The 72089-nt window shown below is 42.0% G+C and overlaps 1 protein-coding gene and 1 long non-coding RNA gene across 7 annotated transcripts; one reads left to right on the top strand and one right to left on the bottom strand.

Moving 5' to 3' along the window:
- Positions 1 to 2256: 2256 nt before the first annotated feature.
- On the top strand, positions 2257 to 2769 carry LOC134585492 (uncharacterized). The gene is made up of 3 exons (XR_010086525.1): positions 2257 to 2324; positions 2406 to 2552; positions 2689 to 2769. It is a non-coding gene; the product is annotated as an uncharacterized LOC134585492 (long non-coding RNA).
- Positions 2770 to 20546: 17777 nt separating this feature from the next.
- On the bottom strand, positions 20547 to 59243 carry LOC134586623 (apolipoprotein L3-like). Of its 6 annotated transcripts, none has more exons than XM_063442262.1 (5): positions 59167 to 59228; positions 53503 to 53527; positions 51993 to 52073; positions 50322 to 50402; positions 20547 to 21331 (listed from the first exon to the last, which is right to left on the bottom strand). In XM_063442262.1, exons 2-5 carry the CDS (start codon positions 53512 to 53514, stop codon positions 20564 to 20566), a joined length of 942 nt encoding a protein of 313 aa, XP_063298332.1. In that variant the 5' UTR covers positions 53515 to 53527; positions 59167 to 59228; the 3' UTR covers positions 20547 to 20563. The 6 variants fall into 6 exon arrangements, with proteins under 6 accessions (XP_063298332.1, XP_063298331.1, XP_063298335.1 ...); XM_063442261.1 differs by lacking the exon at positions 59167 to 59228 and adding an exon at positions 55665 to 55686; XM_063442265.1 differs by lacking the exon at positions 51993 to 52073 and having other exon boundaries at positions 59167 to 59243.
- Positions 59244 to 72089: the final 12846 nt, after the last annotated feature.

The following is a 72089-nucleotide window of genomic DNA, read 5'->3' as shown; positions in this document are numbered from 1 at the left end:
TTCAGAATTTCATTCGGACGAATGAAGCTCTTATCTGTGCAACGGCACTGCGAATGCATCTTGCAGCTTTTTGGCAGATACCTTCCTAATTTGGTATTGCTTTAGTATTGCAATATTTAAAGGTATCAAATTAAGGATCTGTTTAGTCGATAGCTCCTTTTTGCTATCCCTATGGCAATCCCACAAGGATTCGGGAGATATCTACTAAGAAGCTGAAAAACAAAAAAATACAATATGCTCTTCCTTTTCAGAATTGTTATCTTTCAGACAACTGAACTAACACTAGTAATAAATGCTTAGTAACATACTTAGTATTAATAAATAACGGAGGTTAAATCCAGTCAATGCTCTGACGGGTAAATCTCAAAACTGACAAGTAAGTCTCGAGATTTACCTATTAGAGTACAAACAACAAAGAAATGGTGATTTGGCGCTTAACCAAGACTAAGCAACTACCCCCAGTGCCTAAAATCACTAAACGGCACTCAAAACAGAGTGAAAGAGAACAGTATAAGGGGGGTGCAGCGAAAATATACACAAATATGGTATACTTAGTTTGATGAATGAAAACACCTCCTGAATGTCCTACAATAAAAACATATACATAGTGTAATACTGTTCTAAAAGGAACATAAATAAATGGAGGGTGATGGGTCACTCACAGTATGCAGAGCCACATAGAGCTGGCTCTGACTTCAAAGGCAGATGAATAATAAGCTTATTCAGGCTTTCAGACTCCCCACCAGGATAACTTCTTTCCAGCCTTAAAGTAATTCAGGATAACCAGTTTGTAGAGATAAGTGAAAAACTTTACTGGACAAAATACAAGAATAAAATAAGCTAAAATAACATAAATGATGAAAAGTCCAACACTAACGCGTTTCGACCTCCAGGTCTTTATCAAAGTGCATAGTTCATGCTGCTCTTCGTTCTCTTAAGTAGTGTTCCAATCTTTAAAGTTTTTCATCACTTCCGGGTTCACCGAACATCCGCGTCACGTGATTTTTGGTCCGGTCACATGATCCGGACGTCATCTTTAGTGATGTAATTTCTGGTCTATCGATGATAGCGTTATTCCTCTTTACACAGGTCGGAGGAACTGGCGTTTTCGCCATATTGGAAGTGGGAAAGAAAAAGGGGGAACCACTACATACAGAAAATTAAATATACATATAAACTATATCAATACATTATAATTCCCACTTTGAAATTCAAAATACAGGGAAATATACATATGTTAAAAACAACTAATAGTATATAAGTGCAATAATAAATTAAAAAGCATATTTATACAAAAATAGTAATGACTATGTCTATGCATCAATAAAACACATTGTATATCATTATAATAGATATGTTCAGAACACATGTCTATAGTATAAGGAGGACAAACCCTTAAAGTGAAATACACTTATAATGGGGAATAATAATTTGTATAAAGTAATGAAGGAAAACATCTCTTAATAAAAGGTAAAATACCTAATAAATTGTAGAAAAGGGGAAGATGAAAAAAGGAGACAAAGATTATTAGTATAATAAAAAATAAATATTAATAAAAAGATTTTTAAAAAAACTTGGGATTGTTTTATGTCTAACTATAAGGGTCTGTAGTATAGACTGTGTGCCTTATGTTTTTTGCGTTTTATTTTTAACAACGTAAGGGGCTATTATATAGAGTCTGCATTGCTTGTTTCCGTGTCTCTGTGTTCTAAAACGTTACGTACTGAACATAGTAATGATTTTAATGTGGGCAAAATCCTTATCTATGCATTTGCGGGGTCTTATCCGTGTATGTTGTTTAATATATTTGTTATACTGGGGTTATATATATTGTACATATGTGTTATGCTCAGCTTATCCTTGCATGTTATAGCATAACATTTTTAAAATATGCTGTGATGCTACAGCATCATACATATCACTGTGGTTGCTATACATTTCACTGTGGCTGATATGCATTTCACTGTGGCTGTTAGACATCTCACTATGCCTGTTTTGTCAAACAACTGATTGGTGTCATTAATTGTAAAATGCTGTCATAGTGTTCCCGTCATAAGTGTTCAAATACTTTATCGCGTTTCAGGGAAAAATCAGTCCGCCAACGAATGAAAATGGGTTACCCAGAAGGCTCACGGTCGCCTCACAAGGTTGTAAATTTTCTATGTTGATAAGTGTTGTTTAAAAATTCCAAATGTTTATTTTGGAGTCTTTTATGCATAAAATAAACTAAGTCTTATTGTATTTTATTTATTTAGGTCCTTTTAATACTGGAGTATTGGCTGACAGACCCACCAACATACATCCACGTAGACCATTAAAAGCAGGTGTGTGTTTATATAATGTTATATGCTGTTGTATCATACCCGGTTTTATCCCTGTGATAATTATATTTCTATTTATTTTAGAAACATCCATAAAAAGTACAAAAACCTCAGAAGTTTCTGATGCATGTACAGGCATTAGCCGCTTACCAACGGCGGATCACGGTCGTAAGACATACAGCGCGAATGCCGGAGAACGCAGGGACTGCAACCCGCATAAATTAAAACAGGGTAAGTATACGTATGAGTTGGTTTTTATTTGTATATTTATTTACTACATAAATATAGTATTCATATCTGAGGGTCTGTTTTTAGGCTCTGTATGTACATTGATATATTAACATATTCATTTATTTTTTCTATACAGCATCAAAGTTGTCTTTAACCCGGAGCCGCTCTACAAGAGATATTACAGTCACACGTGATGACGAACAACCGTCAACATCTACCTCAGGGGTTTTAATGCAGCGTCCATCTAGTGCGACATGTGTAGCAAAGGAGCCTCTACAAATACAGTCATTAAACACAACAAAACATACATTTTGGGGTAAGTCAGCTGTCACATCACCAGTCAATGTATCAGGGTGTCGACATTTCACTGTAGCATCAAATATACCTGTGAAACAATCCATTACCCCTGTAAATGTTCCTATACAACCAATCCCTAAGAAAAGTAGAACTGTTTTACAGGATATAACACAAGCCACCAGCAACGATAACAATATACATAGAGGAACTACATCATTGACATCCAGAAATACCTCTGTAAAGGTGCCAACACCACCGCCACCTAAGAAAAGTAGATATGACAGCAAAAACACACACATTTATACAGAGACCACATCACCTCTTGATGTTAGAAAATGTATGTTGTGGTTCACGCGTTCTGCTCCTTTATGGTTTGAAGTCAAGGATGCGGTATACCATACACTCAATGAAATACTCAAAATAGTGCATAATGCTGCTCTTTTAAAGCAAAGCAGGCCTCTGAGTCTAAAACTTTACGCCGCTAGGCGCCCATTTAGTATTGGCCATTCATTGTTATCCCACGATGACCGTGACAGTCCATTGGGAATAAGAGGTCTTATACCAAACCATAAATTACCCCGTGACAACGTCGGTGATTTATTACAGTGGTTTTTAAGGGAACTTGGTTTTTGGTTCGCTTTAGAAACCTTTATTGACTCTGTAATTAGTGAGATCCGTAACATTGTTATTGTGACTGATGATGAGCTTAGACAAACTCATTTTTTAAACCGTTTAGAAAGACTTGACCGTGCTACCGATGCCTTTCGTTCAGGTCTAAATTTACTGACCCCCGCGTGACTAGTCATGGTTGGACGGGGTTTATTATCTCAATCCAAAAAATGGACCAGACAGAGACTTGTAGCTAAACGCCGTGCTAGAACCGTAAAACGTGCCATAAATACATTGCGAGGTGCATTACGTTCTGCGATGTCTAGGCAACGCCGTAAGACCCCTTGTGATACAGACAAATGCTTAACCCCTGTGGTACTTCCAGCTGAGGCTGGCGTTGACACTCCTGTTACCCCTGTGACACCCCACACAAATGATACTGAAATAGCCCCATCACCTACAGATCTTTCCCCAGAGATACAACAAAGTCCATTTAGTCCTGAGAATATTAACGATTCGCAGGAGCACCCCAAAGTGCAGAACCCCAATGATGAACTAGAGGCTCCTGTATTTTTGGAGCGTGTTGAACAACGTCGCAGAGATATTAACAATTTCAATGCCGTGGAATATTATGAACATTTTCGGTTTGTAAATTTAGACAGAATAACATCGTTTTCAGACGCACTCCAGTCTGTACATGATGCTATTCAAGAGCTTTTAAACAGAATGATGCCTGATATAGGGCCAAGCGATTTTGTTCAATTAAGACTAGATAGCGATGATCTTGGCAGACCGTTACACTCTATTAGACGTTGTAGAGATGAATTGAATGCAGAAACCTTTTTAAACGCAGTGTCAAACTTGGTACAGAGCAATGCTGAAATTATTGGCAGCAGGTCTTTAAGGCTAGTTGTAATCATTGTTAGGAATAGAGTCGGTGGTGTAATGCATCGTAGGCGTCTACGGTCAACACCCTATAGTTGTATCATTGCCAGGAAAAAGAGGTGGCTTTATGATTTAAACAATGATAATAATAACCTGTGTCTAGCGGCTAGCATTTGTGCCCTTGTGGCTCAGGATAATCCTGCAGACTCTGTGTTGTTGAAGAGAGCCAGGGAAATACATAAAGCTGTAGGTATCCCTGATGATCGTCTGGTTAGTTTTAGCGACATCCCAGCTTTTGAACAACATTTAGGCATTACAATTAAAGTAATGTATCACAATCATGGTTCGTGGCACTATTTTCATTCAGACAAGCCCTGTAAAGATAAAGTTGTGTTTATATACCATGAGGGCGAACATTATTATGGCATTAAAAAAATTAATGCGTTCATTGGGGAATCATACTTCTGTAAGTACTGTCACACACCATTCTCTCACAAAAACAATCATTCCTGCAGGTATTTTTGTAAGGCCTGTCACAGACAGAACTGTGTAGAAGTGAAAGGGGAGATCCCTAGATGTTCCAGTTGTCGCACTTTTTGTCGTTCACAGGAGTGCTTAAAGTTGCACAAAGAGCTCTCCGTATCCGGAAACATAGAGTGCCGTCAGAAAGCTTATTGTGATTCCTGCGGCCGTTACACTGTAATGGCCGAGCATAAGTGTAAAGGTTTCCAATGTCAGGTTTGCTATGACACTGTAGTCACGCTTGATGGCCATGTTTGTTATATGAGAAGATACACCCCAGAAGACCCTACTAACAAATAAATTTTTTATGACTTTGAATGTATGCAGGAGACCGGTGTACATATCCCCAACTATATCTATGCTTCAGAGTTAGTAGGGGATAAGTGCTGGGAGTTTGAGGGTACATCGTGCCTAGAGGAGTTTGTAATAACATTTATAAACAAACCCTTTAGTAGCTACACATTCATAGCGCATAATGCAGGTAGGTATGACTCTTACTTTGTGGTGAATCAACTTCTTAAGGAGAAAATAGCTATCGAGTTGTTGGCGCAAGGTGGTAAATTACTTTGTGTGACTGTCGCTGATCTAGGTATCAGATTTATCGATTCTTTAAATTTTCTCCCCATGAAACTAAGTAAATTGCCAAAGGCCCTGGGGTTCGTCGGCTGTAAAGGATATTTTCCACACTTTTTTAACACATCCCAGAATCAGTCCTATATTGGCCCTATGCCTTCGGTAGACTATTATGGTTATGACCAAATGATGTGTGATGATAAAAAGGAGTTTATGGTCTGGTATCAAGAGAACCAACATTGCCAGTTCAATTTTCAAGATGAACTTAAAAAATACTGTATAGATGATGTTAAAATCTTGAAACAGGCCTGTGTCTGCTACAGAGAAAGTGTGATGGAGATGACCAAGAAGGTAAAAACTATTATGGGCCCCGACGGTCCTGAAACCGTCATTAATGATATTTACCCTTTCCAACTCACTACATTAGCGTCTGTGTGCATGTACAGATTTAAGTTTTTACCGAAAAATACCATAGCAATTTTACCCTCTGACAATTACCATGCAAATCAGAAACGTTTCTCAACAAAGTCTATACAGTGGTTAATGTATGTTGCACACAAAGAGGGGATCACTATTCAGCACGCTCTACAGGGTGGTGAAAGGGCTGTTGGTAACTATTTTTTGGATGGGTACGCTCTGATTGATGGCCAGCATACAGCTTTTGAATTTCAGGGTTGTTTCTACCACGGTTGCCCAGTTTGTTTTAATGAAAAGGCATTTAACACAGTTACAAAGACTACCTATGCACAATTACACCACAAAACCAATGTTAAAACCCATTTTCTAAAAATGCTGGGTTATGTGGTCCGTGAGATGTGGGAACATGATTGGTCAAACCTGTTAGAAACTGACAAGGATCTACAGGCTTTTCTTATCGATAAAGATTTTCCACAACCGCTGGAGCCTCGTGATGCCCTTTATGGGGGCCGCACAAACGCAATCAAATTGTACCACAAAGCGGCCCCAGGTGAGAGCATACACTATTATGATTTTACCAGTCTATACCCTTACGTCAACAAAACAAAATTATATCCCACGGGTCACCCGGTAATCGTTTATGATAATTTTCAGCCTTTTGAACACTATTTTGGCCTTGCTAAAGTAACAGTGTACCCACCCCGAGGTTTATTTTTCCCTGTTCTACCGGTTAAAATGAATGGCAAACTTATGTTCCCATTATGTCGCACATGCACAGCCAATAACCAAACAACACATTGTGAACATAATGAGGAGGAACGATCTTTGACAGGTACTTGGTGCACTATTGAAATACAACAAGCCCTGATTAAGGGCTACAGGTTGGGTAAAATCTTTGAGATTTGGCACTTTCCTTACTCTTCCGATACGTTATTTGAAAAGTATATAAAGGTGCACCTTAGGGATAAACAGGAATCCTCAGGTTATCCTGAATGGTGTACGACTGATGAAAAAAGACGCCAATACATCGATGCTTATTACGCTAAAGAGGGTATTTTGTTAAGACCAGAAAAATAGAAGTAAACCCTGCAAAAAGACAGATTGCCAAATTGTTTCTTAATTCTTTATGGGGCAAATTTGGTCAGAAACCTAATTTGCAAACCACAAGTCTTGTATCTGATCCTGACAAGCTTTTTGGGTATGTATTTTTACCTGAATATGAGGTGTCTTCTCTGTCATTCATAAATGATGACACAGCCATGCTCAGTTGGAAGTACGCCCAGGGCTGTCACAGTCCGTCTCGCAATACCAATATATTTATTGCATGTTTTACCACCGCCTATGCACGACTTGAACTGTATAATGTTTTAGACCGTCTTAATGAGAGATGTCTCTACCACGACACTGACTCTGTTATTTTTGTTAGTACAGCGGGTGACTGGAATCCACCTCTAGGGGACTATCTAGGCGAGCTGACTAGTGAAATACCCTGTGACACACACATTACAGAGTTTGTATCTGCAGGGCCCAAGACTTATGGTTACAAACTATCGACGGATAAAACATCTCTAAAGGTGAAAGGCATACCGCTTCATGCCAGTAATGCCCAGTTGATTAACTTTGACAGTTTAAAAGACCTGGTGTTGGACTACCCCTTGCACTCAGACCCTGATGAACAGAAAAGAATAGTGGTACGACAGACCTCAATTGTCAGAAATAAACTCCTTTGGCAGATAGAGACGCGACCACTACAGAAAACACAAAAGTGTGTTTATACAAAAAGATATTTGGTCGACAACTTTACCACTCTCCCATTTGGTTACTAACCATTCACCATGGACACTCGTTTACAACATCCTTTTTCATGCATATTGGCCGGCCCTTCTAATTCAGGGAAAAGTTATTTTGTCAAACAGGTTTTACAGAATGCTACCACATTAATGTCGCACACTCCTGATAACATTGTTTGGTTTTATGCCTGCTGGCAAGTGCTTTATGATGAATTATTACTCACAACCCCAAATATTCGTTTTATAGAGGGTTTACCCACAACATTTAATGACGATAATTTGTTCCCCCCTAACAGAGTAAATTTGACTATTGTTGATGACTTAATGGAGGCTGCTAGTGAGAGTTCAGAAATTGAGAAAGCATTTACCAAGTATGTGCACCACAGAAATCTGAGTATTATGTATCTGGTGCAGAATGTGTTTTGTCAAGGTAAAAAAAGTCGTACTATAGCTTTAAACACTAAATATATGGTACTTTTTAAGAACCCAAGAGATAAACTGCAAATCACTACTCTGGCCCGCCAAATGTACCCCGGTAAATCACAATTTTTTCTAGATGCTTTTGAAGATGCCACACGCAAATCTTATGGTTATCTACTTGTAGATTTAAGATCTACAACCCTCGAAGAGTACCGCTTAAGAACTGGTCTATTCCCACCCGACCTTCCCTCGGCATATACTTATAACAAACAGCCCTCTAAAAGCCGATAAAATACCATTAACAGGTCATTCCCTGCCGAATCTCAGTCCCTGTAAGGATGTCTATGCGTATACGTCGCAATTGGTTGGCTTTACAAAGACTAATAAGTGCCTCGCCATCACAGAAAAAAGATATTTTATGCTCCGCATCTCATGATTTAGTCACGGCTATATGTGAAATTGCTCTTAATACCCTTAAAGGTAAGATACCTTTATCACAACAACAAGTAGAAAAGCTAAAAAAGTGGCGAAAAAATATAAAAGCACTGAGCAACAAAAAGGTGTCTTTTAGTAAGAAGAAGCAGTTGGTTAAACAGTCTGGAGGATTTATTGGCTCTCTGTTGGGATTTGCTATACCTCTGCTGACCGGTCTTTTGACTAACCGTTAATGGCCCATGCTGAGAAAAAGTACTTAGTGTTTAAACAAGAGTTAGACCTAATACAGCGAACCACTCAGAGCTCTGAGGCCTCTCGTGAGTCTGTCACTCAGAACCTAGATAATGAGATTATGTCTATTCTTCAAAATAGAGGTGTGTCGGATGATGAGAAGATAAAGAGGTATACCACTATATTGCATAAATACTTGGTACGTGCTAAACAGAGTGAAAGCGAAAAGTTGGGCTTGACACTTTTCTTACCTCCTGGAGAATCCTCAGTACCAAACATCCCTGTAGCACATCCTCATGCTGCTGGAGTCTCTGATGTTTCAGACGCTGTATTTCATGAAGTTGTTAATAATGTAAATGTCCGCTATAAAAAAAATGCTGAATTGTTCTTGAGTAGAATGTCTCAATTTAAGCACATTACCGCTTGGAATGATAAGGGTGAATTTGTTTATAAAAACACTGTTGTACCGGGATCCAGCATACTCGATTTGGTACGTAGTGTTACCCAGAGTCACAATGTTACGGTACGTAAATTACCTCTGGGCTGGGATACTTTTCTTCAGGCTATGGCTGACCTGAACATACCATCTACAGTTGTGGGCAACACATCAAATAGAGACTATTTGGAACAATTGAAATTGCAGAGCCTTCCAAGTGAGACTCGGGACATAACACCCCATTTTCAAAAGAGACAATCGTTACCAAATATTTCTTTTAGCACCCCGGGATTAACTACATCTCACGGCTATTTGCTACCTAAGAAGCGCCCACGTATACTAAAGCATCCTGCTGATTGGTTGAATTTGTGATATTTATTCCTTGCTTTTCTGACTAATACATTTGATGATTATTGCTTTTCCTACATATATTGTATTATAGCTTTTCCTGCGGATATTGTATTATTGTTTTTCCTGTGAATATTGCATTGACTTTTTTTTTGTCTAATAAACATTGCTATATGAGTTAATTTGGCATTTATTTATTTCTCCGATTTATATAAATCTGTCCTCTGTGTTTGTTCTATACTTTAAAAAAGATCCCAGACACATCTTTCAAAAACATGCCCAGACACAATCCCTTTACTCAGCAATATCCCTCCTCTAAATGAAATTAAAAATAAATGTAAAAAATCCAATCAAAGAATGTAATACCTCATACAACCATATGGTGGCACACTCTATGACCATTGTATCGTGTCTATAACACCCCGTGATGTGGCTTCATTAAAATGTTCGCTAATATGTAATAAAGATCATGGGCGTGGTCATAACACGCCGTGTGTGTGGACTCATAAAAATGGCCGTTACTACGTCAAAAATAGCACTGGGGACGTAATGTGCCATGGTTGTGGTTTAGTGCCATGGTTTAGTAAAGAAGGGGCGGTACACACATCGTCGCGCAATGGGCGGGTCATATTGCGCAACAGGCGTGGTTTAATAAATAGGGGTGGGGCACCTGACAAAATAAAAATGTATTAGGGGCGGGGCCCATAAGGTGTCATGGGCGTGGTTTAGTCAAAAAAGGGGCGGATCACACAACAATGCGCAATGGGCGGGGTTATATTGCACAGTGGGCGTGGTTTACTAAAAAGGGGCGGGGCACCTGTCAAAAGTTAGTTTGATGACTTGTGTAGCTGTACACTACTGAGCTCTTATTGTTGCGTCTCGGTCGACGGGGTTGGTCTTGGTCAGACCAATCAGTCTCACCCGAGGATGACCCTCTGTAGTTACTGGGTCTCCTGTTGTACTTTCTTTTTTCCCTAAAGATCTCGCCGCTGCTGAAATCTTTAAAATCCATTTGGAATTTATTGTGTTTTTTTATCTTTAGATGTTGTCTGTAGTTGGTGATGTTTTGCTGTAATTTGTTTTCCATGGGAACATACAGATCGTCTGACTTAAAGTTTTTTATTATTGTGATTTCATTTTGTAGTTTCAGGTTAGTTTCGTCAAAGTTGGTAGTTTCTAATTTAATTAGATAGTCCATCAGCCGGAAAGAACAGTCCAAGAGGATCGTGTTCCATTCCCCAATTTGTTCATCGGTCCGGACTTTGTCTGGCAGGAGAATGTCGGGGCGTAAGCCCCTAGGTACTAGTTTTTGCTGTGAGTACTGTTTTAAACTGGTTAGCTCCCAGAAGCTCCTGGTTTGTTCTTGATAAAGTGTTTGGATGGCAAAGAAAGAAATGTTGATATCATTATTAGTAATGTCCTTATCGGTGAGAGGGTTGGTAGAAAAGACATTGGTTATCTCATCCTGACCAAAATTGGGATCACCCAATTTTTCCAACAGGTCAGTCATGAGCTGTGAGCACGGTCTGGTTATGGGGAAATAGCCGATAAGTAACGAGCCTAAGAGGATACTGAAGTGTGGGCTCGTATTTCCCAAATGAGGGCCAAAAGTAGGTACTGAAACCTTAAGAATAAATGATTAGAGGGGTGGGCCCTATAGCAGTGTAAAATAAATCTGAGGGACAGATGAGGGGATAACCCTAAGTAAATTGGTACAGAGAGATAGGAGAACAGTTCTGTCCCTATATAGTATTGGAGAAAATCTCAGAAATAGTAAAAGAAAAATGGTTTTTTATTATTATTAATTGAATACTAAACACACGCACTGAAAATAAGACAATCAGTGGTCATCGCTACCCCAGTGCTGGATAACTGGGGCAGAAACGGATGACTAAACCTTAACAATACTCAAGTGAGGAATATATACAGACGGGGAGTGAGGAAAACAAAGGGTATATGTACATAAGACAAACGACTAGGGGCACCAGTCACCGAATAACGGTGAAGTGGATAAGTCCCTAAACCAGTAAACAAGGTGTACTAAGCCGGTAAGTCTAAACCTGGAGGTAATAGAGTAGCTAATAGTCAGTAATTCGTATTAGTAATGATCCAGCCCTCTTGGTCTAGATATGTGTAGTACACCTAGTAATATAGAAAGCTAAAATACTAGCTAGAGTAGCTGGTATGTATACAGAGTATCTAAGGTTACTGGTTTAATCAGTGGTACAGCAGAGCGTCAGGACGGTGATCTGTATAGTTTGTGATGATCACAAAGGTCTGTAGGAAGTTGATACTGTTAAAGGTATCTGGATACGTCCTCATGCGGGGGTGCTATGTGCACTGTATGTTGTGTATGGACCAGGAATAACACAGTAACTTAATCGTCAATTAGACTGTGTCAGTCATGAGATTAAATACCTTGGTCCAGTACACTGTGGACAGAATCCACTAATAGCCAAAAATGGCATTAATAAAGGAGGGTAACACTGTAACTTGTCGTCAGTTAACCGTGTTAGTAATTGTTTGAGTAACTTAATCTGGCACCCGCTAATCGCTAAGGTGGCACGATTGTTCACTGAATAATTATCGTCCGCTTGTCACTGCGGTATACCCAAGCGTGGGAACTGTGTCCGGCACCGTGTGGTTGTTATAATGGTAATAATCTATATGGTGTAAATCCGAACAGTGTTCCACACAGTGGTCCAATAACAGGACAGTGTTCCACACCGCGGTACCGAAAACGTACAGTCCACTAAAGTCCTACCCCTGTATATAGGGGGCTAGAGTGGTCTGCCGGTTCGTACCGGGGGGGGGGGGGGTTTGATGGTAGAGAGAGTAAACCAAAGTGCGTGCCCCTTATCCACAAGTTAAAATCGTTGCCAGTCTGATCAAAGCCAGGTAGAGTTACACTATTAAAGGTGAGATGTCTCAGTGGCACCGTTAAAGAGGCAGTAAGGTAGTACCCCTTGTATAGCACCCAGTGAGATAGTGAGAGAACCTTCAACTGTGCCTTCGAGGGCACCTACGTATAAAGAGAAATCTCAAATAACTATCTGATAGTGGAGCAAAAAATGCCCTAATCTGTGCCTTCAAGGGCACCTATCTGTAGTGCTAACAGTGCTAGGCTAAGTTAGAACAAAGTGGCAACAAGAGTCTTTAGACGGCTGTAGTCTATCGATCCAACTGCAGGATAGTAGGAAAAAGGATCGTAAGTGTAGCTGAGGTGGCTAAGTATATAGTAGCACACCGAGTGTCATCAGATCACACCAAGTCGGATCTATGTCAGGAGCCCCGACGCGCGTTTCACCCAACACACAGGCTCATCAGGGGGAACTGACTCCCCGAACAGAGTGAGGTTAAAAAGCCCGCCCCAGGTCCCGATTGGACAGGCCGCCGACGTGACGTCATTGGTAACCTTCAGAGGGTACGGTGGCTCGGCATGATCAATAATAATGAAAGGCGGAAGAGATGCCTAGAGAATAATTATCCCGATGGGGGTGCCGAGCTGGATACTACCGTGGTCAATATGAGATCCCTAGTGTGGGTACCTAAGTTAATATAATAATCAGGGAAATGTCCTACCAGGGATGTCAGCCAGCGGTTCGTAATGTGGCATATGTTAAGAAATATTAGAATGCATGTGAAAAGAAGTAGGGTTAAATGCCTAGTAACAATTAGGATTTTGATGTTATGTCATAGCACCAAAGGGTGCTGAGTAGTAAGATATAGCATAAAAGAGAGTGAGTTGTGCTCATCAGTGAATGAATGCTGTGTAGTTAAATTCTTCATTCAATCCTGAAGGGGCCAATGTCTTGAAAAGGTAGATCCATTTGGATTCTTTTTGTAGAAGGATTTTGTTGAAATTTCCTTTCCTTTGGTTTGGTGTAAGTCTTTCAATTGCCTGGAATTTCAGGTTTTCTGGTTTGCCTTCATGGAAGTTATTAATGTGTCTGGACACCGGTGTTGGGGTCACAGTATTGTTGATGGAGTTAACATGTTGGAGTATTCTTCTGCGAAACTGTTGGAAGGTCTTTCCTATGTACTGGGTGCCGCAGACGCATGTAATAATATAAATGATGCGTGTAGTGCTGCAGTTCACCAGTGCATTGGTAGTGATGGTGATTTTTGATTGTGTAGACTGGATGGTTTTTGAAGGTGTGATGTACTGGCATGCCTTACAATGGCCACACCTGTAGGTTCCCTTGGTCTTGGATAGCCAATTGTCAGGTGGGGAGGGTAAGGCCAGATGACTGTGGACAAGGAGATCCTGTAGGTTGGTGGGTCTGCGGGCTGTCAGTGGTGGGTGGTCAGGTAAGCTGTTCCTCAAGGAAGGGTTGTGCAGTAAGATAGGCCAGTTGGTCTGTAGTATATGCGACATAGTGTTCCAGCCCTGGTCGAACGTGGCAATGCATCTGGGTGTTTTTGTTTCCATTTTGGGTTTGGTCATAGTAAGACTCAGATGTCTGCTGATGCCACTGGCCCTTTGGAAAGCTTGCTTGAGAACCCGATTGGGGTACCCTAATTCTTTAAATCTAGATCTTAGGAGTTTGCATTCATTATAGAAGGTGAAATCTTCAGAACAGTTTCTTCTGGCTCGTAGGTATTGGCCGAAAGGTATAGACGCTTTAAATCTGTAGGGGTGGTGGCTCTCCCAATGTAGGAGGCTATTAGTCGCGGTGGATTTCCGAAATAATTCGGTTTGAATGGTGCCGTCTTCTGTGAGTAGGATTTTTAGGTCAAGGAAGACGAGTTCTCGTTCATCGATTACATGTGTTAATTTAAGATTGATCTCATTCTCGTTGAGGGTTTTTACAAATTCCTCAAAGATATCAATGGGGCCTGTCCAGAGAAGCAGCACGTCGTCAATATATCTGTGCCAGCTTAGAATGAACCTGTGAAACCGGTCATATTTAGCTGATTTGACGACATGCTGCTCCCACCATCCCAGGAACAAGTTGGCGTATGTTGGCGCGCAAGTTGTCCCCATAGCAGTCCCAGATACTTGCAGATAATACTGTCCATTGAAAATAAAATAGTTATGGGTCAGTATGAATTTTCCTACTATCCTGCAGTTGGATCGATAGACTACAGCCGTCTAAAGACTCTTATTGCCACTTTGTTCTAACTTAGCCTAGCACTGTTAGCACTACAGATAGGTGCCCTTGAAGGCACAGATTAGGGCATTTTTTGCTCCACTATCAGATAGTTATTTGAGATTTCTCTTTATACGTAGGTGCCCTCGAAGGCACAGTTGAAGGTTCTCTCACTATCTCACTGGGTGCTATACAAGGGGTACTACCTTACTGCCTCTTTAACGGTGCCACTGAGACATCTCACCTTTAATAGTGTAACTCTACCTGGCTTTGATCAGACTGGCAACGATTTTAACTTGTGGATAAGGGGCACGCACTTTGGTTTACTCTCTCTACCATCAAACCCCCCCCCCCCCCCCCGGTACGAACCGGCAGACCACTCTAGCCCCCTATATACAGGGGTAGGACTTTAGTGGACTGTACGTTTTCGGTACCGCGGTGTGGAACACTGTCCTGTTATTGGACCACTGTGTGGAACACTGTTCGGATTTACACCATATAGATTATTACCATTATAACAATCACACGGTGCCGGACACAGTTCCCACGCTTGGGTATACCGCAGTGACAAGCGGACGATAATTATTCAGTGAACAATCGTGCCACCTTAGCGATTAGCGGGTGCCAGATTAAGTTACTCAAACTATTACTAACACGGTTAACTGACGACAAGTTACAGTGTTACCCTCCTTTATTAATGCCATTTTTGGCTATTAGTGGATTCTGTCCACAGTGTACTGAACCAAGGTATTTAATCTCATGACTGACACAGTCTAATTGACGATTAAGTTACTGTGTTATTCCTGGTCCATACACAACATACAGTGCACATAGCACCCCCGCGTAAGGACGTATCCAGATACCTTTAACAGTATCAACTTCCTACAGACCTTTGTGATCATCACAAACTATACAGATCACCGTCCTGACGCTCTGCTGTACCGCTGATTAAACCAGTAACCTTAGATACTCTGTATACATACCAGCTACTCTAGCTAGTATTTTAGCTTTCTATATTACTAGGTGTACTACACATATCTAGACCAAGAGGGCTGGATCATTACTAATACGAATTACTGACTATTAGCTACTCTATTACCTCCAGGTTTAGACTTACCGGCTTAGTACACCTTGTTTACTGGTTTAGGGACTTATCCACTTCACCGTTATTCGGTGACTGGTGCCCCTAGTCGTTTGTCTTATGTACATATACCCTTTGTTTTCCTCACTCCCCGTCTGTATATATTCCTCACTTGAGTATTGTTAAGGTTTAGTCATCCGTTTCTGCCTCAGTTATCCAGCACTGGGGTAGCGATGACCACTGATTGTGTTATTTTCAGTGCATGTGTTTAGTATTCAATTAATAATAATAAAAAAACATTTTTCTTTTACTATTTCTGAGATTTTCTCCAATACTATATAGGGACAGAACTGTTCTCCTATCTCTCTGTACCAATTTACTTAGGGTTATCCCCTCATCTGTCCCTCAGATTTATTTTACACTGCTATAGGGCCCACCCCTCTAATCAGGATAAAAAACCATGTACAAAGTATTCAGTCCAAAACATCTGGAGAAATAATATTAATTAACAAAAATCCCAAGTGATAATGGCGCTTATTTCTCTTTAAAAATTTTTTAAATTTAAGTAATATAGCAGCATCTATCAAAGTGTAATAGCTCATGAAATACACTACAACAATGTTCTCTCTACTATTTTTTAGTTTCATCCTCACGTCTCTCATTACTAAAATCTCTATCTTTCTGCTTACCTGTCCCTACTGACACCATCTTCATTGCTTTTACTTCTCTCTGTTCATCCCATACACTATACGCATTCCTATCCACCCTTTCTCCCCCAACTCCTTGTAAATCCTCAAAATACAAAAATTCAACCAAAACATTTAAATCCCACCTTCTCTTACTTTCTATTCTTTTGCTCCTGGCAGCTGGTGATGTCTCTCCAAACCATGGTCCCACCTCTACTTACCTACCTCTAGGAGATTCCTGGGTAACCAGACCAGTTACCTCCACTAGTTCCCTTCCTTAAGCTGATCAGGAACTTTTACATGGTTAAGGGTATTAGCTCTATGTGCTCCCAGGAAGGGAAGGCACTCAGTCATGGAAGCTCTTAGTCCTTACAAGGACTTTCCCTGCTGCAGCCCCTGCAAGCTGGAACAGCATATACAGGGGTTACATCTTCCTCCCCTCCAGTAACTAGACAAGACACAGTTCTGGAGGTATAAACTCTGACAATCTTTATTTGGAACACAACTTTTATGCACAGTCTCCATTCAAGGTAACCCAAATCATAAGCCCGCCCCGGCATCGCCGTGTCAGGGAAATAATCAGGTTCCCTCTCAGGTCCAGAGGGTATTCCCTTCCATGATCCAATGTGCTTGAAAGATAACAAAGTTTCCTCTCAGGTCCAGAAAAGTCTACAATAGTTCCAAACCCCCCCACACACATTTCAAGATTACAAAAGGGGTTAACTGATTGTATGAAAGGACAGAGCTTACAACCTGGGTTACTCTTTGAAGCTGGGGACTCCAACACAGCTATTCGGTAAGGCGTGAGAAGGCACACCTAAGTGCCCTGGAAGCCTGGTTTGCCTCTTAGATAGGAAGTATTTAGACATGTTAATGCTCATCAGCTTTCAGGAACAAACAACCCCCTGTGTTTCAATATCATATCCAGATCAAGCCAAAACATGATTTGCGAACAAGGGGTCTCCACAACTAATACATTGCCTCTTAGATAGGGAGATCCCCGACATGAGGATCTGAAACAATGCGGGCAAGCAAGTGGGCATAGTACTCAGTGACGGCGGTCTGTCACACATCTCCCCCTTGTCCACCCCCAACAGCCACAGAAGGACCCACACAGGTCAGCTAAAAACAACAGAACACATATCTGATGTTAAAAAAAAAGTATAATTTGGGTTAGATATACTTTTTTATAAGCTGTCTCACAATAAAAATACAAGAGAATCCGCACACAAGGGTAATCTCCAATGATCCACAGAAAAAATGAAAAAGTGCACATTTATTACTATAAAAATCATGAATTGATGGCATCAAACTGTCATGGCATCCCTCATGAGTGCTAAAGGTTAAGCAGGCATAATATATCATACAAACGACATGATGGATCCAGAATAACATAGGTGTCCAGGCAAAAGAAATAAACTTTGCAAAAATGGGACAAATTGATAGAAGGAATAACAAGTTGTCGTAATACCTGCTACTGCCAGACAGCGGAGAGACCACCCACACCACTAACCGAAAAAAAAAGGGATGTTTGAGCCCTGACTACAGTACACATCAGCCCCAATACATAGTAAAAACCAAAGAAAAACATGTTACTTGCGCTCTATCCTTTATCCCTATGTATTTTTAAAACAAATGGAGGTCTTTTAGTTACCTCCAATGGCCATGAGAGGATTGAGCCCACCTGCCACATCAAGGCAGACCCCCCTAGGTGGGTCCTAACTCTAACCATTCACCTTGCTTCCTTGAGCCTCTGGCAAAAATCTCTAATGAGACAGAAAGGGGTATTTTTTATATACACCCCTATACATTATTAACCCTTAATAGGGAACACATGGGATGGGCGGCTGCATTGTAACAAGGCTGAGTAATACAAAAATTGGATACAAATGCAGAAAGAAAAGTCCTGCGCTCAACTCCCATCACTACTGGGCGGCTGCAATGACTACAGTACACATCAGCCCCAATACATAGTAAAAACCAAAGAAAAACATGTTACTTGCGCTCTATCCTTTATCTTTTTCTTTGGTTTTTACTATGTATTGGGGCTGATGTGTACTGTAGTCATTGCAGCCGCCCAGTAGTGATGGGAGTTGAGCGCAGGACTTTTCTTTCTGCATTTGTATCCAATTTTTGTATTACTCAGCCTTGTTACAATGCAGCCGCCCATCCCATGTGTTCCCTATTAAGGGTTAATAATGTATAGGGGTGTATATAAAAAATACCCCTTTCTGTCTCATTAGAGATTTTTGCCAGAGGCTCAAGGAAGCAAGGTGAATGGTTAGAGTTAGGACCCACCTAGGGGGGTCTGCCTTGATGTGGCAGGTGGGCTCAATCCTCTCATGGCCATTGGAGGTAACTAAAAGACCTCCATTTGTTTTAAAAATACATAGGGATAAAGGATAGAGCGCAAGTAACATGTTTTTCTTTGGTTTTTACTATGTATTGGGGCTGATGTGTACTGTAGTCATTGCAGCCGCCCAGTAGTGATGGGAGTTGAGCGCAGGACTTTTCTTTCTGCATTTGTATCCAATTTTTGTATTACTCAGCCTTGTTACAATGCAGCCGCCCATCCCATGTGTTCCCTATTAAGGGTTAATAATGTATAGGGGTGTATATAAAAAATACCCCTTTCTGTCTCATTAGAGATTTTTGCCAGAGGCTCAAGGAAGCAAGGTGAATGGTTAGAGTTAGGACCCACCTAGGGGGGTCTGCCTTGATGTGGCAGGTGGGCTCAATCCTCTCATGGCCATTGGAGGTAACTAAAAGACCTCCATTTGTTTTAAAAATACATAGGGATAAAGGATAGAGCGCAAGTAACATGTTTTTCTTTGGTTTTTACTATGTTTGAGCCCTGGCTGCATTTCTCACCTCCCTGGTGCTCTCTCAACACTCTAACTTTACCTGGCTGCCTTTGGCATGCAGTGAGGATGATTACTTTACTGTAATGTTGAGGTTTGCCTATGAATGAAGATTTGCATTTTTAGCTGCATGCCACATCCATTTGAGTACTGAAACCATTTTACCCATGAAGAGAAAATAAATAGACGTTAAGGTTAGATAACACAATTTATTAACGTGTAACTTGTGATTTTTACATTGAATTAGACATGCCTATGCATTGGTCAAATTAGTACTACATTGTTTTAATTAAACTACATTTAAAATATTGTGAAAGTAAATTAAAATCATGATACATTATATCTTCACTATTAAACAAGTAGAGTGAGAAATGAACAAAAAAAAAATCTTTAATATGATGTATCATATTAATATATCTCTAAGGTATTAGACAAGGGTAGAGGATTTTATAAAGGGTGTTCTAGATAGATGATATGTAACAAAGAAACTTAAAGTATTTGGTTCAAAAAGCCCCCAGCTTTAGAGGCCCCTTTGGAGGTGACCACAGGTGTGTATATTATATGAGGAGTTTTTGGATAGAAATGTCACGTTTATTATAATCTTCATTTTGCACTTATTGATTTACATTGTGAGTATATTCATCCAAACACGAACACTTTAATTGTTTATGTTTTGACACTGTTTTTAATTGCTTATATCACACTAATTTTGTATACTCGCAATGCTCTTATAATAGACTAATTTAATACACTTTAGCTTATTTAGCACTATTTATTTGTCTCCCACATTTGGATTTAGCGTAGGACCCACCAATATTGGGGTACTTTGAAGTAGTGGTGGGCTTAACACAATATGCTAAATGGTGGAACTGAATCCCCATATTTTGTCTTCTTAGATAGGCAAATTATGTAGCCTTATAAGATTATTAATGTATTTTTATGTGTGCGCCGTAATTTAATTTGCAGTGTGCGCCAAATTCTATGCAGTCTTATACTAGGGTGCCAAGAAAAGATATCTCAGAGCCACCTGTAATAGAATATTGATCTACAGGAATCCTAAAAATATTCCAGCATAGAGTTCACTTCCCTTAGATTTGCTATTGGGAGGTCAACAACAGCTAGCTGCGGAGAATATCTATGAGATTTGTCTTGGTACTATTATAAAGGATCATTACTAACTACTAAGATTCTTCACAAAACTATTAATGCTATTAATACATTTTTAACTGTTAATCAATCAGGTTTAGTTTTTAATCAAAATAATCAATAATTTTAGACATCAGCTGTTGCTCAGGATTTGGAATTAGAATAAAATATGATCCAAGAATTAAAACAGTAGAGTTTTGCAATTTCTAAACTCTGCTTCTTTAGATTTCAAATTGTGAATTTCCTTTTCTAGCTCATCAGCAACTTCTCGTATCTTTTTTGCCTCCTCAGACTTTGCTCCTTTGCCCAGTTCCTTTGCACTGTTTACAACATTCGCAATGTCGACAACTAGAAAAAGTGCAGCAAAAATCCCTGACACGGCCGCTGCTACACGGGCCCCACGTGCTACTAAACTGGCCCCTTGAGCTGCAGTAGTTGATAACTTCACCAGCTGAATAACCCGGGCCACCTCTGCCACTGTATACACCCCTCTTCCACTCAGTCTAGCCAGATCAACATTATCCACACCTAATAAAGACTTCATATCTGTAATTAAGGCATCAATCTCTTTTAGCATCTCTTGCATCTTCTCTTTCTCTTCATTAACATACTCTAAAATCCTTTCTACCTCCTTGCATTTGTTTTTAGTGTGAACATTATCAGCAATTGATGCTATAGCCCCAGTTACTCCTCCAGCAGTAGCCGCTCCCACACCGATAGCAGAGACGGTTAATGATGCTCCAAAAGTAAAAGGAGCCAAAGCAAGCCCTGCAATGGCAGCAACACCCCCGGCTATTCCCACAGAGCTCCCAACGATGTTGGCTGTAACGGCTCCTTTATGGAAATGGTCAATATCAGCTGCGATGCTGCACAATTCATTTATACATTTCTCAAACGTTTGTATGACTGTATGCTGTAGGTTATCAAACTCTTCAAGTCGCTTCTTGACCTGTAACAAGAAAAATATATATATATATATATATATAAAAAAATACCGTAAGATTGGAAAGTTATCACACAAATTTTCTGTTCATCTTAAAGGGTTACTCCAAGCACCATGGCCACTTCAGTGATTTGGTTTCAAAGTGAAATGCTGCATATACAGAGCTTAACCATGTAACATTACCTCTGACAGTGTCATTAGCCAGCCTGGAACTTAGTCAGTTCTATGCAAAATTTGCATCTGATGCCAACACATACGGCATGCTGTCAACATACAGCCATTAGCAGCATGTCCCCCTCCCAGTCCTATTTTCAGTCTGTCTTCCCTGGCTTCCCTTCCCCTGCAGCAACGGTAAGTGATGTCAACTAAGAAGGATCGGGCTAAAGGGAGAACTTAGACTTGGTTATGGAATTGTGGTAAGTTTCAGCATATCTTTTATTTATTCATTTTTTTTAAGTTTGGGGGAAAACCACCTCAGAAAGGGTTAAGCTAACCAAAACCAATTTTTTAACCCTTTAATTACAACTTACAACATATGCTCTTGTAATATTTTATAAAGGAGTAAATAAAAACTAGCTACTAGAGAGAGACACATGTATACACGTATATCCACATGTTGAGGAGAAAGGAGGATCACTAGTGGGTGTTAAGGACATTAACACAATCGAAAGGTTAGGAATCAGTGGGGGTTATGGGTAAAAAATAAAAGTGAGGACTGAGAGAGCAGAAGCACAATTGAATGTAAATAGGCCAAAACACAAACCCGAATTGAGACAAATGAGAATTTGGGTTTGTACACAAGTCTGGAGATAGTGGGTATAAACAGGAGTGTATGTTAATTGGCTAAAATTAGAAAACGTAGATAGGGAGAAATAAAATAGGAAAGATGAGGTAATAATTATACAAAGAAGAAACAAAATGCAATCATAATCACACGCAAACCATCAGCATTAATACAGACATCAGCCACAAACAGACTATATGTACACCCAAGTTGATCTGGTATGCCTACTGCAACACACAGGAATGAGGTAGTCTGACTTACAGTGAATAGCTCAAACTGGATACAGGCAGAAATTTCACCAAATATCTGTCTAAAGAATAATAGTAAAGTGATTGACACCTGAAGTCAAGTGCAATGAGTCCAGGAGCTAATTCACTAGGAAAGGCTATTTATATATTCAGATGAAGATAAATCTGGTAATCCGGGATAAATCACGGCACTATTATATATATGGGGTGTATGTGGCGGAACCAACCTCGCCACTGTCCACTGGAGAGGCCTGGTTGCTCGCCTGCTCCCTTTAGACTATGGTCCTGCATTTTAAACTTTTATTTTACCTGCAGAAAGGTTTATTTGTGCCTTTCTGCGGACTGTTAAAGCCATGCTACCCCAGATAGCTATGCCATGGAGCCCAGCCGTATACTGAAAGACTCTATGAAAGACTTTGGCTCCATGGCGATTGAACTGGATGTATATGATCTGAGCACCATTCGGTAATAATGTGTGCTCAGATCTAAGCTATCTGGGGATATGTGGAATGTAAATGTTTTATGTACTAAATGTACCAGTATGTATTTTTCTGTCTTTTATTGTCATTTGTCTGCCATGTGTGTAATGGAGTTTGCCTCTGTCCTTGGAGATAATTGGATTCCTTCCCAATTATCTCCAGGCCAGAGGGGATAGATTGTCTGTTTGTGCTGGGTGTGTTTTACGGTTCTCCTGTAAATGATTGGTTGTACCGTGCCCCACCCTGTGGGATGTCCCCTTGCATGTGGACTTGCATAAAAGCCAGTGTGTGGCCATTACAGTAGAGACCACTGCTTGACCCTCAACACGGAGCCTTGTCTCGTTCTTGGGGGGGATTCACTGTATGCTGTTAGAGACTGATTGCCAGGAGTGTAAGCTGATGTATGCTTTTCCCGTTCGTCTGCTAGCAGCTATTCATGAGGTTCCAGTTTGCAGTGCTATTTTGTATCCAGTTCGGGAGTTTGGTGTTCTGCAGTAGCTGTGCCTGTCTCTCAGAAAGGGGCATATCGCCCAAACGATTTTAACCCCTTGTCTGCTGATACGGTCCGTAACAGTGTATATCTTTAAATCTGATAGAGACAGAGTCAGTTTAATACACACCAAATACTATACTTTGTGCAGAAAGATTTAGACCATATATAGGATATAGAAAAACAGTATAAGGAACTGTTTCCTATAGTATAATGTAATAGATGTTGTCACAGTTTTATATGGTGTATACGTCTTTAAATCTGTTAGAGACAGAAAAAAGTGAAGTATATACCAGATGTTGTACTTTGTAGCAAAGATATAAACTTCATGAGATAGAAATACAGTAGGAGGGCGGGGCCTGACCGGGGAGCTGAGCAGACACGCTTTCTGTGAGCTCCCGAGCCTGGGCCCGATTTTCAGCGGCAAACTGAGGAAAACTTACCCGAATCGGTCCATCAACCCACCGCAACTGGCACTGTAAAAGCAGGGGTACAGAAGGACACCTCGCAAGCCTGCAAACACGCTGGGAATCCGGACCGGGAACTTGGGGCCCACAACGCATGGTGGATGGGAGAGACGGACGCTCTCCCGACCCTCCAAAACAAGCGGCACCCAAAGCATCGGGCCTACCAACCCCCCTCCCAGGACCAGAGGGGGTTATCCTGGTCCACACAAGCGTGTACCTTAAGCCTACACTGAATGCAATGGTTGAAGACAGCCAAAAGCATGAAACAAAGATGGCGGACGTGCTCCCTGAACAGGGGCGTGAACTGCATAAACTGGCGGATGATCGACCGGGGTAAAGCTACAACGCCTTGACAAACTGTTTGAACAATTCTGGCAGAAGATAGAGGCTCGAAAGCAGCACTCACACCCCCAACAACAAAGGAGGAGGCAAAGCGACGGGAACCGCAAAACGCCTGGGTCTCCCATGGGTAAAGCACCCTCCAAAGCACCAGGGCACCCTCAGCCAAGACAAAAGGCCGCTCCGGTAACAGCCGCAAAGCATGCCCCACGACGACAGAGTCGCAACACCCGTGCCCAGAAGCAGACCACTCCGGGCCCCCGCAGCATTTCAGCGGAGAGGGACCTGAAGCATCCCATAGCCAGGCTCCACAGATCCCGAACAGGGGCCCCCCAAGAGAAATGGAGGGAGAGAGGAAACAAACCGGCACACCTACCCCAAGTATCGACACCCAGAGACTCTCCCAAAACATTGAGCCGAGGCATTGGCTGATTTCACCATACCACCCTGGGAGCGGCACCCGTAAAATCTGGGACATGTCTCCTGGTGCTGCACCTCCATACCAGCGCTGATGATGCCGCTAATCCAATTTATTTTCTTGTTATGCCATAATTGATGTTCTCTTTACATGCCTTTATTTTTACACACTCCGTGACACTTTGGGACAGACCATGGGTTTGCTTTACTGGTATCACTGTATTGGCCACCTTAAAAGCAACTCTCATAATATATTCTTTATATACCTGCACTATGCTAGAATGATTTAACTGTGTCATGCATTTGCCCATACTGAAGAACAGCCATGCAGGATACCTTTTAAAATCTTGTAACCAGCCTAGTTAACATAAGCTACTACCGTGTAATATTCTCTTGTATCATACATATACTAAGGAATCTCATTAGATACCACAAGCCTGTTCATAACACTATTGAAAAGCTATCTTATAATCTACAATATGCCTAAATAGCATGATTTAAGCCTGTTCATAAATATAAAAATAGTGCATTGTACTACCATACCCTAATGCTTTCCATGTTATACACTCTCTGTTTTGAAATGTTGTAGAATTATTAAATTACCTATTATTGATTGACTATTATTCTTTTTCCTAACAGTATTTAGGAAATGCTTTTCTAGAAGGTTATGAGCAGCACCGGAACAGTCAAGTTCCTGTAGTATGAAACATTGTATGCCATAGTTAGATCACGAGAACTGTACTAATAAAATGTCTATTCACTAAAGCTTGAGAAACTAACCTTGAAGCTAAATGGTGCCAAGTACTCAAAATGGCTGTCTGCCAGATCCCCCCTCCCATCGAGCGAGCCTCGTGCTAAACAACAATGGCGCTTGTATCTTATGTCCACTCCCGTGTCAAAGATGACGACATCCCATGATGGGAGGATGCCCAACTAGCCACTTAACAGCTAAACCAATTAATAATATTGATGGGAGGGTATTGACTTAACCACTTAACACCTAATCCAATTAATAATGTTTATTTGTTGTTATCTTGATATTCTATGATGATGTAATATTGCTCTTATAAGGGTCTGCGAGCCCGCTTTTGAACCAGATGCCATTAAATTTTCTCGAAGTTCTTTTAACCTGAACTCCGTGTGTCAGTGTGAATTTACTTCTGCATATACGCAATTTAATCATCTCAAATTTGGACAGGAACAGATAGTCATTCAAACTTATTTGTTTGCTTAAAATAATCTATATCAATTTGGCGCATCCAACGTGGAGCTCTGGGTTATGACCTATCTGGCAGCCGTCCAAGAAGACGCTGGGTGGATGAATCCTGGGGGAAGGAAGGAGATTGATCACCTCTGAATACACGGTAGAGTTTGCTGCAGCACCTGGCCTGGCCGGTATGTTCCTTTTCCCTGTGATTTACCTGTCCCAGTGTCTGTGATTGGCTGCCAAGAGGACATCAAAGACAGGTAATATCTTGCCCAGAGAACCTATACCTTATTTGTTAATACCTATTTTACCTGCATGTTGACTATCTGTTGCCTGGGTGTGTTTGCCTTGTTTTGTTTTTAGCTTAGTGCCCGGGTAGAGTGAATGCCTGTTTACCCCTTTTAGGAGCCACGTGGCTGTGGCTGTAAGGAAAAAGGGGGGTGGACCTGTGGAAGTTTTCCTGGGGGTCCTCTAATGCCTGTTTACCCCTTTTAGGAGCCACGTGGCTGTGGCTGTAAGGAAAAAGGGGGGTGGACCTGTGGAAGTTTTCCTGGGGGTCCTCTATTGCCTGTCTTCTATTCCCTTTTAGGAGCCACGTGGCTGTGGCTGTAAGGAAAAAGGGGGGTGGACCTGTGGAAGTTTTCCTGGGGGTCTTCTTTTGCCTGTTTACCTCTTTTAGGTGCCGGGTAGCTGCGGCAGTAAGGAAAAAGGGGGGGAGGAATCTGTGGAGGTTTTTGTAGACTCATAGCTTCCTGAGGGTTCCTTTGGTGTCACTTTGATAGCCTAGCTAGCCTCATTGTGCACATTGCTCTGCTTGCAGAGAGGTGGTACCCTCCAGCCTCGAGCGCTGAGGCTGGTGGCATTCCAATTTTATTTGTGGCGCGTGGATTCGGGCAGGCATTGCTGTCTCCATCACCACGTGGTAGTGAGACTTACGGGTGGGTCCGTAGGGGCACTACGGGAGTGAGGGAAGTGGTGGTCACGGGTACCGGACCACTGTAACGGGGGAGGCATACGGAACTCGGGCCGGTGTTAGCTGTTTTCCGTCGCCGCTGGTAGTGAGACTTGAGGAAGTCGTTCTCCGAGCGGGGACACTACGAGGTTGAGGGAGGTGGCTTTGGCCACATGAGTAAAGGAAAGGGATTACTGTTGAATTTATTTGAACTGTGATGCATGCACTGTATTTTTAATTGAAATGTTGTCTTAATTGGGAGTCATTCAAACTCCTGTGTCTATCTCTACTTTCACTTTTTACTTTTACTCTACTTCCTGTGTTATATACACTTTCCCCTCCTATTTCTCTTTGTGAGAGAAGTGATTGGTCACACACTTCTCACCTCGCTCCAATCCGTGGCTATCTCGGGTAGGCGGAATAAGTGACTAGTCTACGTTTTGGGAAGACGTACGTAGGGACCCACCCTTACGTAGCAGTCGAGCATTGTAGACACTCTGTTTCCCTATCTTCCTCCATATCTGGGACGCCTTTTATAGGGGGAATGGGTCAGGGGTTAGATAAGCCCAGTAAGGGCTGGTTAGCGTGTGATCTAGTTGAAGACAGAGAGGGTGGAGAGATGGTTAAGAGAGTTGAAAAGATTGCTAAAGTGTGTGGAATTGCTGTACCTTCCTGTGGTAGATTACAGCCAGAGAGCTGGCGCAGATTACTGACAGAGAAGAGAGGCAAGCTTACAGATAATGATTTGCTTCGTACAGCAGAAGCCTGGTACAGAGTAGCAAGAGCTATTCAGCAGGAAGGTTGGGTTGAGGAAGAAATTGATCACAAAGGTTTAAGATTGTATGTATATCATAATAATTGTGTTACTGGGAAGCTCTCCCAGCCAGCGCCCTGTCATGGCGTCCAGGAGGTGACCACTCCCATCATCCCGTCAGTAATGACCGAAATGTAGCTTACCTCGGTCACCATCCCTGGTCCCCACCCTACCCCAATCTTAAATGCTGTGGGGTTTTTGTATTTTGTGTTAGCCATTAGATGGCAGAGGACCACCCTAGTAGAGGGTTGGGTTTTGTATTGAGTTTCACTGAGATTATTACTATATTATGATTGACCTGACTGGATCAGGAAGTTATTTGCTGTGTTTTACTGTTTATATGCGCATTATCCTAATATGTACATGGCCATATTACTTTCTGCTATAGTATGGGTAAATGTTGTGTTTTTGTGTCTCTTTGCGTGCAATAATTGTAATGGAATTGTCCTTCTGTTTTGTTACCGTTCAGCAGTGACATGGTTAAAAATTCATGCTTGCAGTCTCTCTCTTGTTCCTCTCCCCCTCTTCCCCCCACCCCTCCCTCCTTGCCTTCTGTGAGACGCGAGGGGGGGAGGAGGGAGGGGGGTGACATGCTTGTGATTCAGGTCTGTCTCTTCAGTGAAAGTTATTCAGAAGCTACTGATAAGAGTTAGCACTGGAATTTTTGCTAGAAAATATTCTAATTGTGTATTTTGTTATTTACATAGGAGTTGATAGGATGGTTAAGGAGTGATGTGTCGTATAAGAGGTTTCTAGGGTTTGTATATTGTTATTGTTGTTGCCATTTATATGACGCCAACAGATTCCGTAGCGCTTTATATATATATATTGTGTTTTGTGATAAGGCAGTGAGGATCGTGGGGGAGACTAGCTCACAAGAATGCATTACACCTTTCTGAGGCTGTATTTTCTTTCGCGGTGCAAAGTAAAGACTGGTGTATATGATTACGGAGGTTAGGAAAATGAATCTGCTACAATAATAGAGGAATATTTGGACGTGTTAAGTGATTAATGGCTGGTGGATGATAAGGGAAATTGGTTGAATTCCGTGAGTTTATTTTGCATCATGTTATTTTAAAGTATAGAGACAGCTTTACGGGCTGTTAGATGCATGTTGTTTTCAACTGTCTTATTTAACCTGCCAGGTTTGTTTATAGTTTAGTATTCCATTTTTGCAGAACAGAATGTTGCTTCTCTGATTTATTTTATTAGCTATAATATAGTGTAATGTTGAAAGTACAGCCTAGTACAAGAGGAGGTTGGCACAGCCAGTCCCGTGACCTCCACCTAATTACCATACCACTGATGTCACTTCTGCCCTTACCATATCAGTGAAGTAATTTCCGCCCTTATATCCTGTCATCATTTCCTTCCCTGCCCCTGTCATGGCTGCCTCGATCATAAGACCTACTCCTATCATGCTCATCCTATCTTAAGACATGCTGTTCTCCTTGAATCCCACATATTATGAACAGGAAAGTTATAATTACTAAAGGGAAAAATTAGAGAGTTTCAATAATTTAATTTAATGGTAATACAATTAAAGATTGGTATCAAAATGTTTTGATCTAATTAAAAAAGGAACCAGAAAACATTATAAGCCTAACTATTAACAAATGGATAAGGTGGGAGTGTGCTCCAATCTGTCTTTATTGGATAATGATAGCCTCCAAGATTAAAGACTGACTAACATAATTTTTGATGTAAGCCCAGATATTTTATTATTGCATATACATATAAGTCGAGACTTTGGGCATTATAGTGTATTGATTCCAGATCTGTTACTAGCAGCAAGTGCATTACATAGAAACATAGAATGTGACGGCAGATAAGAACCATTCGGCCCATCTAGTCTGCCCAGTATTCTAAATACTTTCATTAGTCCCTGGCATTATCTTATAGTTAGGATAGCCTTATGCCTATCCCACGCATGCTTAAACTCCTTTACTGTGTTAACCTCTACCACTTCAGCTGGAAGGCTATTCCATGCATCCACTACCCTCTCAGTAAAGTAATACTTCCTGATATTATTTTTAAACCTTTGTCCCTCTAATTTAAGACTATGTCCTCTTGTTGTGGTAGTTTTTCTTCTTTTAAATATAGTCTCCGCCTTTACCGTGTTGATTCCCTCTTTATGAATTTAAATGTTTCTATCATATTCCCCCTGTCTCGTCTTTCCACCAAGCTATACATGTTAAGATCCTTTAACCTTTCCTGGTAAGTTTTATCCTACAATCCATGAACAAGTTTAGTAGCCCTTCTTTGAACTCTCTCTAAGGTATCAATATCCTTCTGAAGATATGGTCTCCAGTACTGTATACAGTACTCCAAGTGAGGTCTCACCAGTGTTCTGTACAATGGCATGAGCACTTCCCTCTTCCTACTGCTAATACCTCTCCCTATACAACCAAGCATTCTGCTAGCATTTCCTGCTGCTCTATTACATTGTACATTGTCATTAACAGCCAGAAACTGGAAAACAAGAAAGGTGAATTAATGTATAGCTATTTATAAAGCTTAACAAAATCTCCATTATCTCTTTCATTTATTTCGCAGAAAACAATATTATTTGTCTATTTTGTATGTTTTAATACATTATCAGTGAAGAGTAGAATAAGTTTTATCCCTTTTGCGAGACATAAAATTGTGATAATGTATATTTGTGATGTATGTAAGAATTATATTTTGAGATGTTAGAAATAAATAAATAAAAGAAAGAACGGAGAGTCAGGGATAGCGTCTGTCTCCACGGGCACAAGTCTGGTGTTGGAGATGTAGTGGGCTAGCCCCTGCGGGATACCCACGGAGTGAAGCGTTCGAGGCCTGTTCTGACAGATGAGCATGTTAGCCTTTTATTATTTTTCTATAGGGAAAGCATAGGGTCAGTTAATAGTTGTTGTAAATGGGCTATTTGCGGCCTTCTACCTGGTCTTGAATGCTGATGGATCCTTATTCTTCCCCCCCATCAGTTCTATAGATCTCATCACCCTCATCCTCCCCTTTACCACCCTCCCCCTCTAATCCAGTTCTCCCGTCCACTTTTCCTCCCTTCAAACCCATCCACAACCCTGCCCACCTCCACTGCTTCATCACCTGTCTGCTCCCTTACCTGCCCACCTCCTCTTACTCCTTCCACCGATCCCTCCTCCCCCTTCATCTCCTGTCCTTCCTACTCCACCTTCTCCTCCTCCTACTCCTTCCGTCCTTCCTACTCCACCTTCAGCTCCTCCTACTCCTCCCGTCCTTCCTACTCTGCCTTCTCCTCCTCCTACTCCTCCCGTCCTTCCTACTCCACCTTCTCCTCCTCCTACTCCTCCCGTCCTTCCTACTCCACCTTCTTCTCCTCCTACTCCTCCCATCCTTCCTACTCCACCTTCTCCTACTCCTCCTGTCCTTCCTACTCCACCTTCTCCTCCTCCTCCCTCATCACATGACCTTCATACCCCACCTTTTTCCCCTCCTACTCCACCCGCTACTCATTCCTCCATCTCCCCACCACCATATCTATCCTTTATATGCTTCCTCCCTTCTTAATCCCTACCCATCTCCTCCGCCCTACCCGTGCCCCGCAACTCCGCCCTATTCAGCCACTTCCCATGTAACTTCCATTGCCACACCCCCGACCCCAATCACGCCTACCCTGCCTCAACCAATAATTCTTGCTCCTCATGATATTAATTCTATTCCCTACTGTATCCAGCCAAAGCACCTTACTTCTCTAAGACATTTCCGCCCACAGACAACTCTGCCTCTACCTGACAACATCATATTTTGAAGAAATGTTACTCCGGCCACTCTTTTGCCACTTCCCAGGGGGGAATACCACACTACGAAAATGTATTCAGACTGGTGGAGGTACACTTCATCATGAAAGACCTGTTTTGGGCACTCTCAAGGAAATAGTGCGGTCCTGATCCAGATACCCATGGAAGTAAGACACATGTATCATCACTGGGAGGTGGCTGTCCCTCATGTTTTTCTTCACTAAGTCCCCAGAAATCTCATGAAAGGAACCTGACTCATTAGAACAAAAACATGAAACACTAAAAATCGATATCAGCTCTCTACAGAGGGGGGTCAGCAAGAGAACTGTAAATAGAAAGACAAATACCCCCAATCTCACACAGAAATAGGTGAGGATACCTCTTCTACTGCTCCTCATGGTTGCTTTGAACAGATGAAAGAAGAAACAAGACACCTCTCAACAGGGCATGCAGTAGCTTTGCCAGATCCTGACTCCACTCTGTTTGCGGATGAAGAGGAAAGGTACCATACTGGATTTGCTGTTGCCACAGAAGATCAGGTACGTCAAACATCTTCACTTTCCTCACCCACATCTGCTCAAGACGCCAAATTGACAGCCTTCTCAGTGGCATACAAAATGTCAAACTGGAAGACAAGAAGATTTCACACAGCGACTGGCACGCCAGTTAAGCATAGCACGGCTATTAAGAAGTTGGTGGATGCCCTACTCCTGCTGAAGAAGTGGCCATACTGAAGGTAAAGGCCCACGGATAACTGAATTTAGATGAAGCACCACTCAGCTGACCAAGCTGCCAACCAAGCCACAAGTGCACCAAGGGAAGTGGACAGAAGGGTGTCCGCTGAAGAAACCTCTATACTCACCATGTAGATCCTATCCACAGATCTCAAGCTCCTGAAAGAATGACAAGCAGCTGCTGACCCTGAAGAAATGCAAAGCTGGAAAACAGAAAGGGGCAACCCTTGAAGACGGGCTGTACTCCAACACTCTCAAGTTCTGTTTACCCAAAAACATGTACTGGGCAGTGGGCCCATGGAGTTTTATACCTATCCAAGACCCTCATGAACTCTTTGATCTCTAAATACTCTGAAGCACCTATAATTACTCCTCTAATCAACAGTTACTGCCGATCCTGTATCATTTGTGCCAAGGACAGCTCAGGCAGAAGAGGAGGAGAATCCTAAGCATCTAGCTAACTCTCACTATCCCTTTCAAGAATCCAAGTGACTATATCCAGGTGCCAAAGAGCTGCCGGTTCAAATATGCACTAGTTATAATAGACATTTTGCCAGGATGGCCAGAGGCCTAGTCGGTCATCAATGTGACAACCAAGACCATATACCCAATAGTGCATTGTGAAAGTCGCAGAGATCACTCAGTGGATCCACTGTTCCAGATTCAAGACTCTCTCTGCAACATGGGAAGTAACATTTGTTAATCTTGACAAACCTTTGACTCTAAAGAAAAAAATTACTTGTTAGAAGACAAAAAGATATCAACAAGTAGGTGTTTGATGGCCATAATAATGCCTGACCACCTGCCATCGATGGAAAGCCGAGGACCCCAAAAGGAGACCTCGTGAAGCTAAAGAGATTCAAACGCCAAGCTTCTTCAGGATTATCTGCCCATACTCAGTTTGTGGTGATATTAATATTGACTAAATGATCCGAGTCCACCTACACTGATGTAGCGTGGGACAGGTTTAATACTATGATGAATAAGTAAATGTGCCCTAGCCAAGGTTATTATGTCCATACACATAATACATGACAAGGTACTCTTGACACACCACATTCATGCTTCAGAACAAAAAAAGGAGAACCCCTCTAAAGGGAAGTTTGACACATATATACATATATATTGATGCCATAGGTGTGCCAAGGGGGGTACCAGATGATTTTGCAGTTAAAGAAAAGTTTGAGTCCATTTTCCCAACCGTCACTGCTAATAATATTTTGATTTGCATTTATTATATCTATTGCAACCAACAACGTTTTGTCAACTACACCAGAGATGCCCTCCAGGGCTTGGCCGAACAGTTGCAGGCCACATCCCAGATGACCTTCCAGAACAGAATGGCCTTAGACATGATTCTAGCTGAGAAGGGGGGTGTATGTAAAATACTACCTGTCACCATGACTTGTTGTGCCTATATTCCAGATAACACAGGTCCATATGGTAATGTAAGCTTGTCTATTTTATGATGTCCCTCTGAAGAACTAAAAAAGACTTTAGGAACCGTTACTTCATAGGGTTTTGTGCCTTTGGGCTAACATGTCTTCTGGAACTAACATATATAGTTTATCTTTTAGTGACATCATTATAGGGGGGACTGTTGTAGAATTATTAAATTACCTATTATTGATTGACTATTATTCTTTTTCCTAACAGTATTTAGAATATTAGAAGGAAATGCTTTTCTAGAAGGTTATGAGCAGCACCGGAACAGTCAAGTTCCTGTAGTATGAAACATTGTATGCCATAGTTAGATCATGAGAACTGTACTAATAAAATGTCTATTCACTAAAGCTTGAGAAACTAACCTTGAAGCTAAATGGTGCCAAGTACTCAAAATGGCTGGCTGCCAGATCCCCCCTCCCATCGAGCGAGCCTCGTGCTAAACAACAATGGCGCTTGTATCTTATGTCCACTCCCGTGTCAAAGATGACGACATCCCATGATGGGAGGATGCCCAACTAGCCACTTAACAGCTAAACCAATTAATAATATTGATGGGAGGGTATTGACTTAACCACTTAACACCTAATCCAATTAATAATGTTTATTTGTTGTTATCTTGATATTCTATGATGATGTAATATTGCTCTTATAAGGGTCTGCGAGCCCGCTTTTGAACCAGATGCCATTAAATTTTCTCGAAGTTCTTTTAACCGGAACTCCGTGTGTCAGTGTGAATTTACTTCTGCGTATACGCAATTTAATCATCTCAAATTTGGACAGGAACAGATAGTCATTCAAACTTATTTGTTTGCTTAAAAGAATCTATATCAGAAATATGCATGCGGATTGCCTTTGGGGTACCACGTGCCTGAATGTTACCACCATATGCACTGCAAAAATAAAGAATTTAAAAAAAAGAAAAAAAAAGAAAAGAAATACAGTATATGGAACTGCAAATAAATGCAATAAAATGATGTGCCTATATGCTTTTACCTTACCAACTGCATCTGTGGAGGTAATAGGATTGGTCACATATCCAGGCAGGACAGAACCACTACAATGAAAGGCATTTAAAAAAAAGGGGAGCAACAGCAGGAGTCATTTAGTTATATATATTTTTAATTACCCTCAAGATTTTACTTTTACAAATTTAGAAACAACTTTGAAGAGAGAGGTGAGTGGCAAATTGGATCTCAGCTAGCAGGTGATGATGCTTCAAGTTTTCAATTAAAGAGCAAGATAACCCAACTTGTGAAGATTGAACTTGAGGAAAGCTATTTGCAACATCAGTTGCAGAGACATTTGTGAGCAATTGTGGATTCAGAAGGTTCCATGTAACAGAAAACACTTGTTCACTTTGGACAGTGGAGTGTGGACAAGCTGTTGAGCAAAAATGCAGAGAGCCTCTTCTTCTCATCCTAGTAGCAATAGTAGTAGTAGTAGTAATAATAGTAGAGGATAAACAGTATAAGGTAAAGGATGTTCAGACAACTAGGTTGTGATCATTTCAGAGGCACTGATAATCTCATAATCTCCTTTTGGCTGCTTGATGCTTCACTTTATCCCACCAAACTGCCAAGCACTGTTGTCCAAAGTACAGATGCCCCACTCTGCTATGTTGGGGTTGTGCTACTCCAGCTTTTGGGAGTAGCAGACAATGACATGTTAAGCTAAATCTCCATCAATCAGCATGCCTCTCTTTCTCTGTAAATCACAAATCCTATCAAGTGTATCCCTAAAGATTGCTGGATCAAAGTGCAATTTTGCCATTAATTCCAGGATCACGCAGGCAAGCTAGCATCAGTTCAATGCAATTAGCAACTCATTCACTCAGGCGAGATTTGAGTAGATCTTACAGTCTCTGACCACGGCAACTACATCAGTGTGGAGGGTGCTGCCAGCTTCCTTGTTTTTCGGGAAGGCAGACCTAGACATTTCCTTCTGATAGAGCCAAGATAAGCATTATTATGAATTTGTTGGAGGGAAAAGCTTTGGCTTGAATTAATCTCTTGGCCAGGGTACTCTTGCACCTAAGGTCAATTACAGGAACAGTCTTGGGTATGTTTGCCTTGTCCCCTTAATTGCCTCACTAGGACATTGTAGTTCCTATGATTTTAGAATGGAATTCTGTCTTGTGTCGTGCTAATGTTTTAGCTGATTCTGGGGCCGCTGAAAAATTTAGAAACTGCCTATTCCCATCCTTAAAAGCGAGACACTTGGGGGCATGGCCTGAGCTTCCATGTGAACGGATGTGCATAGCTGTAGCTTCCTGGCAAGCTGAGTGACAACAGCATGTTACATGTCACATTTTTTTGACAAAAACAGTACTCTGAATAGTACATTGCTGCCTACACTAACGTGACGACGAGAGGAAAAAATAAAGGCCAAAACAGCAGGACTTTGAGTTTCAACTATATCACTAACGGTGAGCAAGGCCCAAAATGGCGTCAACAACCCTTACTCCCCGACCACATGCTCGGATCAAGGAGCAAAAGATATTAGGGCCGACATTCAAGCTATTGGCGATTGCACCTCACACGTCACACCCGGAGGATAAGACTGAAGAGCTCATTGAAGCACATAATATGCTAGCAAATGCCAACACCTCTATTAAACCAAAGCTGCAGGCCTTGGAGGAGAAGGTAGCAGACTATGAGGACAATAGATTAACATTAGGATTAGGGGGGTCCCTGAGGAGATTGGGCCCTCCTACGTGCCTTCCTATGTCCAACAACTTTTGCAGGAACTGCTGCCAGAGGCCTGTGACAAAGACTTGTTTCTAGACATAACACACCTTCCCAAACGGAAAACCAAAATCTGTCCCATGGGACGTAATATCTAAGTTACAATATTTCACTACGAAAGACAGAATCATGAGAGCTTCCAATGTCTCAGGTTCTTTAGCAGTATCGTTATGTGGATATTAAGCTTTTTTACTGATCTATCGGCTCAATGCTGAAACGTAAGGACTTAGCTCAGATCACCTAATTTCTACGCAGAGAAGGAGTCCCATACTAGAAGGGTTTTCCAGTAAAATTCAGAATAAAACAGAATGTTGACAAGACTATTACTACAACTGAAGATGGGCGCAAGCTTCTCCCCCTCTGGTGCATAGACACGGAGACTGAAGAACCGACTCCATGGGACTCGCTTCAAAAGATCTCGCAGGACTGGCAGAAAGCAGCGGCCTTCAAGGACTGCACTTGGGCTCACATAGTTAACCTCATGTCACCTTGGCATTCCTATATGGGGACAGGTACCTACCAAAGGGGTGATTTGAGACCCTGCATTGATTATAGAGGTCTCAACAAAATCACCATTAAAATTGTGTATTCTATTCCACTCATCACAGAGCAGTTTGATCAGAAGAAATAATCTAAATGGTTCACTAAATTAGATTTGACAGATGCATACAACTTGGTTAGAATTAGAGGTCTAATAATGAAGAAGATGAAAATAGAAATGCAAACGACTGAGGGCTTACGGACGGATCGAGGTGAACGGTCGCACAACTCAGGAGCTCCGTGCTGAACTCGAAAAACCACACTTAAAGCGACAAAAACTTACCACTGCTGACCGCAGCCTGCACGCAGGTATCCCACATGACAAATTTGACGCAAACACAAAAAGAAGGCGACAGAAATGACAGCCCCGGACTCACAATCGGGGAGATGTGGAGGCGAACACGCGGCCCGAGCGAAGCCAATATGGCGGCGCTCCACGGAGGCTGCACGGACTTCTCGGATGAATATTCCGATGAAGCAGAAGAAGACTACTCCCTAACTCCTGACCCGAAGCCAAAGCAAACTCCGTGCACTGCAAGGAAGGACCCTGATGCCGAGCTCGTGACCACTGGGGTGCTAAAAGCCCTGCTGGCGGATCTACAACACAATATCCTCACTGATACCACGGCCTTAAGGGGCGAACTACAAGGCCTGATGGGCCGCATCACGGTGCTAGAGGCCTCCACCCAAAAGCACGAGAGCACTATCGCCACGCTGCAGGGCGAACTGAGGGAGCTGCACCACAAACACGCATTGCTGGAACGGCGCTTAGATGCCCAGGAGGACGCGAAAAGGCGATGCAATGTTAAGATCAGAGGGCTTCCAGACGAGCTGCCGGAGACAGAAGTCCCGCGCAAGATTGATCGCCTTCTAACCAGCATACTCCCTTCAGGTAACCATGTCTCTGTCGTACCCACAAGTATCTTCCGGATCCCAAAACCAACCAAAGCCCCTAAATCAGCCACCAGAGACACTATACTTACCTTTAAAAACGGAGCAGACAAGGCAACGGTCCTAAACGCCCTCCGGGGAAAAACCCCCTTACAATTTGAGAGCGCAAAGCTGACATTCTTCGAGGATCTGTCAGGGGGCACCCTGGCGTGGCAAAGGTCACTCCGACCCCTCACCACCACACTCCAGCAACATAACATTTCATATCGCTGGCGATCCCCCAGCTCGCTCCATGTGCAGCGTGGGGAAACAACCCACCAAATCCGCGACCCACAGGATGCTGCAGACCTGCTACAGACTTTGGGCCTAACATGGGACTCACTTATCCAGGCGGGCCCCAAAGTCACTACCACTCCGAATCACAGTTGGAACCCGGCAGCCAGCGCCCCGTTCGTACCTCGGAACCTCACGCCAGTCACATATGCCGCGGTCACCACCTAAACAGACACGAGGCACCTTCGCACTCAACTGGATGTCGCCATCGCCTGACTTTACCGGATCAAGCCACTCACCTATACCGAGCACCCTAAAACTCCCGGGACTTTGCTAACCATCTACCGAACGACTGTATTATTGTTTGCTGGGCATCAACACGGCCCTCAGAGGACGGTCCCACAGGCCGGTCAACCAGCCAGAGACTTTCACATGGGGAAAAGATTTCTATGGATGGCCGTGACAACCCAATTTACCAACCAAGTCTCCACCTGCGAGCTCCTGGGGAATCCTATACGACCCTGACGCAGACTGCCAGCCAGTCTACCCCAATACCAGGACACTATGTGATGTATATAACCCCTACTGCTTACAATATTGTTGCTCACACCTGTGCCTTTCTACCAGGCTTCTATATAGGGTCTCGACTGTTGACGAGCACTGACACACTGGCATGTGGATCACCCAATATCGACACGTAGTTTACACAACTCCTCGCACACAACCATCACACTCTGGAATAATGAATTGGCTCTACCCACTACAACGCTACTAGAGCCTGACTTTGACTTAAGTCACCTGCCCCCTTCCCCCCTACCACCCATGAGTCACCCTAACCGAAGCCAAGCGGTACACCCAGACACCCCACGCTAGACACATACCCCCACAAACACAGACTCTTCCAACTCACACGACTTCACATATACTCATGCCACACTCGAAGAACGAGCTTAACAGCCCCCACACTTAACCACTAGTCCCATTCCTTCATAATTATATGCAACTCCCCACGCCTGCCTTAAGTAAATACACTAGTATGACTCTGCCCTCGAGACACTTGGGACCAAAGCAACTGAGCAACGTATTTTCTCGTAAATGACGTTTATCCCTGATGTTTACCCTGCATATAACCAACGTTACTTTTATAGTTAGAAAAGGTGGGAGGGGAACAGCGCTACAGTACTGATCACAAGGGGGAAAAAAAGCTGCACACCTGAAAGGAAGGGCTACCCTCAAACCCTTCAGAAAATGGAGAAAACAAAAAACAACAAATACAGGGTGCGCTGGATAAAATAAACGAAAACGATAACACAAAAAGGAAAGTCTCTATAGGTACAGTGTAGACCTTGAGTAAATGTTCTTCTGTTCTCGCTTTGGAATCGCAGTGGTTGGATATGAAACACAAAAGCAGAGAAGGGGGGGACCAATAGTGCAAAACCGTATGGTAGAGAGGATCACGAACAACACAGACGTAGAGAAATGCCAACTTACAATTTTTAGAGCTAAGCCCAGCTCTAGGTAAAACAGCTTACAGTGGTATTTGATACTCCCCACATGTAGGATATAACTGGGCAATTGGAGTCTCCACACGATTCTTTAAAACTTCTGAGACAGACGTCAGCATATAAAATATATAAAAGAAAAAAACCCAATGGTGCAATAACTTCGGTAGTACTGCAACAACAGACATCACAGAGGTCCTAAGAGTGCCAACTTACAATTTAGAGAGCTATAACCAGCTCTGAGTAAAACAGCATACAGTGGTATTTAAACTCCCCACGTGTAGGATATTCCTCTAGTGATGCTTGTAGTGCCGGTAGTGTTCAGAGCAGCCACACTGCTCTATGAACCAAGCGTAGGTGGAATAATCCCCACCAGGGATTTCTTTTGCAGTACTGGATCTTGTTAAAAATGATGATAAAAAGATCAGCCAGGATAAAACAGCAGCATATAAAGTAAATGAACTAACCCAAAGTAAAAGGTAGTAACAAAATACTTTAATATAAAACAGAGTAAAAATACACAATGCGTTTCGCCAAACAGTAGGCTTTTTCAAGTGTAGAGTAAATAATCCTGGCTATTCACATTATATAGGCAGCTAATTTGCAATGAATTTCCTCTTTTTTTTACTCTGTTTTATATTAAAGTATTTTGTTACTACCTTTTTTTTGTGCTAAAAAACCCCAACTCGGCTTATACTCGAGTCAGAGTCTGTATTATGGCAATTTGCATTGCCATAATACAGACAATGGGGCTGTGGGGGCTGCAGAGATCTTACTTACCTGTCCTGCAGCTCCTGTCAGCTCTCTCCTCCTCCGCGCCGTCCGTTCAGCACCTCGGTCAGCTCCCAGTGTAAGTCTCGCGAGAGCCGCGGGTCTCGCGAAACTTACACTGGGAGCTGACAGAGGGAGCTGCACGGACGGCGCGGAGGAGGAGAGAGCTGACAGGAGCTGCAGGACAGGTAAGTTACAGCTCTGCCAGCACCCCTCTCCCCCCCACTGAACTGCCAATGCCACTAGACCACCAGGGAAGGAGAGCCCCCCTCCCTGCTATGTATCAAGCAGAGAGGGGGGACGAAAAAAAAAGATAATAATAAAAAAAAAAAATTAAATAATAAATAATAATAAATAAATAAATAATAATTAAATTATATAAATAAAAATAATAATAAATAATAAAAAAAATTAAAATAATAAAAAAAATAAAAAAATTGCCCACCCCCCACCAAGGCTCTGCAACACACACACACACACACACACCACTCATACACACACACTGCACTCATACACACACACGCTGCGCTCATACACACACACGCTGCACTCATACACACACGCTGCACTCATACACACACGCTGCACTCATACACTCACACTGCATTCATACACTCACACTGCATTCATACACTCACACTGCACTCATACACTCACACTGCACTCATACTCACACTGCACTCATACTCACACTGCACTCATACACACGCTGCACTCATACACACACACTGCATTCATACACTCACACTGCATTCATACACTCACACTGCATTCATACACACACACTGCATTCATACACACACACTGCATTCATTATACACACACTGTAAATAAATATTCAATTAATATATTTTTTTAGGATCTAACTTTATTTAGAAATTTACCAGTAGCTGCTGCATTTCTCACCCTAGTCTTATACTCGAGTCAATAAGTTTTCCCATTTTTTTGGGGTAAAATTAGGGGCCTCGGCTTATATTCGGGTCGGCTTATACTCGAGTATATACGGTAGTTCATTTACTTTATATGCTGCTGTTTTATCCTGGCTGATCTTTTTATCATCATTTTTAACAAGATCCAGTACTGCAAAAGAAATCCCTGGTGGGGATTATTCCACCTACGCTTGGTTCATAGAGCAGTGTGGCTGCTCTGAACACTACCGGCACTACAAGCATCACTAGAGGAATATCCTACACGTGGGGAGTTTAAATACCACTGTATGCTGTTTTACTCAGAGATGGTTATAGCTCTCTAAATTGTAAGTTGGCACTCTTAGGACCTCTGTGTTGTCTGTTGTTGCAGTACTACCTAAGTTATTGCACCATTGGGTTTTTTTCTTTTATATATTTTATATGCTGACGTCTGTCTCAGAAGTTTTAAAGAATCGTGTGGAGACTCCAATTGCCCAGTTATATCCTACATGTGGGGAGTATCAAATACCACTGTAAGCTGTTTTACCTAGAGCTGGGCTTAGCTCTAAAAATTGTAAGTTGGCATTTCTCTACGTCTGTGTTGTTCGTGATCCTCTCTACCATACGGTTTTGCACTATTGGTCCCCCCCTTCTCTGCTTTTGTGTTTCATATCCAACCACTGCGATTCCAAAGCGAGAACAGAAGAACATTTACTCAAGGTATACACTGTACCTATAGAGACTTTCCTTTTTGTGTTAAAACAATAAACGGTAACACGAGCCACGCCAGATACCTGACTCGTAGCCATGCTGCGCCTCTACTAGAATATACTGAAATGTTTTAAATGTTTTAAATGATATGTGCCTTTATCCGATGAGCCAACCGCAGTAAGACGTACAAGCTAGCAATGTACAGCTCTGCCAAACGATTGTTTTTATTGTCATATACCTCCATATTGTTATTTACTGTTGTATACCTACAAAACATAAAAATGAGGCACCAAGGAACTGGAAATGTACTCGACATTGCTGATACAGTGTGAGCCCTATGCTGGACTATCCATGCACTTCCCACCCTTTATCCTGTATCCTGCATATTAGCCTTGATAAAAAGAACATATTAGAGCAGGCTTACACGTTTAATGACACAATCCTGATATTCTTAAGCGCATCACTGCTTTAGACACATTTACTCAGCCGGTACCACACCTGATTGCTTAATACATTACCTGACAAAGCTGTATTATTATGCACACGACACATGCTGTTCGAGCAATCTTTAACTATCTCCCGCAGACACACTGCATGGAACACGCTCAACCCCTTGGCTATCACCTCAGCTAGTTGACAATACGCTGTCGGTCATCGATATATAATAATATAAAATGAGGCATTACTGCTATGGAAATGTATATGTCCACTGTTAGCACTGTTTTGACCCTACTATGTACAACATTTATGCATCTCCCACTCTTTCTTCTGTACCCCTCAAGTATGCCTAATAAAAGAAAGATTGACAAAAAAAGAAAAGAAAATGGAAATGCTCCATGTCATAAATGACATTGGAACAAGGCACAAAGAAGCTAGGAGTGCACGGGGAACATCTTGTGTGGAAAACAGAATTGTTGTTATTTATGCGATCGCACAGTTTTACAAGGGACAGGTATTGTGACAAGCACATGGCAGGAGAGATCGATAGCACCACACTTACAAACGCACTCAGTCTGCTATGCTGCTATGGTCGAATCTGCTCCACTATCACCATCATACCCAGGCACAGTGGGCTGCAAGATATGGCTGGGAAATGACAACAGAGGTGGTGTTGACACTATATTTTGCATTAAGAATATGAAAATAGTGCACTGAAAATGTGCAAAAATTATTTGAAAAGATAAAAATATTTTTAAAATGTCTTATACACTCACAGAGATTTCTCTTGTAATCAGTATATTTTGCATTCTTTCTCTTCATATCACTGTAAAACTCTTATTTGTATTTAAGTTGAATTTATAAGTGGTCAGTCTACTGACACTAACAAACATACACAATTATATCTCAAAATATATGACAACTAACCTTTTCTTCAGTCTCTGAAAATTTGAGCATGACTTCGGCAGATAACTGAGAAATACTTTCATAATTGTCTTCATTTAATATCTGAAAAGCATTAAAAAAAAAGAGTTAATTTCAAAAGTGTGCCTTGTGGGGCATATTGAGCGACATAATCACTACTGAGCAACCTTGACTATCATTGTTATCCTCGGTTGATGATACTGATATTGAAAGCCTCTGCAAAGGAAAGCCAAAAACTATAGAATCTTTTCAATACGTCTTTCATGGTATAAAATGTAAAATTCTCTGGTAATATCTAACACTTAGTTTTAGTGAATAAACTACTGTATTATCACACAGTCCACACAAAAATATTCAATTGCATTTCTACACATAGGCACAACATCAAAATATATTTTTGCATTCAGATTTTTCTTATGATCAGTACGCTCTTATCTCTTCATACAGGGGCGGACTGACCACTTGGGCACATCGGTCATGGACAAAGGGTCCGTGGCAGTCAGGGGCCTGGAGCAGCTATGGCCAGCCTGGGGAGATCAGAGGATCTCCCGAACGGTCCCAGCAACAATCAAGGCAGCAAAGTTTGCAACGTTAGTGAGATCAGTTTCCCAGCGGGAGCATTCTGTGTTGGAAAAGAGGAGGGGATAGGGAGTGACATACACAAATGCAGATCTCCCCGCTCTTACACAAATGGAGACCTCTCACCTCATGTGTGAAGGAGGAGCAGCTGTGATGATTACAGCGACATGCTGCTCAGGGGAGGATGTGGACTCAGCCTGAACAGACTGAAATGGAAGGTAAGCTGGGGCAGAGATAACAGTGTAGGCACCAGAGGAGGAGGATAATTTGAAGGAATTGGGGGCATGATGAGAGACACAAACAGTGACTAAAAGATGAGTAGACTTACCAAACACTCACCAACCTTTCACACAAATACAATCATGCATGTACACAAACGGACACACTGCATGCACACAAACTGACACACTGAACATTTATAATCTCACACACACACTCTGAAATGTCATACAAATCTAGCCTTTATACAAACACCAACATTTACACATACAAACATACCTTACATCAGGAGCTGAGCCAAAAGCTGCAGTGAACTGTGTGTAGTGATTTTTCTGTAGTGAGCTTGTGTGTCTGTGGGTGAGCTTGTGAATGTGTCGGTGAGCATGTGTGTAGTGACATTATGTGCATATCAGTGAACTGGCTGTAGTACGCTTCTGATCTTGTGTGTGTGTATGTCAGTGAGCTTGTGTGTAATGAGATTGTGTGTGAGTTAGTGTGTAGTTAACTGTTTGTAGTGAGCTTGTATGTGTCAATGAGCTTTCTGTAAGGAGCTTGATATGTGTGTCTAGTGATTTTTTTATAGTGAGCTTGTGTGTTTGTGGGTGAGTTGTGTATAGTGAGCTTTCTGTAGTGAGCTTGTGTGTCTGTGGGTGAGCGTGTGAATGTGTCAATGCATAGTGACATTGTTTGCATATCAGTGAGCTGTCTGTAGTGATCTTGTGATCTTGTGTGTGTGTATGTCAGTGAGCTTGTGTGTAATGAGCTTGTGTGTGTGTAAATGAGCATTGTGTAGTGAGTTTTTGTGTGTGTCAGTAAGCTGTCTATAGTAAGCTGTTTGAGTTTGTGTGTAGTTAATTGCTTGTAGTGAGCTTGAATTTGTCAATGAGCTTTCTTCTAATGAGCTTGTTGTGTGTGTATAGTGAGCAGTGTCTAGTGATTTTTCTATAGTGAGCTTGTGTGTTTGTGGGTGAGCTTGTGTGTAGCTAGCTTTCTGTAGTGAGCTGTGAGTAGTGATTTTTCTGTAGTGAGCGGTCTGTAGTGAGCTTGTGTGTGTGTGGGTGAGTTTGTGAATGTGTCAGTGAGTGACCTTGTGTGTAATGACATTGTGTGCATATCAGTGAGCTGTCTGTAGTGAGCTTGTGAACTCGTGCGTGTGTCAGTGAACCTGTGTGTAATTAGCTTGTGTGTATCATTGAGCTCTTTGAGTTTGTGAGTAGTTAACTGTTTTAATGAACTTGTATGTGTCAATGAGCTTTCTGTAAGGAGCTTGATATGTGTGTCTAGTGATTTTTTTTATAGTGAGCTTGTGTGTTTGTGGGTGAGTTGTGTATAGTGAGCTTTCTGTAGTGAACTTGTGTGTCTGTGGGTGAGCTTGTGAATGTGTCAATGCATAGTGACATTGTTTGCATATCAGTGAGCTGTCTGTAGTGATCTTGTGATCTTGTGTGTGTGTATGTCAGTGAGATTGTGTGTAATGAGCTTGTGTGTGTGTAAATGAGCATTGTGTAGTGAGTTTTTGTGTGTCAGTAAGCTGTCTATAGTAAGCTGTTTGAGTTTGTGTGTAGTTAATTGCTTGTAGTGAGCTTGAATTTGTCAATGAGCTTTCTTCTAATTAGCTTGTTGTGTGTGTATAGTGAGCAGTGGTTTGTGGGTGAGCTTGTGTGTAGCTAGCTTTCTGTAGTGAGCTGTGAGTAGTGATTTTTCTGTAGTGAGCGGTCTGTAGTGAGCTTGTGTGTATGTGGGTGAGTTTGTGAATGTGTCAGTGAGTGACCTTGTGTGTAATGACATTGTGTGCATATCAGTGAGCTGTCTGTAGTGAGCTTGTGAACTCGTGTGTGTGTCAGTGAACCTGTGTGTAATTAGCTTGTGTGTATCATTGGGCTCTGTGAGTTTGTGAGTAGTTAACTGTTTTAATGAACTTGTATGTGTCAATGAGCATTCTGTAGTGAGCTTGGTATGTGTGTACAGTGAGCAGTGTCTAGTGATTTTTCTATGGTGAGCTTGTATGTCTGTAGGTGAGCTTGTGTGTAGTGAGCTTTCTGTAGTGAGCTGTGTGTAGTGAGCTTTCTGTAGTGAACTTGTGTGTCTTTGAGTGAGCATTGTGTGCATGTCAGTGTGCAATCTTGTGTTTATCAATGTAGTTGTGTGTAGTGAGCATGTTATGTGTATCAGTGTAAGCTTTCTGTAGTGATATGTGCGTAGTGAGCTTGTCTTTGTGCATGTATTACATTGACGTGGACAAAGTGCAGCAAAATTATTTTAAAAGATAAAAGTATTTTTAAAATGTCTTATACACTCACAGAGATTTCTCTAGTAATCAGTATATTTTGCATTCTTTCTCTTCATGTCACTGTAAAACTCTTATTTGTATTTAAGTTGAATTTAGAAGTGGTGAGTCTACTGACACTAACAAACATACACAATTATATATCAAAATATATGACAACTAACCTTTTCTTCAGTCTCTGAAAATTTGAGCATGACTTCGGCAGATAACTGAGAAGTACTTTCATAATTGTCTTCATTTAATATCTGAAAAGCATTAAAAAAAAGAGTTCATTTCAAAAGTGTGCCTTGTGGGGCTCGCAGGACTGGCAGAAAGCAGCGGCCTTCAAGGACTGCACTTGGGCTCACATAGTTAACCTCATGTCACCTTGGCATTCCTATATGGGGACAGGTACCTACCAAAGGGGTGATTTGAGACCCTGCATTGATTATAGAGGTCTCAACAAAATCACCATTAAAATTGTGTATTCTATTCCACTCATCACAGAGCAGTTTGATCAGCCGAAATAATCTAAATGGTTCACTAAATTAGATTTGACAGATGCATACAACTTGGTTAGAATTAGAGGTCTAATAATGAAGAAGATGAAAATAGAAATGCTCCATGTCATAAATGACATTGGAACAAGGCACAAAGAAGCTAGGAGTGCACGGGGAACATCTTGTGTGGAAAACAGAATTGTTGTTATTTATGCTATCGCACAGTTTTACAAGGGACAGGTATTGTGACAAGCACATAGCAGGAGAGATCGATAGCACCACACTTACAAACGCACTCAGTCTGCTATGCTGCTATGGTCGAATCTGCTCCACTATCACCATCATACCCAGGCACAGTGGGCTGCAGTCAGTGCCCCAAGGAAAAGAAGACATACTGGCCACTAGGAACATTCCATTAATCTGTGGTGAAATGCGTTGACTCACCTAAAATCTTTACCAGCTATTCCTTCAATTTTGCCACTCAGAAATGTTACAGAGATGGGACTATGTTCTTGCTGAAAGGGAATCTTGGGGCAATGACAAAGTGGAGCAAGGACCTGTATCAGTTGCTTAAGCATCACTTTTGAGTGGGGGCTCTATTTTATTTAATAAAAAGAATGGGACATAGTGTCCCCACTGGCCCCTGCCTATTGGCAGAGGGTTGAGGCTATTAACTGGACTGATTTAGATCAAGATATGGCTGGGAAATGACAACAGAGGTGGTGTTGACACTATATTTTGCATTAAGAATATGAAAATTGTGCACTGAAAATGTGCAAAAATTATTTGAAAAGATAAAAATATTTTTAAAATGTCTTATACACTCACAGAGATTTCTCTTGTAATCAGTATATTTTGCATTCTTTCTCTTCATATCACTGTAAAACTCTTATTTGTATTTAAGTTGAATTTAGAAGTGGTGAGTCTACTGACACTAACAAACATACACAATTATATATAAAAATAGATGACAACTAACCTTTTCTTCAGTCTCTGAAAATTTGAGCATGACTTCGGCAGATAACTGAGAAATACTTTCATAATTGTCTTCATTTAATATCTGAAAAGCATTAAAAAAAGAGTTAATTTCAAAAGTGTGCCTTGTGGGGCATATTGAGCGACATAATCACTCAAAGCAACCTTGACTATCATTGTTATCCTCGGTTGATGATACTGATATTGAAAGCCTCTGCAAAGGAAAGCCAAAAACTATAGAATCTTTTCAATACGTCTTTCATGGTATAAAATGTAAAATTCTCTGGTAATATCTAACACTTAGTTTTAGTGAATAAACTACTGTATTATCACACAGTCCACACAAAAATATTCAATTGTATTTCTACACATAGGCACAACATCAAAATATATTTTTGCATTCAGATTTTTCTTATGATCAGTGCGCTCTTATCTCTTGATACAGGGGCGGACTGACCACTCGGGCACATCGGTCATGGACAGAGGCCCGGAGCAGCTATGGCCAGCCTGGGGAGATCAGAGGATCTCCCAAACCGTCCCAGCAACAATCAAGGCAGCAAAGTTTGCAACGTTAGTGATATCAGTTTCCCAGCGGTGGCACTCTGTGTTGGAAAAGAGGAGGGGATACGGAGTGACATCACATCCCCTCCCCGCTCTTACACAAATAAAGACCTCTCACTGCATGTGTGAAGGAGGAGCAGCTGTGATGATTACAGCGACATGCTGCTCAGGGGAGGATGTGTAGTCAGCCCGAACAGACTGAAATGGAAGGTAAGCTGGGGCAGAGATAACAGTGTAGGCACCAGAGGAGGAGGATAATTTGAAGGAATTGGGGGCATGATGAGAGACACAAACAAACAGTGACTAAAAATGAGTAGACTTACCAAACACTCACCAAACTTTCACACAAATACAATCATGCATGCACACTAACTGACACACTGAACAAAAATACCACTATTCATAATATCACACACACACACACACACACACTCTGAAATGCCATACAAATCTAGTCTTTATACAAACACCAGCATTTACACATACAAACACATTTACATCAGGGGCTTAGCCAGGGGGGCACCGAAGCAAGTGCCATCAGAATGCCCTGGGTATCTGCTGTCCAAATTTCCTCCTCCCTGAGCCCATTCCCTCTATGAACAGAAACCACACTGCTTCTTTTAAGAGCAGCACCTCCTGGACAAGCTGCAGGGTCCAAAGCCAGCAGCAGCTAAGCTCAACCCCCAGCTTCAACAATGTGGCCATAATGACAGGAACAGCTTGGGAGACATGGGTCAACTTCCAGCTCTCCAATTACAGCAAGGGGTGAGTGACAGTGAGCTTGTGTGTTCTGTGTGCTAGTAACCTTCTGTGTGTGTGTGTGTAGTGAGATTGAGTTTGTGTCAGTAAGCTGTGAGAGCTTGTATGCTGTGGGCTGTTTGTAGTGAGCTTGTAAGTGTCCAAAAGCTGCAGTGAACTGTGTGTAGTGATTTTTCTGTAGTGAGCTTGTGTGTCTGTGGGTGAGCTTGTGAATGTGTCAGTGAGCTTGTGCGTAGTGACATTATGTGCATATCAGTGCGCTGGCTGTAATGAGCTTCTGATCTTGTGTGTGTGTATGTCAGTGAGCTTGTGTGCAATGAGATTGTGTGTGAGTTTGTGTGTAGTTAACTGTTTGTAGTGAGCTTGTATATGTCAATGAGCTTTCTGTAATGAGCTTGTAATGTGTGTATAGTGAGCAGTGTCTAGTGATTTTTTTATAGTGAGCTTGTGTGTTTGTGAGTGAGCTTGTGTGTAGTGAGCAGTCTGTAGTGAGCTTTGTGTAGATTTTTCTGTAGTGAGCAGTCTGTAGTGAACTTGTGTGTCTGTGGGTGAGTTTGTGAATGTGTCAGTGAATGACCTTGTGTGTAATGACATTGTGTGCATATCAGTGAGCTGTCTGTAGTGAGCTTGTGAACTTGTGTGTGTCAGTGAACCTGTGTGTAATTAGCTTGTGTGTATCATTGAGCTCTGTGAGTTTGCGAGTAGTTAACTGTTTTAATGAGCTTGTATGTGTCAATGAGCTTTCTGTAGTGAGCTTGGTATGTGTGTATAGTGAGCAGTGTCTAGTGATTTTTCTATGGTGAGCTTGTATGTCTGTAGGTGAGCTTGTATGTAGTGAGCTTTCTGTAGTGAGCTGTGTGTAGTGAGCTTTCTGTAGTGAACTTACGTGTCTTTGAGTGAGCATTGTGTGCATGTCAGTGTGCAATCTTGTGTTTATCAATGAAGTTGTGTAGTGAGCTTGTTGTGTGTATCAGTGTAGTGATATGTGCGTAGTGAGCTTGTCTTCATGTATTACATTGACGTGGACAAAGTGCAGCAGCATTCACAATGATTTTAACACTCGGATACAAGCATGTCTTCATACACATATCCTCACACTGTTATTTAAAACATTTATTTAATACTGGTATAAGGGGCCAAGAGGCAATTTTGCCCAGGGGCTCAGAAGGCTGTCAGTCCGTCCCTGTCTTCATATCACTGTAAAACTAGTATATTTAAGTTGAATTTAGAAGTGGTGAGTCTACAGATGCTAACATACATACACAATTGAATATCTAAATCTATGACAACAAACCTTTTCTTCATTCTCTGAAAATTTGAGCATGACTTCGGCAGATAACCGAGAAGCACTTTCATCATTGTCTTCATTTAGTATCTGAAAAACATTTAAAAAAAAAAAAGTCTTGAAGGGGCATATTGAACGGCATAATCAATACACCCTGTTCTAAATTATTATGCAAATTCTATTTAAGTGTCACAAAGATTAAATATTTTGTTTTTCAGTTTAACTCATGTCTCAGGGCTCTTTTGATCACTGAAAACAATCTCGGACACCTGTGATAATTAGATTGCCAGGTGAGCCCAATTTAAGGAAAAACTACTAAAGGACGGTGTTCCACATTATTAAGCAGAGCACCATTTTCATGCAATATGGGGAAGAAAAAGGATCTCTCTGCTGCCGAAAAGAGTGAAATAGTTCAATGCCTTGGACGAGGTATGAAAACATTAGATATTTCACGAAAACCTAAGCGTGATCATCGCACTATTAAGAGATTTGTGGCTGATTCAGAGCACAGACAGGTTTGTGCAGATAAAGGCACATTTAGGAAGACTTCTGCCAGATCCATGCATCGGATCAAGAGAGCAGTTGCTAAAATACCATTACGTAGCAGCAAACAGATATTTGAAGCTGCTGGTGCCTCTGGAGTCCTACGGACATCCAGGTGTAGAGTCTAAACCTCCCCAAAAATTCATCCTTGAATTCAGACACCTGTTTCTTTTCAGAAGCAGAACATTGCATCTATACACTGATTCGATTTACATGTAAACAGCTTCATTTATACACATTACCACTACACACAAATACATTTGGCATTTACACACACCAAAATGAACACAAACGCATGCCATTGACACAAACATTCTGAAACTATACACAAATATACCATTTCATATACAGACTTCCTCAAATGTGTCTTTGCTTACACACACACACACACAAATATATACATGACACTACCAGGCATAGGCAACCTTTGGCACTCCAGATGTTTTGGAGTACACCTCCCATGATGCTTTGCCAGCATTATGGGTGTTGCAGCATTATAGGGAATGTAGTCCACAACATCTGGAGTGTCGAAGGTTGCCTACCCCTGCATGACTAGACACAGGGCTAATTAATAGAAAACTAAGGTGCACTGTACGTATAACCAATAACCATAAAATGTACTAATAAAGAAAGGTTCACTCCTGTGCGAAAAATACATCACTTATTTAATAAGTCACTATGTTTATCATTATTTATTTGCATAAATAGTGAATTAACCTTTTGATAACTCCCACATTAGGTGATAGTGATCACTCATATGTAAAAAAAAAAAAAAAAACCCTCACAGAATATGATTTGATCACAACAGAAAAAAAACTGGTATAAAACAGAGAGAAAGGGAACATACATAGTGTAAAACTACATAAAATTATATGAATAGGGGAGGGGGGATAGGATGGCACTCACAAACAGGGAGCAGTTATGTACTACTACTCAGAACATGGAAGATCCTCTTTAATAATAGAAGTTTGAGGTCCACATAAGCAATTTTTAGAAAATAGCCTTTACTGATATAGCATTAAGAACCGGACCGCCCGCAATCCACCTCTACAGCTTCAATGTAGAGCTCATCAGATCAGCAGCAATATGACACTAACACACATGCACAATTGTATATCTAAATGTAAGACTACAAACCTTTTCTTCATACTCTGAAAATGTGAGCCTGACTTCTGCTGCAAACTGAGAAGCACTTTCATCATTGTCTTCATTTAATATCTGTAAAGCATCAAAACCAGAGTTCATTTGAAAAGTGTACCATGAAGGGTTTTTTTTTTTTTAGCAACTACTGAGCAACCTCACCCATCATTGTTGTCTATGCTGGGTGATATTTAGAATCTCTGGGTGTGAGGGTGAGACAAACTTCACTGATTCAGTTTAACATAAAAAACAAAAACAAACCCAGACTCACGGTAGTTGAGATTTCCCCATGAATTGGTTAGTTGGTATTTATTTCACAATCAATAGCTAACATTTTAAACCTTTCTGTATAACAACAAAAATCATCAGGACTGACACATCTTAGGGAGCCCCATCATATTATCGGTGGTATTGGACCTATAAATAAAGTGGGTGGGGTCGGGGGCGCTGGGGAGAAGATGGCACTGGTTGTCCCCACCCAACTCTTGGCAATTATGACAGTAATGTGGTTTGGGGAGGACATATGATTGCCTCCCTCACCTGTGAGGAGAGTCTGTGGCAAAATATTATGACTTGGGGTGACATGCCATATGGATTATGTGGGGCTATGCGATAATAAAAAGGGGGACATTGTCACGTTCCCCGTGCCTCCATACAGCGTGGCCGCATCCGATCTCTGCGGTCATGCTGTTATAATAATAAAAACCTGCCTAAGGCAAGTCAGCTTGCCATTCAGCACCCTCGTAGAGCGATCCCCAACCGGTGTGGTGTTCTAATGAACGTTGGCCGCAGCGGTCTCACGAAACTATGTAGCCCTGCCTCTGTCCTCAACAAATATGGTGCCGACATGCGTGTAACGTCACGCAAACGACGAGCAATGCACGTTTTGTGGTCAAAGGCTATGCACAACCAATCATAGCCTTAGGAAGGTTATTTAAACTCAAAATAGCATTTGGTCAGTACCCTGTCGGGGTTACCACTAGTTGGTTAACAGAGAGTGCGTTCCTATTCTAGTTCTTTTTGGTATATGGCTTTGGCTTGTATTTTGACTTTCCCGTATTTCTGGTATCCTTGACTTTTGGTTTGTTTTCTCATTGTGTCTCTTTCTGTGTCCCTGACCTCGGCTAGTATTTTGACCATTCTTTATTTACGTTAAGTCCGGCCATTCTAAGGCCCGGTATACATTATCCTTGTTCATTGTGTTTTACATAGTCCTGCGTGATGGGTCATATAGTAATTGTGACAGACATGCCATAGTCCCCCCTTACTGCCACCGATTAACAGTGGGTGAAGTTACTAATATAATGAAGAAGGGCATGCCAGTTGTCCCTCTTCCTTGCCTCTGGTTCCTGCCCAAAAATTTTGCCAATGGCACTGTTGGCTAGTTGTTCAGAAACGCGTAGCAACCCCACTAAAAAGATCCTTACGTATTTCCTTCACACTAATATCATGAAAATGTATTTAACCTGGACAGAATTGTAACTATCATTTAAACTTTTATACATACCATTCCGGACATCTTTGCATGGGACCTGCTGAAAGACAGAGATAAATGCTGTTGATTAGAATATGATTTGAGCTGTGTTCGATTAGGACTTCATGGGGCTGCAGCTGAAATTTGATTTTTCATTTCCAGTCTCTGGAATTTGCAGTACTATATAAAACCATCTAAATATTTAAATATATGTATCTAATATGTTTATGAGTATTTATAAACTGGAAATGTTATTCATATTAAATCCATCTTTAAAAGCATGATGAGTAACTGTCATACCTGGGGATGCCACGCGGCAGCCACAAAGATCCCGGTCCCACGCCACTCTCTGGGGTGATATCTCCAGGACCGTTTTCTCCGTGGAACTGCAGACAGCTCTGCACTATCTGCATGATTGCCAAATTTCCATTCCAACCTCATGCCACCTACAGGTGTCCTTTGAAGTTGCAGGACCCTGTGGGTGTTACACTTTATACTCACCTTTTAGTGATGTCATATTTGTTGGACGTCTTGCACAGGTCACACGCCTTTGTGTGTCCTGGTGCAGGGTGACAATGGTGTCCAAAAGTATTTTTTCTAGCCCTATATATGTTCCCCCCTTTCTCGAAATCATTGCCCTGTGGTGGCTCTTGTTAGCCTGAGAGTGCATTTAGTATTCTGTTTTTCCTGCTGCTGACCTGCTTTCATATTTTGTCTATTCTGACTCTCTGTATCTCTTTGACCTTTGCTTGTTTTCTCGTTCTTGTGTACCTCTCTATTCCTTCACCTAGGCATCCTTTGTTACTACAATTTCTTGCCTTTTTAGTCCTGCCACTCTAAGGTCCGGTATATGTATATTGTTCTTCCTTCTATTTTGGCTAATATACTTCTCCCCGCGTGTAGGGGTTACCCCAATCCTGACAGTAACAGAGAAATCAGTAACAGCAAAGCAAGATGTATAAAGGGTCAGAGTATTTTATACTGGTCTTAGGGCGTAGGAAATCTTTTGGATAATGGGCACAGGTGGTCCGATGTGCTGACAGGACAGGTTTAGGTTATGATCAGATTTAGTGTAATTTGTTTTCTTTTATTGTAAATAAATCTGAGCAATCGGAGGTTTAACATTTTGGCATTATGCATCTTTATCTATATCTGTCTCTTCACCACCTCTCTCAGCATGTCAATAAGGGGAATATGACCGATTTTATGATGGCAGCCATGAATAGCAGCAGGTGTCTGACAGTGTTACTCAAATCTGTCTCATGCAAACCGTTTCATGTATCATGAAAAAAGCATGCGTATATCTATATGTATGTCTGTGTGCGTGTGTTTCGTGTGCATGCATGGATTTGTTTGTGTATGAGTGCCTGTGGGTTGCATGCCACAGCAGCTGGCAAAAGCCTGGAATAAATCTAAATAATAATATAAAGCCTCCTGTCTGACATAAAATGCAATCATTTTTGATAAACTATATAAAATTTAAAATATCCACACTGCTGTAGGACTTACTTTATTTGGGTAAAATAATAACAGCTCAGTGTTCTGGAGACATTTGTAGAACACTTTACTTTTGGTAAAAGTAGTCATTATTGTCCTACAAAACATTATTATCCTATAAAATATATTTGGGGCCAGTACAAACCATTGTCTGGAAATCTATTCATAATCAGGACTATACATAGGACACAAGGTCACGCATTTTGGCTGAAAGAAATTAGATTTTGTCTAAGGCAAAGAAAAGTTTTTTTTTACAGTAAGAACAATAAGGATATGGAATTCTCTGCCTGAAGAGGTGGTTTTATCAAAGTCCATTCAGATGTTTAAACAGTAATTGGATAAATACTTGCAAAAACATAACATACAGGGATATCATTTCTAATTAGTGGGGTAAATAGCTGCTTGATCCAAGGAGATATCTGACTGCTATTTTGGGGTCAAGAAGGATTTTTTTCCTAGTTTATGCAAGATTGGAAGCGCTTCAGACTGTTTTTTTTGCCTTCAATTGGATCAACATCAAAAAAACATATGTTAGAAAGGCCGAACTTGATGGACCAAGTCTCTTTTCAGCTATGTAACCATGTAACCATGTAACTATGTAACTATGGTTTACTGTTCTGTATCATCTCGTATTTTTTTTCTCTCACTCTCTCTCTCTTAATGCATATATAAATATAAATGAAATAAAAAAGACTTACCGTTACCTCTAACAAAAAATAATGCGACTCTTTCTAATTTCGTAGTCAAATGGAAAGTGAAAGAAAAAAACACAGCATATAAATGTATTCCTATCCTGTGGGCTGGATGCTTATTTCAAATATTACCACAAAATGCTGAGTGAAATGTATTTCTGAATACTTACCGCGTGTAATTTTCTTAAAGTCAAAACTTCTGTTTTACTATATTCTTTTATAAGATTATAATTATATAATTATCTTATTGATGGATGGGAGGGCCATGTGAAGCATTTCAGGAAGTATCTTGGCTTTATTCAGTAAAAAGGTGAATTGTGGTTTTGACAGTAGAATTGCAACATGTAGGCCAGAATAACAGGGAAGGAGAAAATGTAAGTTTTTCAGAGCAGCTTTTTTTGTTAAATTTTGAATACGGTTGTCAAAACACATTTTTGGGGGCAGTATTCTTGCATGCAAAATGTTGTTGTCAAGGTTATGATCAGATTTAGTGTAATTTGTTTTATTTTATTGTAAATAAATCTGAGCAATTGGAATGAGGTTTAACATTTAGGCAGGTGCATGAATCGCTTACATCCTTACCAATCTGCAGTAAGAAAGGGGTTAATAATTATCGGCTATCCATCACACTCTGTTCTAGCCCCTGACCCAAATATAATCCCCTTCCTTCACTGCTCAATAACTAAGTAATACGGGGAAGGATACTGTGGCCTTTGTTTCTAAGTGTAGAGGGTTTTCTGGAAACCCGTGTTTATAATTGATTAACCATCCTAGAGCCCAGGAAATGATATTGGCTACTGGGCAACAGCAGGGACCCCTCCTCTGAATATTAATCCCTAACATCGCTATCGTCACATATGGTATAAAGTCAAAGAAGTGCTGCACACAAGTAAGTTTACATAGGAGCTCTGTGGAGGAGGGGTCCGCAACCCACCTGGAACAACAAGAAGTAGAGTTCCACAGACGTCACAATGTAGGATGAAGGCAAAAAAATCTTTATTGGAGATCAATAAGGACAAAAAAAGATACAACGTTTCGGCCTAGAGGCCTTTTGATCTACAATAAATATTTTTTTGCCTTCACCCTACATTCTGACACCTGTGGAACTATCCCACTTGTCACATATGTATGATCAGCAGTGGCCATATTGTCTAGGTGGCCCATGAGGCAGATATAAATTTGCCAATAAAAGGAGAGCAGTAATCTCTGAATGAATTTTAAAATGTGTAAATTTAGACAGCATTATAGGTTACATTCGGGCTTGATAACTAACTGCATTCCATACTTTCATATAATGTGCTGGGGTTCCTGGAGGCTATTTTATTGGTAGGCATAAATTAATCCAAATTTTGTTTAGGAAATTTTCATTAAATTACTGGCAGATAACCAAGACTCCATGAGTTGCTCTTAGGGGTACATGGAACACAAAATGTTGTAATTGTAGACATATGGGGGTGTAACAGGTTCACCTTTCCTGTCCACACAATGTCTTGGAGAGAAATTGTTACAAACAAACTCGTGCTAGTGCATTAAACTCCAATGTTTTAAGTGTAGGAAATCGCCCTATTCTGTTATAAAACAAAAATAAGCAACTACATTGCAATATTTTCAGAAATAGGCAATAAGACAATTCACACATAAACATATATTTGTTAAAAGAAATAACCAAAAGTTACAAACCCAAAAAGCAGAGTAATTATTAAATATTAAGTATAATTAAGTATAAATTATTGTCAGAAAAAGTAAAAAAAAAGAAGAAAGTCAGTTGTACATTCAGTATCTAACCATATACATCAAAAGAAGATCTGACCCAAATTGTTTATACATAAGATCCCTTAAATAGACTAGTAATTCATAAATGCAAATACATTTAAATATATAAGCTTATTATGCTAATTAACTTGTGCTACCTTATGCTATATCAAATATGGAGTTCTATGTAACAACGTAATGATCTAACCATAGTACTAAAGTATCATTTAAAGTTAACCTTCATATGTAAAATCCTGAACAAATAAGAAAACAACACGTGATCTGTCAGATAAGAAAATACTTTGGCTTCTTACAACGCAGTTCTGATTCTCAGGTACCTAGAGAAGATTCTCGGAGCTGATTGACATTGTTTTCACTAGGACAAGTGTGTGAAAGTGTTCAACTTACATAGAAAGGAAAATTACAAAAAACGAATACAATTCTAGCTCAAAGTAACCATTTTATACCTAAATGTCCACTGGTGCAATGCTCAGTTTCTACTAATTAATAACGGATTATTTTTTTAGTAAGCTATTCCCCCTGTCTAATTTCGTTTATTCAGAAAAACAGAAAATATCCTGAAATATAATAATAAACTTACATACCTCACCGGTCATCAGGATGCTGCAGCCGCTCAGAGCTCTAACAAAAAGTTAGTGAAAGTTTGATATGCAAAACAAGAAAGAAAGAGGTTGGCAGGTCCACCACAAACAAATCAGTCAACCAAATCTATATCGCTCTGTTTATTGTAGAATAATAAAACGTAAAGAAGGCCAAAGTCTCCAATGGGCAGTCACAGTTACGTGAGGCAAAACAAGAACAAGACTAAACAAGAATAACGCATAAAGCTTGTAGTTATTGCTCTTCATGATATTTTATTACTTTACGATAAAGTGGACATTTTTATATTTGATTACCCGATTTATTTGTGATGACAATGCCAGCTTTTTTTTTCTCCTGATTTACATTCCAAAATTTTGATTTAAATAAAGCAATCATGAAATTTAGTAAAGAAAAAAAGATCCACTTGCTAATTGATATTGGGGGACGGGGAGGGGACTAAAGAATAATTGAAAAAAATAATGCCTGTTGAAGGATAAATGGTTTATGGATATCTCCAGAACATGTCTCATAACACACGAAAACATTATGTATCTTTATCTGTATCCCTGTCTCTCTATCCAGCACTCCTCCAAGCATGTCAATAAGTGGGAACGGACTGAATTAATGATAGCAGCCGGTGTCTGTAGGCAGAGTGTGACTCCTATCTGTCTCAGGCAAGGTGTTCTATGTATAAAGAAACAAGCATGTGTGTATATATATATATATATATATATATATATGTCTGTGTGCGTGTGTTTGTATGTGTTTCTGTGTGCCTGTATGTGAGTCTCAGGGTGGTATGCCACAGCAGCTGGAAATGGCAGGGAAATAAATTAAACACATAATATAAAGTCTACCGTCTGACAAAAAAAATAAGATTTTTTGGAAAAATTATGTAGTTTAAAAGATTCACAATGCTGTAGTACATATTAGGATATATTAATGTTAGCTCAGTGTTCTGGAGACATTGATTAAAAAAAAACCTTACAATCTGTGTTGTAGTTTAATGTATCATTAACCTTTTAATGTTATTATTATCCTATAAATAATGGTTCACTGTTATGTATCTTCTCTCACTTTCTTTCTCTTTATCTCTCTCTCTATCTTCATATATCAATGCAAATGTATATATTTAGTAAAGACATACCGTTACCTCTAACAAGAAAATAACGTGACTCTTTCTGATTTTAGTCAAATTGAAAGTGAAAGAAAAATACACTGGGATAGAAATGTATTCCTATTCTGAAAATTGGATAGAGAGAAAGAGAATATATGGTGTTGGACTATATCGTGTGAGCTAGACAGTTAGTCTAGGGCAACTTTAGGGTATCGATGTAGTGTCTTTTTGAGGGTCTCTTTACTGGTGTGTTTTTTTTTTTTTTTAAGCAGCAGCACCCCCAATTTTTTTGAGAGATATACTCCTACCTGTGTACACTATATGCCCTAGTAGGCAATATACAATACTTGCGGAATCTCTGGATATCTCTAATATTTGTGCATTTAAGGGACCTGTGGATGTGCTCTGCACCACTCCACTATAGGACTCTGTTTACTCTGTGTATATCCCTTTGATATAGTTGCCTGTATTAGTGACAACAGTCTCTCTGCTCCCTGTGCTACCATAACCACTGCCAGGCACCCTATATCCCTGTCTACTTATTTATACACTGCTTTTGACCTTATGCCAATGTATTGGCTTTATCCTTCTATACTATACATATAAGCAGTCCCCATTTTACCTACTTACAGACGACTATAAGTTATCCAGGTATTTCTATCCTGGACATACTCCTTACATTAGAGCATTTAATTTTACTCTACTCACCCACTATCTAGGGATGTCTATCTATTGGTAACTTGTTTAGACTATTTTCTGGTTTAGAATAGGCTAATCCTTATTTCTTGTTTTATTAATTTAGAAAAATTCTGAGAACTTTTATTAATATAATGAACAATAAAGATCCAGAAATATAATAATAAACTTGCATACCTCGCTGGTGACAAGGATCTAGCAGCCGCTCAAAACTCTTAATGAAAGTTGGTTCTAACACTTGATATAAAAAAACAAAATTTAAGTAGGCTGTCAGGTTCACGCCTAGTTTAATTAAACACAATGAAGCCGGATATCCTCAACTGTCAGTCAAATTTGAGTGAGGCAGAACACAAGCTAACAATTACAAAATGAAAGAAGAATAAACTGCATTGCCCTGTGTGTTCTGACACCTCTCTATCATGACAAGCAATAAGCAGAAAGCATTTTCAGCAGTTTGAGCTACAGTAGCTCTTCAATGTGACTGGACCAGACATGCTAGCCTTCTCTCCTCATGTGATTCAATCAACCCTGGGTGCCCTGGACCCTGACGCCCCATTTTTCCTGCTTCCAACACATAAAATTTAACAACTGACTATCTGTAGCATTCACTCACCTCCATCGAGCTGTGCAAGCCTCCTCCTGCCGCGCAGTTCGACTACTCCAAGCGGCTACGTGGCATGACACCTAAAAGTAAACATTATATTTCCCCTTTAGACGCCTGCGAATTGCTCCCCTGTGTTCACTGGTTTCCAGCTGCAACTGACTGTTGGGCGCTGCCCACTTTGAGGGCGTGTCCTTAAATAGAGTTTAGGCGTGATATCATGCCCGCTCCTAAAGTGACCATGTCATTATTGCGACCCTAGTCTGTTTTGACTTGCAATGATGATGTGGACCAATCAGAATACAGGTAAGCCTATTTAAGGCTTGCTTTGGCCTCTATTCTTTTCCCTATCGTGCTTTCTTTATAGATCCTTGTTTATTGCTCCTAGAGATTCCCTTTAAGATTTCCTGTGTTTGACCTCGGCTTCGTATTTGACCTTTGATTTCTGGAATCCTCACCTGGCTTGTATTTGACTCGTGATTTTATGGTATCCTGACCTGGCTTTGTAAATACTCTGTGTATTTCTGTATTCTTGACCTTGGCTTATCCTGACTTTGTTTCTCGCTATATTAATATGTTAAGTACCGCCACTCTAAGGCTAGGTAATAGCCTTTCGGATCCACCTTTTGTGAGTTTCCACTCTTCAGCGTGTTGGGGTACGACTCCCGTGACACTGTTAACATGCTGCATAGTGATGTCGCGAACACAAAATTTTCGGTTCGCGAACGGCGGACGCGAACTTCCGCAAATGTTTGCGAACCGGCGAACCGGGCGAACCGCCATAGACTTCAATGGGCATGCTTATTTTAAAACCCACAGGGACTCTTTCTGGCCACAATAGTGATGGAAAAGTTGTTTCAAGGGGACTAACACCTGGATTGTGGCATGCCGGAGAGGGATCAATGGCAAAACTCACATGGAAAATGACACAGTTGATGCAGAGTCTGGTTTTAATCCATAAAGGGCATAAATCACCTAACATTCCTAAATCACAATGGATATGGATTGACACCTGACATATGACATATTGACACCTTGACATATGGATTGACACCTGACACCTGACACAGAGCAGAATAGGGACTGTTCCCCCTACATAGGGTCACTTGGCAGATATGAATTGACACCTATCCTAAGGATCCCTGATACACACTGACACAGAGCAGAATAGGGACTGTTCCCCCTACATAGGGTCACTTGGCAGATATGGATTGACACCTGTCCTCAGGGACCCTGATACGCACTGACACAGAGCAGAATAGGGAATATTCACTAAATGCCAAACATTGTTATACAGAGGAATATTCAGTAAATAAGGATAAGGGGGGGGGGACCTACTGTCCTCCCCCCCGGCCCCCACCCTGGCACGGTGGGTGGGGGCCATAAATCACAATGGGGGGGACCTACTGTCCTCCCGCCCCCCGGTGAGCGGAGGGTGGGGGCCATAAAAATAATGAGGGGGGGACCTTCTGTATGATGTTGTATCGATCAGGTAGTGTAAGGGTTACGCCCGCTTCACAGTGACAGACCAAACTCCCCATTTAACGCACCGCAAACAACCGCAAACAGTCCATTTGCACAACCGCAAACTCCCCATTTGCACAAGGTTGGATACCAAGCTAGCCATGTCCGTTCCTTGTCCTCACTGATGTCATTGAAGGTCTCTTCCTCCACCGAACCACGTACAACACCAAGGGTCCCTGAAAGTATGCTAATAAACTGAAAAAAAGAAAAAATCTCCCAAGAAGGAGATCTAAAACTGGCATAGGAAAAGGTTAGACAACTATAATAAAATGATACCTACAAATCCTAGTGAGCATAGGTGTTTAATAGAGGGAGAAAGGGAAAGCAGAGTAATGCTTCCTAATACTGTGGTTAGTACCCTTTGTTAAAGTAAATTGAGTAATGGACAAAAGTCTTTATTGTATCATTTATAAATAACAAAGGGATACTATACTCATTCCCCTATAGTGGCTAATTGTGTAATAATGGTAATACTATTACCTATTATATAATATTGGCAGGGGCAAGGAAATTCCCTCTAAATAGATGGGTATTGGCAGAGAGTATGGAGACCGGAGTGATAAAGTGTCAATAAGGTGATATAAAGTTAAATGCATCACAGACACACAGCCACCCTTTCTCTTAGCTAGTTTCCAGAAATGCTGGATAGGTAGAAGGGCTATAAAGACTCAGAGAGGTCTAAGAAGAATCCTCTAAACTAGCCCTAATCTCCTTAACCCCTTAAGGACCAAACTTCTGGAATAAAAGGGAATCATGACATGTAACACATGTCATGTGTCCTTAAGGGGTTAAACACCTTCAAGAGTGTTCTAAGCTAAAGAGTGTTCTAAGCTCAATCTAAACGTTTAGATGACTGCCTGATTTCCCATCACAGATGCTGACTAGGAATAACAGTGTGCAAGACAAAGAGTGGGTCTAAGTGCCCATAGTGCAGTAAAGTGTCCCTAGTGAAGTGAAAAATAGAATAACGAGCTGGCACCCAAGAGAGTAACGAGCTGGCGCCCTATCAGGGGACGTGTATATGACATCGATTTTAGGAACCGGGAGATGGAAAAAGATGCTTGGTCGGTCCTCCTACTTCAAATTTGGGGCACTGCGCGTGCAATCTAATGTGCCACCAGATAGGAGTGGTGTATTAAGTAGTACTATTCCTATCAGTTTAATCCCTGTTATGTGCCTTATTTTTGGTTTGGTTTTTGAAGCCACAGTGCAGCACCAGAGGGCCGAAAGATTAGGCATGTACACATGCCTGAAAAATTAGGTATAGTTGCAGCCGCTGTTGTAGCAGTGGCCATAAAAATTGATGTTTGTTTCCGAGGCAGAAAGTGCCCTAAAACATTGCGGCTTGAACCCTAGTTGGTGGCGGATAAGTCACGCAAGTCAACCGGCATTCAGAGCTAAAATACAGCAGCATGTGGACCATTTTTAGCCCAAGGCAGCTCATCTCATCAGGCCTTTTTTAGTCAAATGTATCGCCCACTGTCAGTCCCTTCGGGATCCATCCCTCATTTATCTTAATAAAGGTGAGGTAATCTAGACTTTTGACCTAGGCGACTTCTCTTCTCAGTGACAATACCTCCTGCTGCACTGAAGGTCCTTTCTGACAGGACACTTGAAGCGAGGCAGGCCAGAAGTTCTATCGCAAATTGGGATAGCTCAGGCCACAGGTCAAGCCTGCACACCAAGTAGTCAAGGGGTTCATCGCTCCTCAGAGTGTCGATATCTGCAGTTAAGGCGAGGTAGTCTGCTACCTGTCGGTCGAGTCGTACTCTGAGGGTGGATCCCGAAGGGCTGTGGCGATGCGTAGGACTTAAAAAGCTCTGCATGTCCTCCATCAACAACACGTCTTTAAAGCATCCTGTCCTTGCCGGCGTGGTCGTGGGAGGAGGAGGATGACTCACCTCTTCCCCTGTTAGATTCCCGTTGTGCTGTGACACCACCCTTATACACTGTGTAAAGCATACTTTTTAATTGCAAATGCTGCATCCTTTCCGACTTGTTGTAATTTGGTAACATTTCCGCCACTTTCTGCTTATACTGGGGGTCTAGTAGCGTGGACACCCAGTACAGGTCGTTCTCCTTCAGCCTTTTTATATGAGGGTCCCTCAACAGGCAGGACAGCATGAAAGACCCCATTTGCACAAGGTTGGATGCCGAGCTACTCATTTCCCGTTCCTCCTCCTCAGTGATCTCAATGAAGGTATGTTCTTCCGCCCAGCCACGTACAACACCACGGGTACCAGATAGGTGACAACGAGCACCCTGGGATGCCTGTTGTGGTTGGTCTTCCTCCTCCTCCTCAAAGCCACATTCTTCCTCTGACTCCTCTTCCTCACAATCCTCTTCCAGCGTTGCCGCAGGTCCAGCAAGCGATGCTGATAAGGCTGTTTCTGGTGGTGATGGTGACCACAACTCTTCCTCTTCACACTCATCTACGGCCTGATCCAGCACTCTTCGCAGGGCACGCTCCAGGAAGAAAACAAATGGTATGATGTCACTGATGGTGCCTTCGGTTCGACTGACTAGGTTTGTCACCTCCTCAAAAGGACGCATGAGCCTACAGGCATTGCGCATGAGCGTCCAGTAAAGTGGCAAAAAAATTCCCAGCTCCCCAGAGGCTGTCCTAGCACCCCGGTCATACAAATATTCATTAACGGCTTTTTCTTGTTGGAGCAGGCGGTCGAACATTAGGAGTGTTGAATTCCAACGTGTTGGGCTGTCGCAAATCAAGCGCCTCACTGGCATGTTGTTTCACCGCTGGATATCTGCAAAGTGCGCCATGGCCGTGTAGGAATGCCTGAAATGGCCACACACCTTCCTGGCCTGCTTCAGGACGTCCTGTAAGCCTGTGTACTTATGCACAAAGCGTTGTATGATCAGATTACACACATGTGCCATGCACGGCACATGTGTCAACTTGCCCAACTTCAATGCCGCCAACAAATTTGTTCCGTTGTCAAAAACCACTTTGCCGATATCCAGTTGCTGCGGAGTCAGCCACTTTTCCACCTGTGCGTTCAGGGCGGACAGGAGTGCTTGTCCGGTGTGACTCTCTGCTTTCAAGCAAGTCAAACCCAAGACGGCGTGACACTGCCGTATCCGGGATGTGGAATAGTACCTGGGGAGCTGGGGGGGTGCCGTTGATGTGGAGCAAGACGCAGCAGCAGAAGAGGACTCAGCTGAGGAGGTTATGGTAGAGGATGGAGTAGGAGGAGTAGAGGAGGTGGCAGCAGGCCTGCCTGCAAGTCGTGGCGGTGTCACCAACTCCTCTGCAGAGCCACGCATTCCATGCTTGGCAGCCGTCAGCAGGTTTACCCAATGCGCAGTGTAGGTGATATACCTGCCCTGACCATGCTTTGCAGACCAGGTATCAGTGGTCAGATGGACCCTTGCACCAACACTGTGTGCCAGACATGCCATTACTTCCTTTTGCACAATCGAGTACAGGTTGGGGATTGCCTCTTGTGAAAAAATTTTTTGTCCGGGTACCTTCCACTGCGGTGTCCCAATGGCTACAAATATTTTGAACGCCTCAGACTCCACCAGCTTGTATGGTAAAAGCTGGCGGGCTAATAGTTCAGACAAGCCAGCTGTCAGATGCTGGGCAAGGGGGTGACTTTCTGGCTTCTTACGCTCAAACATGTCCTTGACAGACACCTGACTGTGGGCAGATGAGCGGGAACTGCTCAAGGCGAGAGACGGAGTGGCGGATGGTTGAGAGGGGGCAAGGAGGACAGCAGTGGTTGACGTGGCTGAAGATGCTGGACCAGGAGGAGGATGGCGGCTTTGAGTTTATGTGCTGCTTGTACTCATGTGTTGATCCCATAGGCGTTTGTGATGTGCGATCATGTGCCTACGCAAAGCAGTTGTACCTAGGTGGGTGTTGGACTTCCCACGACTCAATTTCTTTTGGCACAGGTTGCAAATGGCATCGCTGTTGTCAGAGGCAGACACACAAAAAAAATGCCACACTGCTGAGCTCTGCATTGACGGCATTCTGGTGGTGGACACAGCATGCGTTTATTGGCGTGCTGTCGGGCTGACCCCGGGTGATGCTGATGCATGCTGTCTGACTGTGCCACTAGCTCCTTACCACGACCTCCTCCTGCTTCCAACTCTGTCTCCCCATCTGAACTTTTGCCCTGTTCTTCTTCTTGCCGAGCGGGCACCCACGTGATATCCATGGATGCATCGTCATCATCAACCGCTTCACTTGTATCTGACAACTCAGCAAAGGAAGCAGCAGTGGTTACAACATCATCATCATCACACCGTACGTCCATGTGTGTAATGCTGCCTGCCTGAGATATATCCCTGTTATCTACATCCTCTGGCAATAATGGTTGCGCATCACTAATTTCTTCAAACGGATGTGTAAATAACTCCTCTGACATACCAAGTGAAGCGGCTGTGGTGCTAGTGTTGGTGGTGGCGGCAGGCGGGTGAGTGGTATCTTGAGAGGTGCCCGAAGCTAAGCTGGAGGAGGATGGTGCGTCAAGGTTCCGAGCGGAAGCTGTAGAAGATTGGGTGTCCTGTGTTAGCCAGTCAACTATGTCCTCAGAACTTTTCAAGTTCAGGGTACGTGGCCTCTGAAAACTGGGCATTATTCTAGGGCAATAGGGAATCACAGCACTACGACCACGATGGCCCCTGCGGGGTGGCCTGCCTCTGCCTGCCATTTTTTTTTAAATTAGTGGTACTATGCGTGCAAGCTACTGTGCGACGTGATATGAGTGGGACTGTGCAGTGGCAGAGGTTGGCAGAGTACACGCTGTAGGCCTGACACACCCGCTTGAAGACAACTAACTGCTATTCAATCTATAACAGTAAAAAAAAAATGTTGTTTTTAAATCAACGCTATTGTGACACCCAGTGGCGTAGTACCACGGTCGCAGGGGTCGCAGCTGCGACCGGGCCCGGCACTCCAGGGGCCCGGCCGCCCTGCGGCCCCCCGCAACCGGGTAGCAACTGCCACACTTTGCGGCCCCGGCCCGTGTGGCAAACCGCCGGGGCTGCATGTCAAGGGGTCCATCGGGTGGCCCATGCTGTCAGGGCCACCCGATGGACATGGATTTTAAGGGGGCCCGGTCTGCGCTGAGCGCTTTAAGTGCTCAACCGGGCCCCCTGTGAGGACATCATCACGGCTGGGAGGAAGTGACCGCATGTCACTCCTCCCAGCATACTGAGAGCCCGCGCGGGAGGAAACCGAAAGGAGGAGGGAGTCAGAGTGGGAACTCTGACTCCCATCAGGCTGAGCCACCACTGGACCCACACATGGTAGGAAACATTTTGTGTATTTGTGTCTCTGTATGTATGTATTTCTGTGTCTCTGTATGTGTGTATGTATGTCTGTGTATGTGTGTATGTATGTCTGTGTCTCTGTATGTGTGTATGTCTGTGTCTCTGTATGTGTGTATGTATGTCTGTGTCTCTGTATGTATGTATGTATGTCTTTATCTCTGTATGTGTGTATGCATGTCTGTGTATGTGTGTATGCATGTCTGTTTCTCTGTATGTGTGTATGCCTGTGTCTCTGTATGTGTGTATGTATGTCTGTGTCTGTATGTCTGTGTCTCTGTATGTGTGTATGTATGTCTGTGTATGTGTGTATGTATGTCTGTGTCTGTGTATGTGTGTATGTATGTCTGTGTCTGTGTATGTGTGTATGTATGTCTGTGTCTCTGTATGTGTGTATGTATGTCTGTGTCTGTGTATGTGTGTATTTATGTCTGTGTCTCTGTATGTGTGTATGTCTGTGTCTCTGTATGTGTGTATGTATGTCTGTGTCTCTGTATGTGTGTATGTCTATGTCTGTGTCTCTGTATGTGTGTATGTATGTCTGTGTATGTATATGTGTGTATGTATGTCTGTGTCTGTGTCTCTGTATGTGTGTATGTATGTCTGTGTCTCTGTATGTGTGTATATATGTCTGTGTCTCTGTATGTGTGTATGTATGTCTGTGTCTCTGTATGTGTGTATGTCTGTGTCTCTGTATGTGTGTATGCATGTCTGTGTCTGTGTGTATGTATGTCTGTGTCTCTTTATGTGTGTATGTCTGTGTCTCTGTATGTGTGTATGTATGTCTGTGTCTCTGTATGTGTGTATGTCTGTGTCTCTGTATGTGTGTGTGTCTGTGTATGTGTGTATGTATGTCTGTGTCTGTGTCTCTGCATGTGTGTATGTCTGTGTCTCTGTATGTGTGTATGTATGTCTGTGTATGTATATGTGTGTATGTATGTCTGTGTCTCTGTATGTGTGTATGTATGTCTGTGTGTCTGTGTCTCTGTATGTGTGTATGTCTGTGTCTGTGTGTATGTCTGTGTATGTGTGTGTGTATCTGTATGTATGTCTGTGTCCCTGTGTGTGTGTGTGTATCCATATGTATGTCTGGGTCTCTCTGTGTGCGTGTGTATGTGTGTGTCTGTGTCTCAGTGTGTATATATGTCTGTGTCTTTGTCTCTGTATGTGTGTGTGTGTGTATCTGTATGTATGTCTGTGTATGTATGTTTGTGTCTGTGTCTCTGTATGTGTGTATGATTGTGTGTCTGTGTGTGTGTGTCTGTTTCTGTATGTGTGTATCTGTATGTATGTCTGTGTATGTATGTGTGTCTGTGTCTCTGTATGTGTGTATGTATGTGTGTGTCTGTGTCTCTGTATGTATCTGTGTGTGTCTCTGTATGAATGTGTCTGGGTGTGTGTCTCTGTATGTATGTGTCTGCATGTGTGTATGTATGTATGTGTCTGTCAGGGGTGTGTGTATGTGTTTGTGTCTGTATGTATGTGTCGGGGGGGAGGGGCCCACAGTCAGGGGGAGAGGTTCACGTTAGGGGGGCCCACGGATCAGTTTTGCACCGGGGCCCCATGGAGTGTGTGTACGCCACTGGTGACACCAGATATGAGTGGCAATGTGCACTTGCAGAGGTTGGCAGAGTACACCCTAAAGGCCTGACACCCGCTTTAAGCACACTGACTGCTATTAGCTTACAGTGAAAAACTTTTTTCTTTTTAAAGGCACGCTATATTGACACCAGACGCTATAGTGACACCAGATATGAGTGGCAAAGTGCACTTGCAGAGTTGGCAGAGCACACTCTGAAGGCCTGACACCCACTTTAAGGACACTGACTGCTATTAGCTTACAGTGAAAAACTTTTTTTCTTTTTAAAGGCACGCTATAGTGACACCAGATATGAGTGGCAAAGTGCACTTGCAGAGGTTGGCAGAGCACACGCTGAAGGCCTGACACCCGCTTTAAGGACACTGACTGCTATTAGCTTACAGTGAAAACCTTTTTTTCTTTGTGAAGGCACGCTATAGTGACACCAGATATGAGTGGCAAAGTGCACTTGCAGAGGTTGGCAGAGCACACGCTGAAGGCCTGACACCCAGACGCTTGCAGACAACTAACTGCTATTCAATCTATTACAGTGAAAAAAATTTTTTTGTTTTTAAATGCAAACTTAAGCTATTGTGACACCAGCTATGAGTGGTGGCACTAGGCAAGTGGGCACAGTATCCACTATGAGCCTGACACAGAAGCTGGCAGGCAGGCAACTGCAATTACATTACACTGAAAAAAAAAAAGAAAAAGCAGACTGATGTTCTAGATGTTCAGAGATCAGATGGAAAAGCCAGTAAAGTATACAGTTTTTGTTGCAGACTACGGATGTACATAGTATGCATTGTAGGTTGTACAGTAGGTATTTTCAGCTATATGGTGCATTTCCTTAGTGCAGGTAACCTGCGGGGTGGGGTAGGTAATAAGAGGCAGCCACTTGTCGTGGTTTCAGTGGCTTCTGTGTTGTTGGCGGTGTGTTAGTCAAGTTATATGTCTTTGCAAACCAAGCACGTAGTTCGGGGGTTGGTGGAGGGGGTTTGTGGACAGCAGGGACACGTGTCTTGGGTTCCCTTTTAGGTAGGTCTGTTTAAGGTCCATTGGGGCGGGGGGTAGGGGGCAGTTGTCGGGAAGTAGGTGCGTTTTGAGGTCGAGGGGTCCATCAGTTAGTTTCGTCCTGTGTGTGTGATTGTTACGGGTGTCTCGTCGGTGATAGTCGCTTTCCTTTGGTGTCCTTGGGTTTTGACCGTTTGGGTGTTGCGGGTCGGTGTGTTGTCCCGTGGGGGTGTCTCCGATATGTCTGGTGTTTGTCTACACCAGTTTTGTGCTCCGATTAGTGTCAGGGGTGTCTCGGTCGGGCAGATAATGCTCCGGATCGTGAGGGTTGGGCGGTGTCTGATATTGTGGTCTTGGGTATTGGGCATCTGGGCAGTCCTGTTGGGGTGATTCATCTCATGTCCAGTGTTGGCAGGCCATGGGGGGTCTTTCATGAGTGCTGTGTCGTGTAGTCGGTCTTGCAAGTGAGGGGGGGTCTCTACTTGGGTAGGTCATGTCTCTGGGCTAATGTGTTGGTGGTGGGTCATGTGTTTTGGGGTTTGTTGGGGGGAGATGGGGTGGAGGGATGGGGGTGTGGGTTAGTGGGGTAAGGATATTGCAGGTGGGGGGAGGGTAGGTGCAGGCACAGACGGGGGAAGGATGCGGAAGGTCAGTGGGGGGAGGGGGTGACTATGGATATATTTGTATGTTTTTTTTTTAAACCTAGAGCTTTATTGTCTGGTTGAGCTTTATAGAGAGATTGATAATAACATAAAATATTGTTAATAAGAATACAAGCAGTTACTCATTCATAGGGGAGGGAATCGAGGTAATTGGTTTACATTTTGTTTTGTGATCTGCCATACAAGCCAATATTTTCCCAGACCTTCCACTCCATCTAAAATAAATATTGTGTTTGTGAGTCTAAAGTGGACTGTGAAGGACACCAAAGTCTGCTTAGTATCAAGATAGAGGGTCATGCTAGTGGAAGTGCGAGTAGATACATACATGAGTGAATTGATATAAAACTTACTTTTATTAAATTTAAAAACTAAAACAAAGTAATAAAAATGAATATACAATTACCAGATAAAAATCATGTGTAGTGTAAAATACATCTATGTTGCGGTCACCGGCCCGCCGAGCCTCACGGTCGTGCCCGACCGGCACGACCGCTCCGACTACACGAGCTTACCTGCTCGTCGGCGAGCCGGGAACCGCGCACGTAGTTCTTCCGGGCATCACGCCCGAATCCAATATGGCGCCGACCACGTGGTCGCGTCTATGGATAGCCCCGCCCCCGAGAATTATACTAACGTGTGCGTGACGTCACGACGTCAACGCACACGCACGTTCTGGGGTCAGAGGTCGCCCTCTGACCAATCATAGCTTAGAGAGGGGTATTTAAACCCCTAATTCACCCTAGTACTTTGCCATGTCGTGGTTTCAGTTTCCTGGTTCCCTGAAAGTGCTATTCTCGTGTTTCTGATTTCCTGGTATCCTGATCCTTGGCGTTTCCCTGGTTATTCTGATCTCTGGTTTCCCTGACTTGGCTTGTCTTATCGGTATTGAGTATTTTCTGGCTTCCTTGACCTCGGCTTTCCCTTTGACCATTCTCTGTCTCTAGCGTATTAGTCCGGCCATTCTAAGGTCCGGTTTACGCTCTATCCTGTTATTTTCCTTTTCTTTCTTATGTATATATTTACATAGTTTCTGCGTGCTGGACCACATTACTAGTCGTGACATTACGACATGGCCATGGATCCTGCAGAACTATGCAAACATATGATCGCCTGTGAAAATAGGGTGGAGGATATGGACCACAGGTTAGACCAATTTGCCCAGGCATTTCAGACCTTGCTCCAGAGGACTGCCTATTTAGAGGTCCCTCCTGTACCACCTGTGGTTCCGCCACCTGTAGTGGTTCCCGTACCACATAAACCACCGTCCATAACCTTGTCACCGCCCCCTCGTTATGGAGGTGATTCTAAGGAATTCAGAGGTTTTTTAAACCAAATAGAATACCACTTTGAGGCCTCCCCAGGTTCATTCCCAACAGATAGATCTAAAATAGGCTATCTGATGAACCAATTAACTGGAAAAGCCTTGACTTGGGCTAACCCCTTATGGGAAAGTGGTGACGCAGTAGCCCGTGATTACAGTACCTTTCTTACGGCCTTTAAGGCTACATTTGAACCTAAAGGCAGGGAGAAGAACGCTGCCAAAGCCCTTATGAGAATCAAGCAAGGCAGTCGTTCTGTAGCCGAT

Source organism: Pelobates fuscus, chromosome 2 (assembly GCF_036172605.1).
Source record: "Pelobates fuscus isolate aPelFus1 chromosome 2, aPelFus1.pri, whole genome shotgun sequence".
In the NCBI taxonomy this organism is placed as follows: domain Eukaryota; kingdom Metazoa; phylum Chordata; class Amphibia; order Anura; family Pelobatidae; genus Pelobates; species Pelobates fuscus.
The sequence above is the reverse complement of the archived record's forward strand: the minus strand, read 5'-3'. Positions and strand labels throughout refer to the sequence as shown.

Coding starts and splice junctions, on each gene's coding strand:
- LOC134586623 (XM_063442262.1), bottom strand. Junction 50,403..51,992: donor TTTCAGAGTATGAAGAAAAG/GTTTGTAGTCTT, acceptor AATGTTTTTCAG/ATACTAAATGAAGACAATGA. Junction 21,332..50,321: donor TTTCAGAGAATGAAGAAAAG/GTTTGTTGTCAT, acceptor TTCTTGTTACAG/GTCAAGAAGCGACTTGAAGA.